At 42.0% G+C, this 72,089-nt stretch overlaps 2 protein-coding genes across 5 annotated transcripts in view; one reads left to right on the plus strand and one right to left on the minus strand.

Annotated features, from left to right (window-relative positions):
• Nucleotides 1-8,305: 8,305 nt before the first annotated feature.
• lactbl1b (lactamase, beta-like 1b) lies at nucleotides 8,306-54,268 on the plus strand. 2 transcript variants are annotated; one of them, XM_017717941.2, is made up of 8 exons: nucleotides 8,306-8,506; nucleotides 22,075-22,153; nucleotides 37,361-37,511; nucleotides 43,265-43,371; nucleotides 45,955-46,112; nucleotides 50,342-50,589; nucleotides 51,329-51,434; nucleotides 53,102-54,268. In XM_017717941.2, exons 2-8 carry the CDS (start codon nucleotides 22,091-22,093, stop codon nucleotides 54,078-54,080), a joined length of 1,812 nt encoding a protein of 603 aa, XP_017573430.1. In that variant the 5' UTR covers nucleotides 8,306-8,506; nucleotides 22,075-22,090; the 3' UTR covers nucleotides 54,081-54,268. The 2 variants fall into 2 exon arrangements, with proteins under 2 accessions (XP_017573430.1, XP_017573431.1); XM_017717942.1 differs by lacking the exons at nucleotides 8,306-8,506; nucleotides 22,075-22,153 and adding an exon at nucleotides 33,560-33,981.
• Nucleotides 54,269-63,926: 9,658 nt separating this feature from the next.
• The window catches only part of nmur3 (neuromedin U receptor 3), an 18,518-nt gene continuing 10,355 nt past the window's right edge, over nucleotides 63,927-72,089 (minus strand). For all 3 annotated transcript variants that reach the window (XM_017717943.2, XM_037532431.1, XM_037532433.1), the window contains one exon: nucleotides 63,927-65,765. In XM_017717943.2, coding sequence (XP_017573432.1) covers nucleotides 65,371-65,765 — 395 coding nt within the window. In that variant the 3' untranslated portion in view covers nucleotides 63,927-65,370. The remainder of the gene's footprint in view (nucleotides 65,766-72,089) is intronic.

Here is a 72,089-nt window from a genome sequence, read left to right on the forward strand (position 1 = left end):
TGAAGAACCATATTTTTTAAAAGAGCATAATAAGGGCAATGATTATATTACAGATATGTATTTTTTATTTCAGGGGCATCTCTGCAGGCCTAGATCAGAGGTCATTAATAGGCAGATCCCAGTCCGAGTCTGGACCCAGACGCTGTTCTGTGTGGACCTGGACCTGTAACCAGTAAACTACAGAGAACTATTTAATTTTAACAAGGTGGTCCTGTTTTAACTGGCATAACTTTTCTAGCCTTGATAGAAGCTTTAGTGACCGGAGACTCTCAGACCAATCACATGCGCTGTAAGTACCACATGTGACGCTACTCAGCCAATCAGATCTGTGCGTTACGACGAGCTCTGAGACTCGAGTGAGTGATGCCACACAGGGGAGGGATGAGGAGAGAAACAGCAGTCAGAGAAGAAAGTGAGTCAGAGGGAAGTTATTCCACACGATGTGATCTAAAAAGAGGAAACTGACAGTAAATGTTGTTGAAATCTGACCGAACTGGACTTTATTTGATCTGATGTTCAGTAAATGTTGTTGAAATCTGACCGAACTGGACTTTATTTGATCTGATGTGCAGTAAATGTTGGTGAAATCTGACCGAACTGGACTTTATTTGATCTGATGTTCAGTAAATGTTGGTGAAATCTGACCGAACTGGACTTTATTTGATCTGATGTTCAGTAAATGTTGGTGAAATCTGACCGAACTGGACTTTATTTGATCTGATGTTCAGTAAATGTTGTTGAAATCTGACCGAACTGGACTTTATTTGATCTGTTGTTCAGTAAATGTTGGTGAAATCTGACCGAACTGGACTTTATTTGATCTGATGTTCAGTAAATGTTGGTGAAATCTGACCGAACTGGACTTTATTTGATCTGATGTTCAGTAAATGTTGGTGAAATCTGACCGAACTGGACTTTATTTGATCTGACGTTCAGTAAATGTTGGTGAAATCTGACCGAACTGGACTTTATTTGATCTGATGTTCAGTAAATGTTGGTGAAATCTGACCGAACTGGACTTTATTTGATCTGATGTTCAGTAAATGTTGTTGAAATCTGACTGAACTGGACTTTATTTGGTCTGATGTTCAGTAAATATTGGTGAAATCTGACCGAACTGGACTTTATTTGATCTGATGTTCAGTAAATGTTGGTGAAATCTGACCAAACTGGACTTTATTTGATCTGATATTCAGCTGTCGACTGTATAAGATGCTGATATTCCTACTCGGCTACCTCAGTAAACAATATATGGCGCTGAGTCGTGATGCAGGTTAGACGTCCGGACATTTAATTTAACTAGTCTTTATTGAATTTTTATTAAATCGAATGTAGATTTTATGCAGAAATTTGAAATATTTTGGACAAAAGCCGTCAGTTGGAGACATTTTCCACCTAATTTTGATGTCTTGGAGTCTAGAAGGTCCTGAGAGTCCCCTGCTGATATCCCAGGACCATACACAGAGCAAGTGATGGCCTTTTCTTTCCAGGAGATTCTATGAAACCATTTTCTAGTCTGATCTCCTCACTGTCTTCCTGTTCTGCACAAGGTCCCGTTTAAAATTCCTCTTACCTACAGAGAACTGCACTGTTAAGCTCTACTTCACCCTCATTTAAAGCCACGTACCTGCGAGACCCGTGGTGATCAAGGACTGGAGGTCATAGCACCTAAACCGTGGAACGCTCTGCCCACTGTTTGAAGGTCCGCTGATTCTGTGGACGTATCCGTCTTGATCTGTATAAATTCTTTATGTTGTGTCATGACGCTGTGAAGCACTTTGAGACCTATGTCAGTAAAAATGCTACAGAAATAATTTGTACTTACTTACTTTAGTCGTTGATGGGTCAAACTTCATAAGCCCCAGGAAATAAAGCTGCACTGTATGAAGCATTATTTGTATTCAGGCTGGGAAATGACCTCATAATTCAGAGGATCAAGCGAGGAAATGTACCCAGGATAAAAGCACAGATAGAGCATTTCTGTTTACCACAGCTTCAGAAACTGAACTGGAGGAAAACACAGGGTGGGCAGTTGAATTGTAGAATGGTTTGTGTTAAATGACCTTGCAATTCTGTCTAACACCATTTGATCTTCTGCTGATAAAATAAAATAATAAAATAAATAATAAAAGCAGTGGAGGATGAAGAACACAAACCATGTACCTGAGTTAAAGTCGAGACCCTCAAGGTAAAATATTCCTCCAGTAAAAGTAGAAGTTCCTCCCTTTAGACCTCCACTTGAGTAAAAGTACTAAAGTATTTCCCTTCAAATGTACTTAAGTATAAAGTAAAAGTACTAAAAGAGGAATTCTGGCTCTGATGTCCTGTTATCATTTTTATAACCAGACTGGCTTCATGAACTCATTTCAGGTGAAAACACTTTATATTCTGAGTTTATCTAGAATAAAGAGCCGGACGGACTTGGAGGAAACCGTCTGTCTGTGTTGTTGAAGGAGAATCTCAGGCAGGGTGGTCTACACGGCTATCGGGGGCTTCATCTCCCCCATTTCAAAGAGGGCATGAAGTTTCACAGACGGTGAGGATGAAGATCAAAATGATCCACAGAGAGACGGGAGTGAGTGGAGCTCCGGCGCCAGGACAGCAACCGAGACCCCAACGTGTTATAGCAGCCCCCTATAGGTTAGCCCACCTTATTCTCCAAATATTATGGCTTTTTTCACAAAATATTACAACTATTTTCTACTATTTTAGTCTAATATTTTCACTTTTATGAACAGTGGTTGCTGAACCGCGTGTTGCACTGGGTCGGTATGACCAACAGGTCAAAACCAGCTCTAAACAAAGTGACCGCTGGGCCCTGATTGGTGCTCTGGCTTTGCGCTTCTTTCGTTTTGACATGTTACGTTTTTATACACACAGAAACCAAAAGGAACGACAGATTTCTCAAAATGTAGGAGGAAAAAGTCGGATATTAGACTCTGAAATGTAGTGGAGTGAAAGGAAAAAGACGCCCAGAACGGAGAAACTTCAGTACAGATACACCAAAAATACTAAAGTACAGAAACTAATTACATTTACTCAGATACTCAGTTACTCAGTTACTGTCCTCCACAGAATAAAATAAATATGTATATATTTTTTCCCACTGACCATAAAAAGTGGACTGTGAGTGTGAAGAGTCTAATTTAATTCCCTGGAGCTGCTGAAATGAAGCTTCATCACTGCTGTCCCTATTAGCAGGCGTATTACTGAGAACTGATAGCTGAAACAGGGCCATACATTATACTAATAAACATAATTTTTACCAGGCTAATTATTGCAGAAGGCCTATTATGGCCTCCACTTACAGTATTTGCTTTCCCCAGTGAAGTTTTATCGAATTGATGGCTTTTGTTTGCGTTAATTGTGGAATATTGCCAATCTAGTACTTTCCTTAATGAACTCCATTAATGAATTTTAACAGCCTCCAGTGCCAAGATCACATAACAAGATGAGGCTACATGCACATCGAAAAACAAGCATATGAATATAAATGTGTGAATTTAGGTGCAGATAAAAAAAAAAAACAAGGTCCTTTTAGAAATGAACATTAGCACCGCTCTGCTTCTGTAGCTACGGATGCGTCGCTCTGGGCTTATTTAAATAATGAAATGTATATTCAATAGACGGACAGATGTTTGTGTTTTTTTCTCCTCCGCAATAACAGAGTTAGTGCCGTGTTGCTCGGCCAATGCATATGGCAAGTGAAACCGAACCGCCCTGAGGTAACAGTGTTTAGTCTATTGAGCTGTTTATGTTGGACGTCATCTGTTCGGTCTTCGTGAGCACATAAACATGTACAATCAGCAAGTCCAACGGCCACGTGGTTGAACAATAGAAAACATTTGAGCACAAATACACCCTAATTTGGTCTTAAACGTGTTTTTAAGACCTCTTAAACTGCGGCGGTCCAGATGTGAGCCCAGCTTCAACGGCTCGCTAACATAACATAAATACATAACTTCAGTCTGTGATTTAAACTAGGAAGGTCATTGAGATGGAGTTGTCATTTACAGTGGCAGCCTGAAAGTACCAGAAGACTCTGAGATAAAACTACTGAAATAAAACTAATAGATTATCAAAAGTCTAACATAATAATAACAATAAAGACAGCGGTGCCAGACCAAGGCCCTGTTTCACAAAGCAGGATTTCTTGCTTGTTTAACCTTTGAATCTTTCGTCTGACAACAGAGGATCACTGGCTACCCAGACACAGTGCCTCGCTAAGGTATTCAACCCTCTTAAAAGTCATCAGATTTGCCCGGGTTACAGATGACACTTTAATGTGCTTGTGGTAAAAGACTGACCCTCAAAGTGAACAGATTTAAAGTGAGACTGTTTTATCTAGGACAATATTCAGAGCCCAAAGAGACTAACAGAACAATGCTGTTTGCAGAACCGCTTTGATTTGAAAGCTCCATGTTTGCACAGATGAATGATATTGCCCTAATAAAAGGACACCAATGGCCTCTACCTGTGAACCATTAAAAAACACCCTCTTCTGGGTAAAAGAGCTTCTTAATTCAAGTACCATTGTGCAAATACCACAAGGTGACCTTCCTCTGGCTGCTAGAAACACTAAAGCTTGGGAAAAACAAGTCAAATTTGACCTTCATCCTGAGGCACAATCTGAAAACTGCAGTCCACAAACATCATCCAACCAGCCTGAACAACCTGGAGCAAATCTGCCTGGTTGTGTTTTTTGTAATCCTGACCAAACTGATTAATTTTAAGGGGGTTGAATACTTTTGCAAGGCACTGTTAGTGGTGGACGAAGTACACAAACCCTGTACTTGAGTTAAAGTCGAGACCCCCAAGGTAAAATATTCCTCCAGTAAAAGTAGAAGTTCCTCCCTTTAGACCTCCACTTGAGTAAAAGTACTAAAGTATTTCCCTTCAAATGTACTTAAGTATAAAGTAAAAGTACTAAAAGAGGAATTCTGGCTCTGATGTCCTGTTATCATTTTTATAACCAGACTGGCTTCATGAACTCATTTCAGGTGAAAGTCCTCCAGCGTCTCTCTTGGTAAACCAGTCTTTTAATAGAACGTCATTAATTAGTGACGCTGACGTCTATTAAAATGATCAGAAGCACAAAACACTGAAGGTAAACAGTTTCCATCAGGGAGAACCGAGTGGCTCTGAAATCACTTTTTACACACAAGCAAAGTTTCAGTTTCAGATTTATTTACAACTTAGTTCCAAGTTTAAGTTGAATAAAAACTGGCTTTAAACTCAGGATCACAGATGAGCTCCTTTACTATGTTGATCTGTAGGCGTCTGTTCATAAACATAAACCAGCCCAAACTCATTTACTATAAAATGAAATGGTGTTTGTAGAAATTCAGAAAAAAGCCGCGTCAGTCTCGACTGCATATGTGGACATATTTCTATATTGAGCTCTATTTACACAAAGTTAGGTTAGTTCATCATTTATGTTGAACAGACTCTCCCAAAGTTTTACGCTGCTGCGCTGACGTTGAACCGCGTGCTGCACTGGGTCGGTATGACCAACAGGTCAAAACCAGCTCTAAACAAAGTGACCGCTGGGCCCTGATAGGTGCTCTGGCTTTGCGCTTCTTTCGTTTTGACATGTTACGTTTTTATACACACAGAAACCAAAAGGAACCACAGATTTCTCAAAATGTAGGAGGAAAAAGTCGGATATTAGACTCTGAAATGTAGTGGAGTGAAAGGAGAAAGTCCAGAACGGAGAAACTTCAGTACAGATACACCAAAATATACTAAAGTACAGAAACTCATTACATTTACTCAGTTACTCAGTTACTCAGTTACTGTCCACCACTGGGAACTGTATATTACATCCAACTTGTTCCAGGACAGGTTAAATTGTGGATCTTGGATTGTAAAGAGCTTTTGAACAAATTAGGGCCAAACTTCTACAAGAAGAACGCCTCAGCTGCACCTTTGGGATATTTGTGCTGAAGAGCTGATCAACAAAAATGTTGCTTTTCTGCAGAGGAATAAAATTCATACCACATAAATATGAAAGAATACAAAGCAAGGACAACAAGTACACATGGTAGCACATTGTATGTGTGTTTTCATGCCATATGCTTGCTGTTATAATTAATTGCCTTACTTTCTGCCCACTTTGTACTCTTGCTCTTTAAAAACAAGCCACTTGGTTCCTGCTCATTGACATAATTGGCTGTTTGTTATGAACACCATAACATCATGTGGTCACATATTTTCGGTTTCCGCTGAATGTCCTGGTGAGAAGAAGTAAAACAGGTACAAGTATCACTAAAATTTCCTTAGTACACAGAAATGAATCCCTGTAGATCTGGTGAATATAGATACACAGGGAGATTCACTCGAAAGAGGCCCTGAATATTTCGCCGTATGTCCCGTTAGGATGAACCGACACACTACATATCTTGACCTGTGTGTAATCGATTGCATTACATCCGATGCTGGAAGTGATCTGCATTTTCTGCCAGACACATGAAGGGGTACGGGGGTCTGCAACTGGAAGCTTTCCGACGCCTTCCTCGTCGCTCCGACGCAGGGGCATCCCGACCTGTTCGAACCTCCATATGCTGAGGACCTCATTGCACCTTGTTTTGTTCAGACTGGTTCGTCCTAGAGTAACGTAGGGGGCACTGGGGCAGGAAGCAAGTGCGAGTTTCTCTTATTAAAACACGACTCAGAGTTCAAACACAGGGGCAGAGGTGAGTGGGACAGACGTATCCATTACACGGCAAAACAAAGCGAACAAGAACTAAAGAAGAAACCAAAACAACAACGAGTGGAAACAAGTAACAGGATATAAAGACACACAACGCAAGAGAAAGGGGCTGAGCAAACACATAAATACTAGCAGAAAACGAGGAACACCCGAGACCAATAAGACAAAGACAGGTGAAGACAGGGCAGGACAGGGGAGGAGCCAACATGACAACAAAAGCACATGGCAGATAGACAAAAAAACACTAGGAAACCAAACACATAAAGACCAGGACAAAGAGTGAACAGATGTTGCACCCAGAGAGAGTTATTAGAGAATATTCGGGGCCTCAATTTTCAATTTCAAGTGAAATCCCTTTAAAATGACGTCAGACTCAGGAAAACGTCCTTCACACGTCCTTATTAAAGAAGGCCGAGAGGAAGACGTCGTGCTCTGAGACGCATAAGCTGGACGTCCGTCCCACCGCCGTCTTTTAAAGACCAGAGCATGAACTTCGTCTCCTCTGCAGACCAGTTTCTGCTCCGCCGTGTTGAACGGTATAAACTCTCACTGTGACGCGACGCACATGCAGAACGGACTTAAACTTTCCGATAGGGAATGTAATCGGATACAGGCGCTTACACGGATATTATTCTTCTATTTAACAGATTATTTACAGGACTACACACCTCGATCAGTCGGATAGAAACTGTATTCCGAATGGCCTCAATCGGACTAGACTATTCCGATCGAGGTGCTTACATGGGCGTATTCTATTCCGATTGAGTGATTAGTCGGATCATTAACTTGTCTGCTTGTCTCTGCCCCTTTGGATTTGGGTGCCTGGTTGTTTTGATTTTTCTTTTCTGTCTTCGGATTTTTTTGGATTTGATCTCTGCCAGTTTCGCGACCACGAGTTTCGCCCAGTCCCTTGATCATAAAACCTCTCTTTTTGATTTTTACCATAAGCATCTTGTTGCATCACAGTATCACTGAAATAGCCTGAGTAGGCAGAAATGAGTCTCTGTAGATACTGTATATGTTTCACAGTAGGGTTGCATGATGTAGTCCATGTTAATGGTCCATGATAATGATATACTAATATACTAATGATAGCACAGTCTGATTGGTTGAGAAGCATTATTTGACAAATCTATCACAAATGCTCTTGTAAAAGTTGTGATTTTTATCAGGCTGCATGTAACCGTGGCTATTGCATGGGTTGAGTCCACTGGCCCACCTAAAATAAATCATTGACCAGTGACCACTATGGTTCACCGCACGGTGACCATTTGTAGCCCTACGTAGAATCAATGGCACGACAAGTTGCTGCACTTCGCTGGGCTAAAGGGGGTCCCCTACATGGTCCAAGTTCCTATCCCATGACTTTTGATCAAAAGGCAATTAAAGGGTAAATTGACTGTGATGTCCTGAGATGCACTGGATCACAGTACATTGGAGAGCAACATTGCATAATTTTAATTGCATATGATTGCGTTCTGTCTAAGCGAGCAAACTCCGAAACTGGCGGTAACATTGGTCCCCTGATAGCATGACCTCCATTGCATTGCCGTCCATTGCAGTGCAGCAAGCCTGAGCTTCGTGTATCGGTCAGTGCCACCCATTCCGTAGCTCTGGCAGCTGTTGCTGATGACAGATAATCCAAAATCCCCGGCCTGATACAAGCAGGATTTAACTCCAGCCATGATACCAACATCTGTTGAGACCTCGGAGTGGACAAAGCCTGCACGGAGAGAGAACGTACATCGGTTTCTACAAAAGGACTCCACTCTGAAACCTCACACTGCGACACGGGTGAGTCTGAAAGAGATTTATGAGTTATTCACAGCTTTTGACAGTAACTGAATGAGGACCGGCACCTTTGTGTGGACCTTTATGGACTTTTAAAGGGCTTAATATGGTCAGTGATGAACATTTCTGCACGACTCAGATATAAACAAAGTCATTCCGAGTGGTTTGATGTGAAATGCCCTGTAGACAATATTACAGACATGGACTTTGTCTGCAGTGGTGGTGATGGGAACCAGGGGGCTTAATGTCTATAATACAAATGTATCCATATTATTGATTATGCAAAATGAGAAGCGAACCCACGCGTGTCTTGTGAGGTTTTATATGTAAGGTTGATGATGGTAAATGTGAGGTGGGGGGGGGGGTTTGCCTTATAATGCCTAGCACGCACCCGTACACCATGAATGGGCTTTAACGATATGTTTTAGACCAAAATCCTGTCTCAAGCTACTGTAAGGCAACGTCTCAGACATCAGGCAGGGCATTCATACATAACCATTTAATGTATCAGGTTTTTAGACACATTAAACGCTTCAGACGGCGGCTTCCTACTACAACCAATGCTAAAAACTCAAGTGTCTATAAAACAGTTTATTTCATATCAATCAACACTGAATGTTTCTGGTTATGCAAAAAATTCTGAAAATAAAATTTCTCTTTTGAATCACTGGAATCTCAAAAATTAGGGGGTGTGAATCTCTGACAATGATTCAATTTGATTTTAATATTATATCTCAAATTTCGCCATGATTGAATTCAATTTGACTTGAATTACTTTTTAAAAAATGCACCAAATATGCAAATGTGACTGAAAGAAAATATCAGATTTGAATACTTCATTAAATATTATTATCAATCCAAATAGACGCTGTTAAGTCAAAAGTGGGTGTCTTTCCAGCACCAATCTAGAAGAAACTGAAACTGAAAAATGGGAAATTATCTTTAAAAACTCTCATCAACAAACTTTGGTCACACTACTGTTGAAATGGTTAGAATCACTTTAATCAAATCAAAAATTGCTGTTATTTTATTCAGTAATAGCGAACACAGTGTAGAACTGAAATATTGTGAACACAAGTTATTTTAACGTATTTATTCTATATTTCAGAGGGACTCCAATAAGTTATTAAATGATAAATAATGCTGTATTTGAAGGGTTGTCTTTAAAGATATACATTGTTGGCAGGGAGCTCTACAGATAAAAAGAAAATCACCGCTAAATTAGGATCAATACCACATTTATTACAGAAATAAAAACGTGTTTTCCCTCAAACATCAGCTGTCAATCTTTTCAAAATAGAAAATTTGAAAATTCCAAACTGTTACAAACAAGATATGGACCATTCCGCCAAATTACCCCTTGTTCCATATTTCATAATTTAAGGGCTGAGACTGTAAATATTCATGAGGATTATATTATGAGCTTTTCTATTTAATATTTATTTAATAATAAATATTATTTTTAAAGTTTTATATAAATTAGAAGCTCATCAAGTGGTGGAATTACATCATCAGAACAGGACCACAATCCTGAAAACGGTCATTACAATTCCTCGTATAAATCAGGGTCGGAGTTGAAAACACATCGGACTATGATCCTTTTGTGGGACCCTTTAAAGCTTTAAAGACATTTTAACTTTTACTTTAACTTTACCAAATGTTTTAGTGATGATTTTAAGCATAACTCATAAACACTAGCCAGTACACAACCAACAAACACAGCTTTGAACAGCGGTTCACACATAAAATCTGAGAATCTCTTATTAAAATACAAAACTTTACTTAATTGAGAAACAATCTGTGACGGTTCTTAATGCTACACTCTGACTTTCAGGCTTTGGGACACATTTACTTTAAAACTATGGGATCTTACTGATCATCTGCGCAAAACTCAATACCAAACTGTTCATATGTGTAATAATAATAATTGTGTGTGCAAAAACTCAGAGGGACAATAATTTAAATAATTTAAATAATTTAAATAATTTAACTGCTTCATTCTAGATGTTTCATATTTACTATCACAGTCACCGCCACTTTACTGTATTCATAAGTACTTAAATCTCATGTGCATATTGCAAATTTCTCTGTATCTTTGTTTTAATTTATTAAAGTGTTTATTCTTTTACATAAATGGCTGCAACTGTAACAACTGCAATTTCCCTCTGGGATCAATAAAGGATTCTGGTTCTGATTCTGATTCACCCTGTGGCCATGAGGGACAGGGATGCAGCCTCAACTCCTGCTCTAAAATGCAGGGGCGTGGCTAAAATAGGGCCCCACCTCTGGACGAATGACATAAAAACATTGGAGAGCATTTTTTGAATGACGCTTTCGTTTATTTCAAACATTGAATCAATAATAATTCCACTTCTTTTAACTTCACTTTAATACAAATAAAAAACGTGAGATTATTTACACCAGTTGAAGTTTAGGGGTTTGGGGTTTTGGGCAGACAGACCTCCCGATAGAAAGTCCCCTATAAGTGATGTTTCTGTAAATATTTAGCTTATTAATATCCCAATTAATGCCTTGGGTTAAAATACATCATAACGTAATTTTTGAAAACTTTTTTTAGTTTTTTTTTTTTTTGGTCCCACTTTTTATTAAGTGTCTCTAGTAACTGTGTAATTACACATCAATAACATTTAACTACTACATGTAACTACTGATGATTTAATCACTATTACAGATGGATTACAGCAGTAAAGCCTGTGTAATTACACATGTATATATTGTTGATAGACTACAGATCAGAAGTTTTTTTTTTTTTACATATTACATTGGTTTACATAAGTACTGTAGAATAACTGTGTTATAACAAGGTAACTAATCACATCACATTAATTGCCATTCTGTAATTACCAATCTGTAATTGCACTGTACCTATATAACAACTGAAGTTGCTACACATGTGTAATAACAAGATGTACTACTGTAATCCACCTGTACCAGTGACTAAAACATTAGCAGTTACGCTGTTGTTGCTGCTGTTGGAACAAAACCTTGTATCTCCATTTTTTGTCGATTTTCAGTTTTTGACATTATTTGAAAGGGCATGTTGGCCTTTATATTGTGCGTGAATTTCATAAAGCATGGACCAGAATAAACAGCCAAAACTGACTTGGAAAGATGTCTGGTTCCATTGACTTACATTGAAAATAATGCATGTTTTTCCTTCTCCTGTAAAACATTTTGGAGACACGAGGTTTTGGTCCAACAGCAGCGATATGTTGTTCACATATACCTACACAGTTATTAGGGACACTTAATATAAAGTGGGAGAATTTTTTCCACTGATTGGCTGCAGTTTGGACTAATTCAGTAGAATAATATATTATATATCATGATATTACAATGCATTAAAGCTTTTTAACCGTTTTAACTGAACTCAGAAACAGGTGTTTTTGGAGTGGAGGAACGGGATGTTGGTGTAAATATGAGTGCCGTCAGGACTTTGGAGTATTTCTAACTCCCAAGACTAATAAGAGGTTGTAAACGACTCCCTGTTTGCTGTCAGTTTTCCAGTTTCATCCAGCAGGAAGCCTCTGTGTCACAGCAGGCGTGTGCCAACTTGTACTGATGGACCCAGCTCTACTTTTATTTTCAATTATTTTGCCTGATGAAGTAATGATGCGCAGCTTATTACAGCCAGTGAGTGGAACATCTGCTGTGTATGTGCTGCTACACCCAGTACCTGCCAGCGCTTTGGCAGAATGACCATCCTGGCAAGAATTCAGGGTTTTTTTTAACCTCCATTTGCTTGGGATTTGAAAAGATTGGACAGAAATTGTGATTCAGATGGCAAACAGAAACTAGGCCAGCATTACTGCAGCAAACAGCAAAGGGCACTTTAATCAGGCTACAAATCCTGAATCATCAGAGCTTCACAAGCATCCAGTCTGTCTCGCACAGTTTGGTGACGGAGGAAGAACAATGGGGGGCGCACTGCTGTGCAAAGTTCTTCTGTTGCCTCGTAATCGGCTTGTGTTCTTCAGAAAAACGACAGAACAAAGCAAAAATAAACGTGAAATGAAAATAAAATGACGGTGAATTTTACAAATCTATCATCAATCTGAACAAATATGCAATGAAACTCCGCAAATGGGTGTGAAACAAGTAGCCAAAGGCAAGAATTTCTGGTCCAGCATTTAAAAACATGTTTTTAATCTTATTGCTGCCGACGGAGTAAATGAGAGGAGCTTGATGTGAAACAGTTTATGGCAGATAAGCCTCTTGATTCAGTGGTGCTGATGGGAACCAGGGGCTGTGATGTCTACAACCTAAAATAAAGGCGTTTGATTTACCATCCAAAACCACCAGTGAACCTACACGTGTCTTCTGAGTTTATTTAAGTAATATTGATAAGGATACACTGCCTTCCATCCATTGGCCGCTGGGATAAGCTCAAAAAACTGCCAAGAGGAACTTGAAATATTCTAGATTTAAGCGTCTCCAGGAGCTCAGTCTTTTAAACCGACCAGTCTGCTTGAACTAGACACCTGGAAGCTTTTCTTTGCCGCAAGTTCATTTAAAGTTGGGCTTAATTTCACTGGTGGACAGTAACTGAGTAACTGAGTATCTGAGTAACTGAGTAACTGAGTAAATGTAATTGGTTTCTGTACTTTAGTATTTTTGGTGTATCTGTACTGAAGTTTCTCCGTTCTGGGCGTCTTTTTCCTTTCACTCCACTACATTTCAGAGTCTAATCTCCGACTTTTTCCTCCTACATTTTGAGAAATCTGTCGTTCCTTTTGGTTTCTGTGTGTATAAAAACGTCACATGTCAAAACGAAAGAAGCGCAAAGCCAGAGCACCAATCAGGGCCCAGCGGTCACTTTGTTCAGAGCTGGTTTTGACCTGTTGGTCATACCGACCCAGTGCAGCACACGGTTCAACGTCAGCACAGCACCGCTGTTAATTTCTGAGCTGACGTTCAGTGTTTTTGTTGGTTGAACTGCAGTCAGTGTGTTTGGTGATATGTGTGGTGTGGAACTGTGTAGAACTGTGTAGAACTGTGTAGAACTGTGTAGGCGCATAACAGTGTGAAATGAACGTGATCAAATTCTCTGCTACAAAATCTGCTGAGTGTAGTTCTCCCATTATTTAATACCTGCGCTGTACTAAAATCTGGTAAAGCTCTAGGTTGGATGATTTCCCTCTAAACAAGATTACAGTTGTCCTCCCAAAAACCTCACGTTGTTTGTCCACGTGCTTCTCAAGTCCGTCTGATCTCCTCACATGGCCTTCTAATGGGTTTCCATCACCCAGAGAGAGAAATTAAGCTCTGCGCTCGGCGGCGGTTTGAGTTCATTCAGATTTACGGAGAGTGCGGTGCTTAAACCGCGCTGGAGAACACGGCGCCAGAAACAGGCTCACATATGGGCTTTCATACCCCACAGACACAGAGATATTAAAACACGACTAAAACTGACAGACTCTTACAGAATCATAGGCAAATTTCATAAAGGGTTACGTAACTAATGTACAGACCCACGTTAGTTTTTCAGCCGTGATAAAAGCTGATGAGCCACAAACACGACCCACAGCAACCACTGCAGGAGGACACACACTGCAGGAGGACACACACTGCACGAGGACACACACTGCAGGAGGACACACACTGCAGGAGGACAGACACTGCACGAGGACACACACTGCAGGAGGACACACACTGCAGGAGGACACACACTGCAGGAGGACAGACACTGCTAATGACAATACGCTGACCACTAAACACTGATCTCAGCTCTCTCTCTCTCTCTCTCTCTCTCTCTCTCTCTCTCTCTCTCTCTCTCTCTTTCTCTCTCTCTCTTTCTCTCTCTCTCTCTCTCTCTCTCTTTCTCTCTCTCTCTCTTTCTCTCTCTCTCTCTCTCTTTCTCTCTCTCTCTCTCTCTCTCTTTCTCTCTCTCTCTCTCTCTCTTTCTCTCTCTTTCTCTCTCTTTCTCTCTCTCTCTCTTTCTCTCTCTCTCTCTCTCTCTTTCTCTCTCTCTCTCTCTCTCTTTCTCTCTCTCTCTCTCTCTCTTTCTCTCTCTCACTCTCTCTCTCTCACTCTGCCTCTCTCTCTCTTTCTCTCTCTCTCTCTCTCTCTCTGTCCGTCTCTCTCGCTCTCTATCTTTCTCTCTCTCTCTCTTGCTCTCGGTCAATCTGCCCCTCTCTCCCTCTTTCTCTCTCTCTCTCTCTCACTCTGCCCCGCCTCTCTCTCTCTCACTCTGCCCCGCCTCTCTCTCTCTCACTCTGCCCCCCCTGTCTCTCTCTCTCTCTCTCTCTCTCTCTCTCACTCTCTCACTCTGCCCCTCTCTCCCTCTCTCTCTCTCTATCTCTCTCTCTCTCTCTCTCACTCTGCCCCGCCTCTCTCTCTCTCACTCTGCCCCCCCGTCTCTCTCTCTCTCTCTCTCTCTCTCACTCTGCCCCCCCTGTCTCTCTCTCTCACTCTGCCCCCCCGTCTCTCTCTCTCTCTCTCTCTCTCACTCTGCCTCTCGCTCTCTCTCTCTCCCTGCCTCTCTCTCTCTCTGTCTCTCTCTCTCTCGCTCTGCCTCTTTCTCTGTCTCTCTCTCTCTGTCTGTCTCTTTCGCTCTCTATTTTTTCTCTCTCTCTCTCTCACTCTCTCTCTCTATCTTTCTCTGTCTCTTCATTTTTTGTTTCTTTCTTTTCTTCCATCTATCAATCCATTTCTTTCTTTCTTTCTTTCTTTCTTTCTTTCTTTCTTTCTTTCTTTCTTTCTTTCATCTACTCTTTTACCCACACCTTTCTTTACCTAAACTCATACTGAAGCAGAGTCTTCCTTTATGGAAATAAAAACTGAAGTAGAATTTAAATGAGCAGAAAACAGAGCAGAGAACACGAATCAGGTCCAGCAGCGTTTCCTGTAGATCTGCAGTGGAACTTCTCAGTCATCCAGCATCTCCCACCGTAAGAGCTGAAGTCTGTCAGGCTGTGTTCTTGTCTTTTTTGGGATCCACTGGTCTCAAGTCGAATGCGTCACTTCCAAAGTGAGAGGACTGAGCAGCGATGAAGCTCTCTGGGGGCTCAAGAGAATGAAACTGACCCTGGAACAGGAATCAGGAGCTAAATGTGAAGAACTGAATCAGAGCTGAGGAAAATAAGATTGTGACGATGAGCATTCAGCACGAATAGAAAAACACACAGAGCACAAATGTTTCAGAATATAATAACAGGAGGTACATGCGAGGAGTAAACGGGTCTAGCTCCTGCACACTGAGGCAGGTTTTACGTGCGATGATGATTATCTGGAGTTTTACTCGTCTGGAGGCAGATGTGTGTATGAATACATGATGGTCCTCATTAGGAGTGTAGATGCTGTGCTATTCACCCTCGTTTCTTCCCTCACCATCCTCTCTCACCCCAGTCCAGTCTCTGGTGGCTAGCTGTGAAATTGCCATCTATAAACCCTGCGAGAAATCTGCACTCACAGCGAAGCTTTTATTAGTGTCTGAGAGCCGCAGACATCGTGTCAGTTTATATTGATGTGGAATAAGGAGAAAAGCTCATGGTGTTGATCTGCTAACAGTTCACTTTCATTCTTAATGCCACAACACGACCAAACATCACGTCCTGTTGTTGTCAGAGTGCATACAGTGGACGTCAGTTCACACAGAGTAGCCAATTCGTTTTGTAGAATGTCAGTTATGCCGAGGGCAGTCGTGGGCTGGAGGTTAGGGAACCAGCCTTGTGACCAGAAGGTCGACAGTTCGATCCCCACAGCCGACAGTATGTGACTGAGTTGTCCTTGAGCAAGACACCTAACCCAATGTGGATAGGGCTGCCCACGCCTCTGGGCAAGTGTTCTCGCTGCCTCCTAGTGTGTGTAAGTGGTGTTTCACTGCATGGGTGGGTTCCCTGTTTCTCTGATTTGATCTTAAGGGAGAATGAATAGGACCTTATAACAGTCGCTGTTAGCTGACGTATAATATACCTGTTATAGTAAAGTTACACACTTAAAAAAGGGTTCTTTAGTGAAGACAGTGGTTCTATATAGACTAATGAGTTCCATAGGGAACCATTTTATCGCTGCTGTTGGAACCAAACCTCGTATCTCCAAATCGGTAACTTTACACGTACGTCAGTGGAACCAGAGATTTTTCCGAGTCATTTTGGCGTTCAACGGCAGTGTCTGAGTGGTGGTTTAACACCATTAGCTTTGGTTTTTCCATGAAAAACCATGAATGAATGTGCTCTTGTTAACCCTGTCCACCTGCATGCTTGACCAAAGCATGGTCAGCACTTACGTACAACTACCTCAGGCTCATTAAAGATACATCTACAGTCTTAACTGTGAAGGTGCAGCCGATCTCAACCTCTCCGTCATATCACTATCTTTGAATATATATTTTGGCAACATTATAGGAGCAGAAAACAAAACAAGCTTTAAAATATGTTGCTGTGCAAAAGTCAGAGACCAGCCGTCATTTTGCTGAATTTCCAGTCAAAACAGCGATTTAAGTACAAGTTTAGCATCAGGAAAGAAGCAGAAAAGGTAACAGAAAACTATCCAGAGGCATCAACAAGTAAACATTGTGTGTTTTCCATATTTAGCTCTACCTAGTGTGTCCACCTTTTGTCTTTATTCCAGCTTTATTCCATTATAATCAGGAGTCTTGCTTTACGGTCCTTAAAGAAATCTGCAGGGATGTTTTTCCACACCTTTAAAGTTCAGTCTTAGAAGCTGGTTACATTTTCTGGTTGTTACAGTCCAAATAATCAAACCCATTCAGTGGTGCTGAGGTCTGGACTCTGGAGCGGTCAGTCCATCGTCCAGCTTCTTTGTTTGGTGTGTCCGTCTCCTTTTCTCAGTGAGGTTCTTCTCGATCAGCTACACGTCCTTTCAGACCCACAGCGCTGAGTGGTCTCCTTACAGTGGAAGGATGGACAGAAACACCTGTGGATGTTTTCAGACCTGAAGCAGCTTGATCTTCTCCTCTCTCTCAGAGATGGAAGCTTTCAGTGAAACTGGTGATGGTTCAGCAGGTCTTGCACAGCTGTTAGTCTTTTCTTTAATCATAATTTGACCAGTTTTTTTCTTATTCATACATGCAAGTGTGTCTTATATCTAATCTGTTTAAAAATATCTGCTGAGCAATCAATAACGTAATGGCTATTTTAACTGGAAATGAAGTAAAGTAAGTCCAGTGTTTGACCTTCGCACATTATTGTAATTAATGTAACACGATTTTATTCTATTTCATTTTTGACTATTCGTTTTGGTCCATGCATCATGAAATCACCGCGATGTAAAGACCAGGCTGTGTAAAATGAACAAACAAAACGTTCAAATAAGAAATGATAAAGTGTCAATATAGCAAATGAAATTGCTATTTGCTTTGGATTAATGCTGTTAGACCCACAGTATGAATGAACTGTACCTTGGGAGTGAACACATGGAGCACGCACTGCTTTTCATTGAAAAGCAGCTTTTGTGATATATAATTGTGTAATCTTCCAATCTCTGCTCTTCCCACAACCATTCCCAGCTGTTTCTACAGCAACGTAAATGGTGGCATCCGTAATTGCACAACATCTGCACAGCCGACAGCTTCAATGATAATGTGCAATTTTCATTTCGGAGCTGTGGAGCAGTGGAGCTGCGTTCTCTGGACTGATGGAGCTCCATCCAATACCTTTGGGATGAGTTAGAGTGGAGTCCGGCATTAGTGCCTGACCTCACTAATGCTTTAGTGGCTGAATGCAATCATATCCTCACAGCAATGTTCCAGCATCTAGTACAAAGCCTTCCCTGAATGGTACTTTTTCTTTAGGTAGTTTCCTTAAACGTGGTGGATTTCGTGGTACATTGTGGATCATTTGTTTCCAGAATTTGCTGAAATTTTGTGAAATCCATGCTTCAGTCTACTCAGTGCTTTCTGTGCCACTGGCTGACACTCCACCCCCATGCTTTACACTTGGCAAGGTGTTTCGGTAACACTTTACTGTAGGGCACAGCTCATAAGGCTACATGACATGCACATAAGCTTGAAATAACCCCACATAAATGTCTATAAACGCTTATTCCAATAGGCGACCTCTGTCATAAAGGCTACTTTAGCTAACTTTGATAGAAATTGCCAATTACAACCTTTATAGCAAAAGATGTCTGTTGGAATAGGCATTTATAAACATTTATGTAGGTCTATGTCAGTCCTCGTGACAAGCTTATGTAGATGTCATGTAGCCTTATTAACCGTACCCTACAGTAAAGTGTTCCAGGTGTTCTTCTCATCAAATGCTGTTCCTTTTTTTCCTGTGGTTATTGCGTCCAAAGAGTCACACATATGCTACAATCATTATTATTAATATTTTTTATTAATATGATTATTTAAGTAACTATATGTAGGGCACAGCGGCACGGTGAAGTGGTGGGTGGCACTGTCACCTCAGAGCAAGAAGGGTCTGGGTTCGATTCCCCAGCCGGGCGACCAGGATCCTCTCTGTGTGGGGTCTGCATGTTCTCCCCGTGTCTGCGTGGGTTTCCTCCGGGTTCTCCGGTTTCCTCCCACAGTCCAAAGACATGCAGTCAGGCCAACTGGACGTGCTAAATTGCCCCTAGCTGTGAGTGACTGTCTGTGTCTGTCTGTCTGCCCTGCGATGGACTGGCGACCTGTCCAGGGTGTATCCAGCCTTCCACCCGATGACCACTGGGTTGGCTCCAGCAGTTTCCTTCACAAGTTGTGAAAACTTTTCACTTGAAAATCAGCAAAAAGTGTCATTTGGTCAGAGGTGCCCAAACTGCATCCGACTGTATATTGACTACATTTAAGATTGTTTCACTTGCCAAGACTCTGTAGCTCAAGCGTTTGTGTTCATATCTCTCCGTGCTGTTCCAGCTCACTGGAAGAAACAGTGGTGATGACATAACAGCGACGTTTTAGCAAAGCAGGCTGCTGACGAGATACAGCAGGAGCGTGTTTATCTCTTGGGTTCCGGTGAAGCAGCAGGTGCTTCCATGATTATTAATAATGTTACATTTTGGAGAAGAATTCATTCATATTTATTTACCGTTGGAGTGAGTCAAAATTACACGACCTCATGGGTGCGGATAAACGTGCAGATACATGTAAATGAATGGGGTAAAAGCGCATCGTGGCGCATCAGTCTGAATGTAGAAATTCACCCAGATGCATTTTAAAATGATAGAACTGCTCATAATCAATGAGAATGAGGCATCAGAGCACAGCTGTGTTCTGTTTAGCTTCAAAATAATAGGGTAGCCTGTTCATGAACGCTTGGTCATGATAATTTAGGTCAGTTCTGCTGCATTTATCACTAGGTTTATTTTCTGCTGACTTTTATTTTGAAGGGCAGGGCTAGAAGCTGCAAGGGCTGTATGTTGTCATAGTAAGCTATAGAGAGAGCTAGAGCAGTATTACAGAGCAGTTATAGAGCAGTATAGTACTGAAGGTACTATTATAGTTAAAATAGTAGATATTATCTATCTATAAATATATATTATCTAATATAATAATATTAGAATACACTTACAAAGTGTTTATGGGGCAGTCGCGGGCTGGAGGTTAGATCCCTGACAGTATGTGACTGAGGTGCCCTTGAGCAAGACACCTAACCCCCAACTGCTCACTGGACGCTGTGGATAGGGCTGTCCACCGCTCTGGTCAAGTGTGCTCACTGCCCCCTAGTGTGTGTTTTCACTAGTGTCAATTCACGGGTGGGTTAAACACGGAGGTCAAATTTCCCCATTAGGGGACTAATAAGGGTCACTTTAACTTATGAATGGTTTAAAATGAGCTAGTTAATGGTTATTAATTAGGCCATAATCACCTTAAACATCATTAACAAGCAGTTATAACGCACAAATGAAAAGGTGTGATCTGGTACACTTGCCTAATAGTGAACCTGCATTCATTTACATGTTCTTCAAGGTTTCTTTAGTGAAAACAAGGAACATAGAACCACGAATGCTCACAGAACCCTTTGCAGAATAAAGGGTTTTTTCTATTGTGAAGGAGTTCTTCAGAATGTGCTGGTTCTATGAAAAGGGTTCTACCAAAATAGGTTCTTCTATTGTTAAGATGTCAGGCTTGTTACAATAGAAGAACCATTTTTTGGTGCTGTATAGAACGAATTTCAAAAAGGTTCTTTTCTCCATTAGTCTGAAGAGCCATCTCATGATGCAAAAAACCTTTTAATCATGCAGGGTTTGTTTTGGGTTCAGTGTTCTATGTAGAGCTATTGTCTTTACTAGAGAACCCATGAAGAACCATCATTTTTAAGTGTACAGTGAAACCGCAGTTCTTGCTGGTTGATTATCTCCATCAGTCGGCACTGAAACCGTGAGCTTCGTCAGATGTAACAGCTCAATTTACTGTGTTATAACTGTTTATTAGTGACTTTTAAGGCTTTCATGACCTAATTAATAACCATTAATGAACTGATTTTAAACGGTTAATTAATCACTTATAAGGGTAGTCTTATTTTAAAGTGGTACCGTATTGAATAAATTAGAAAAAAAACTGTCTTGTCATCCTGGCAGTTTAGAATTAAAAGATTATTTGTTTATGACATCACACCATTTCATAAGTAATAGCAGTAGAGCACTCGAGGAGTGAGTTATCGCCAATGACGTGTTGATGATGTTACTGGTGATAAATCCCTCCTCGAGTGTCTCTACTGCTTTAATACAGCAGTTAAATAAATACAGTAAGAAACGAATAAACTGGCCGTGAACGCGGCTTTAATATGTTTTAATGTTCAGCTCCTTCCTCCTAATTAGAGCTCCTTAACGAGCAGCTCGTTGCTACGTCAGAGTAACGAGCTCTGCCCACTCGCTGCTCAGCCGGCAGTTCGTTCTCCAGCTCCTTACACTAAATTCCCAAAAAGTACTAACACTAACAGCCAACACCATTCGCCAAACTAAACGGGCTGTAAGAAGCTTTACAGACCGGCTGGAACAAAACAACATTAATACTGATCTGGACAAACTGACCAAACTGAGCTGAACCTGATATTGGGTCAGTTTTACGGCTCAGTCTGATTTGGTCCGACTCTGAAGATCAGACACGTCTGGCGAACGGTGTTGGGTTCATTTCTGGCTGATTCCAGGTTGTTCAGCTGTTCTTCTGTCACAGCTGCCGACTGAAAAGCTGCTCAGTGGTGACGACAGTTTGGGAATTTAGCGTCGTCTCGTCTTCAGAGTCGGACCAAATCGGCTGTCGGTCAGATGTGATCTTAACAGCGTCCGTTTTCTGTCTGTGGCAAAGTCAGAAGTGAAAACGTTCAGATGTCTTGAGCGTCTCCTACAGCTGTCAGAGTCGTTGATTAGCAACAGCATCTCAGTGGAGTGATACAGTGTTTGTGATGTTTTGGTGAAATAACAGCAGTTAGAACGGCTCTCAACCAATCAGCTCGCATAGGCGGAACTAGGTGTTGTATAATTCGCATTCATGTTTCTATGCCTATAACATGATTTACAGTTCACAAGTTCACCGTATTTGAATGTCTGAATTCTCAATCTTTGCTGGCTTTTCATCTTCTCATCTGAGTGAAGTCTGGAAACTCTTTACTAGTATGTAAACGTGATGAGTTGTTTGTTTATTTCAGGGTGCTGGGAGTGACCATGGGGAAGGCGGGCAGTAAAATAGTCCTGAGGGAATCCTCTGTGGATGGAGTCCAGTCACGGGTAAGGCTTTAACAACACTAATATCTCCCCAATACAAAACAGCACTAGAAAATAGGAGTTTCATGAAAACTCAGGCAAATCTGATCAGCACTATAGGAGCACGGGTTACAGCCTAATGCGGGGTAGTGCTCTAAGCCTTTTGCAGGGTTTTTGGGTTAATTTACTGTAAAATTAAAGCCTAACTAATATCAATGACTCCTACAAGCTGTCCAATTAATGTAAATGTATAACTGGCTAATTGTGTATTACTGATGATTGGATGCTCATGTGGGCTTCTAATGCTACAATTCAAATGACAGATAACCTTCTTAGCGTTCTGGATCTGGGGCTCTGCCTCACAGCACAGGGTTCCCTGTTTACACAGCGTTAAACTTTAAACGTTTTGCTTTTTCTGGTCACAAGTGCAGCAGTGGATGAAGTACACAAACCATATACCTGAGTTAAAGTCGAGACCCCCAAGGTAAAATATTCCTCCAGTAAAAGTAGAAGTTCCTCCCTTTAGACCTCCACTTGAGTAAAAGTACTAAAGTACTTCCCTTCAAATGTACTTAAGTATAAAGTAAAAGTACTAAAAGAGGAATTCTGGCTCTGATGTCCTGTTATCATTTTTATAACCAGACTGGCTTCATGAACTCATTTCAGGTGAAAGTCCTCCAGCGTCTCTCTTGGTAAACCAGTCTTTTAATAGAATGTCATTAATTAGTGACGCTGACGTCTATTAAAATGATCAGAAGCACAAAACACTGAAGGTAAACAGTTTCCATCAGGGAGAACCGAGTGGCTCTGAAATCACTTTTTACACACAAGCAAAGTTTCAGTTTCAGATTTATTTACAACTTAGTTCCAAGTTTAAGTTGAATAAAAACTGGCTTTAAACTCAGGATCACAGATGAGCTCCTTTACTATGTTGATCTGTAGGCGTCTGTTCATAAACATAAACCAGCCCAAACTCATTTACTATAAAATGAAATGGTGTTTGTAGAAATTCAGAAAAAAGCCGCGTCAGTCTCGACTGCATATGTGGACATATTTCTATATTGAGCTCTATTTACACAAAGTTAGGTTAGTTCATCATTTATGTTGAACAGACTCTCCCAAAGTTTTACGCTGCTGCGCTGACGTTGAACCGCGTGCTGCACTGGGTCGGTATGACCAACAGGTCAAAACCAGCTCAGAACAAAGTGACCGCTGGGCCCTGATTGGTGCTCTGGCTTTGCGCTTCTTTCGTTTTGACATGTTACGTTTTTATACACACAGAAACCAAAAGGAACGACAGATTTCTCAAAATGTAGGAGGAAAAAGTCGATATTAGACTCTGAAATGTAGTGGAGTGAAAGGAGAAAGTCGCCCAGTAACGGAGAAACTTCAGTACAGATACACCAAAAATACTAAAGTACAGAAACTAATTACATTTACTCAGTTACTTTTATATATATATATATATATATATATATATATATATATATATATATATATATATATATATATATATATATATATATTTATAAGTTACAGATAATGTCCAGTAATTTAACAGTGTTGTGTTACTATTATCTTTAATTATAATGACATACGTCGTCGTTTTGATGCCATGATGGCTAACAGGAGTATATTGATGAAAATATATCTGTGACGTTACGTGACGTGATGTTTTCATGACGATTACTGGTGGAAATATCAACAAAATACATCCTGACAATTCATGAAAGCACATGACATCTCCCCTGACAGGTTGTGTAACAGAGTTCAAGTGAAGTGTTGCTGTATTTTGTCTTCATCTCGTAGCCGTGTGAGTTACTGAATAACAGAGGAGTTAATAAGTCTGTAGTTTAAGCGGCTGATTTAGAGCCTTACAGTGTGTTTGAGCTGTCCAGTGAAAACTCCTCTGCGTTTAGAGGGGCTCATGTTTATTTTTACATCCACCATCATGAAGGCCTTTGCCTCGCCTCTGACTAGCAATCCACTTGGCTGACTATAGATATGCTTGGTCATATCGGTCAGCATATGTAGAGTGAGTGTCCTGAGTATAGCATTAGTTTTGTTACAGCCCGTTCATGATGCGGTGTGTTTATACCAGCTGGGTTTGAGCCCAGCACAGCGGGTTATGCAAGGGGGGGATCAAGTCTCTGCTTGATCTCATCCTCGGATATCATTAGTCTTACATTTACCAAAACATATTAGCATGCAATGTATTATCGCACGCCAACAGAGGCAGATTCAACCACTTCATCTGAGACATAATTAATCCACACAAGATAAAGAGTTTAAAGAGAAAGGGTTTCATAACATCCAGTGAATGAAAGACGTAAAAACGGCCTTTTTAGATGACAATACTGGCAATAATAACTATAAATATGTCCAAAGGAAAGCGAGTATCTGGGTCATTCTAAAGGAATTAGAATGATCATTTTTGTGTCCCTTGCATTTACACATATATTACACTTAAAGAAACATGTTAGGGCTACAGTTAATTTATATTTCAAAATAAAACGTTATTTCAACAATTATACCCTCTTGATCGGCCAATTTAGCAATATTGGTTTTTTAAATCAACTGTCTAGAATTCCAAGCACACAGACGAGCTCGTCCCCACGGTCATTTGTAAAGGCTGAGGCCATATTGTAAATTAATGATTAAGAGACCCACAACGGGGAAATTCCACCTCCGCATTTAACCCATCTGGGCAGTGAAACACCACATACACACTACTGAGCACACAAACACTAGGGGGCACACTTGCCCGGAGCGGTGGGCAGCCCAATCCGCAGCGCCCGGGGAGCAGTTGGGGTTTAGGTGTCTTGCTCAAGGACACCTCAGTCATGTGCTGTCGGCTCTGGGGATCAAACCGGCGACCTTCCGGTCACGAGGCTGGTTCCCTGACCTCCAGCCCACGACTGCCCAATGAAAGAAAACACAATTTTTTACATGACTATGAAATATATTACTTTAATAACATAAAGAAAACAAAAGCCAAATAAAAATGATAAAATATATAATGAAAGTTCATCAGGAGTCGTGTCACTGGTGTTACCGCGTCTCTTATTCTGAAATAAAAGTCACACCGATGACATCACTCAACCTCCTTTGACCTGTTCTCTGAGGATCTATGGAGAAAAGCTCATGGTGAGTCCACTGTGTCTCTCAGTTCTCAGAGATCTTCTCATTCAGCTCATGATCTCATATGAAGCTTCTAGCTGACGTCACTGGTGTGACTGACTTTATTCTGAGGTCACTGTGGAAAAACAGAAACACAAATGGATTCAATTCCATATTTTAGTGGACGTTCCCTGATGGACAGCGTGTGGTTACATTTAATTACATTTGCTCAGTTGCTGTCCACAACTGTCTGTCCGTCATCATGATTGAAGATCTGCTTCATGAGGTGAGGTTCAGTCTTGCCCCTGGAGTAGAGCCTGCAGGTCACTTTGGGTTCTGCTACAGCGTCTTAACACACAGGCGCTCTGGTGCAGTTCCAGCTGCCTGTGAAGATTTTGCCCCCATATTTTCAGATGATGAGACGAGACGGCAATCCTCTTATGTAATAAGCCAATCATATTACACCTTGATGGCAATAAAGCCCCATGTGTTATGATGCTTAGCACAGCGCTGAGTCATTAATGTTAGTGGTTTTGACAAAATTATTAGTTATTATTGCTGTTGTATTGTGAATTGCTGTTGGTTACTACAGACAGTAGTTTAGTTCTACATGCAGTTGCACTACCACTGTTATAGCTAAGCTTCACAGCTGTTGCCAAAACCTCTGTTAGAGGTTGTTCTCTGAGTCACTGCCTCGATCTGCTACAATCTGTGGCAAAACATCAATCTCCCTTTATTGTCTGTAGACTGTGAAAGGAAATTAAACGTGCAGACAAAAGGACGTTGGACTTCTAGCTTGCCAGAATGTGCATTTTACTGAGTGAAGGTGGGGAACAACATTAAACGAGGGAGGAAAATGATGCTGGGCGTTTGCCATCGTGCTAGTCAGGCTTGTTAAATGTATCCAGCTTCACCTTTTTCTGGTAGGAAACAATGGAAATGGCTATCAGCATTGCTGATTTGACATGAGTAAGCATAGCTGGTTCATTCAAATCTTGGCGATTCATCAGTTTTTTAGGTTGTCATGAAAGACATTATATCCATCATTAGCAGTGATGGACTAAAACTTATGATCTGCATCACCAAAACAGCACTTTGTTCATGGTACCCAGGTTTCTCCTCCATTCGGTCAGTAGAGACTCAGAGGTCATATTACAGAAAATTCTTAAGTCTGAGGTCTGCTTTGTTGCCATGGCAACTTCAGATAAGACAAAATATAGGACAGAATAGCTGTTACAGAACAACCCTGTAACCTTCTTACCCTGATAACAAGAGGACAGTGGACCACAGTCAGCCCACTGATGGCAAAGCTAGTGGTCTAAAGTTTATTCTCTAAAATGAAGAGTGTGTGCCATTAAAATTTGCTTGGGGAGGTAAAAATCTGGGTGGTCCGAGGATGGACCAGCAGAGGTATACAGTTAGTGGAGTGCCGACCTTATCAAGCCAGCGGACTGATATATGCTTATCTGGGTAAGTCTATAATCTTATGTTATTTCCAGATAAGAAAACGGTCTTACAGAAACATCCTAAGTTGCCAAAATATCCTAATTATTTTATTTAAGATAAACTCCAGAGCATCTTAACTTCTGTTTAACGCTCTGTTTCTATTCAGACTCAGTGATGGGCAGCACTATAACCAGTTCACTATAACCAGCATAATGATGCTACATTTACATAAAATCCTGGACGCTGCAGACTCGAAATCCAGCGTCCCTCTGATTACCTTCCTGTGTTAACGTTGATGATGAAATATTACAGTGATGGTGGTGAATGATGAGCAGGCGGAGCTGAACGTGTGTCTGTTTATTAGGAGGAGTAATGTTAGTGCGCTCGGCTAAAGCGTTTGGGAAATGGAAACTGAGACTGAGAGCGGCGATGTTCTGATAAACATTACAAAGTGCTGACACACTATTCTTAAATTCAAGTTTATTTCGTTTCATTTTACTTTATTTACCCCAGTAATGGTAGATAATGTCAGCTGTCTGACTAACTTGATTACGTGTTTTCGTTTCAGCTGTCGAGTAAGTTCCTATTTCCTAAGTTAAGTCAAAGGTTAATCATTCCAACGTTTTTTTTATATGACGCTTTTTACAACTGGGTTTGTCTCAAAACAGCTTTACAGAAAAATCCAGGTCAGAGCTCCCATAAGCGTCGCCAGTGGAGACAGTGGCAAGGAAAAGCTCCCAAAGGACAAAAGGAAGAAACATTGAGAGGAACCAAGACTGAAAGGGGGAACCCATCCTCCTCTGGACCACACCGGATAGCAAACTGCATTAGAAACTGTTAGATAAGACTCTTAAATAAAGATCAGTTTGCTTCTGTAATACGACTTAGTGGAAAATCTTATCTTGGCCTGTCAGATCTTCAGATAAGACAAACAGATGAGCATTTTGTGTAACCTGGCCACAGGTGTCATAACGTCAATCTGATACGCCTGCACCACAATCATAAAAACTTTAAGAACTTCTGCCAAGTGTGTCAGATCACATAATGATTGACAGTGCAGTCTCACTGGGAACAACCTGGTTAGTGCCAAAGGCAGTGCTGGGCAGCAGCACCAGAGATGATATACACACTGCCAATGACGCTAGAGATGACACACACAGCAGGCAGGATCCGTGGGGTTCAGCTCTACATGTCTGAATTCAAAGTCCTTCTCCAGAAAAACACTTCACTCCTCTCCACTGGCCTCTGAGTAAAGGTGCTAAATGGAGAACAAACGGATGGTCATTTTAGAGACCTAATGGCACTTTGCTGCTAATGTTCAAAGAACTCAAGCTTTCTTCAAATGACAGGTAGCTCAGGTACTTATAGTGTGCGATATTTGAGTACTCAGCGCTAACAGTGCAGCGCTGCCAACATTTACATCTCTGTAAGAGCGAGATCTCGGCAGGCTGAGCTGGAGTGGTGGGTGGGGGTTGGAGAGGTTCATGAGGTGGACAGTGGATGGGAGGTGAGGGTTCTGGTCCAGAGTATTTGATTCCTTAAAAATACAGCTATTTTTAAGGGCACTGAAATTCCAGCTCAAATATTACAAGTTGGCTTCTTATGACATGCTCAAATTTCAACTTAATGCATAAACAATAACTTTATTATATTTTAATATGGCCCTGGGATGGACTGGCGACCTGTCCAGGGTGTTTCCTGACTTCTGCCCGATGACTGCTGGAACAGACTCCAGCTCCTCCCATGACCCAGAAGGATAAGCAGCTAGAAAACGTGTGTGTGTTTTAATATGTACAATATAGTTTAACATTTAATACAAACACAATTAGATTTGTGCTTCACTTACCCATTGATGAAGAGCAATGATGCTTGAACCTTCAGAGGCTGGTGAACTCTCAGAATTTGCTCAGCACCGATCATTCATTACTAGGGTCATTCTACAGTGGTAGAATGGTGGAGGACACTGTAGAAGGCAGAGGTGTTTACCACTACACTGACCAACCACTATACTTCATGAGTGTTCAAATACATTGGTAGGTCTTTTGGTGAAAATGCATGGAAATGTTGAGTGTGGCGTGCAGTGGTGGAGTAACTGAGTAACTGAGTAACTGAGTAACTGAGTAAATGTAATTATTCTCTATACTTTAGTATTTTTGGTGTATCTGTACTGAAGTTTCTCCGTTCTGGGCGACTTTTTCCTTTCACTCCACTACATTTCAGAGTCTAATATCGACTTTTTCCTCCTACATTTTGAGAAATCTGTGGTTCCTTTTGGTTTCTGTGTGTATAAAAACGTCACATGTCAAAACGAAAGAAGCGCAAAGCCAGAGCACCAATCAGGGCCCAGCGGTCACTTTGTTTAGAGCTGGTTTTGACCTGTTGGTCATACCGACCCAGTGCAGCACGCGGTTCAACGTCAGCGCAGCAGCGTAAAACTTTGGGAGAGTCTGTTCAACATAAATGATGAACTAACCTAACTTTGTGTAAATAGAGCTCAATATAGAAATATGTCCACATATGCAGTCGAGACTGACGCGGCTTTTTCTGAATTTCTACAAACACCATTTCATTTTATAGTAAATGAGTTTGGGCTGGTTTATGTTTATGAACAGACGCCTACAGATCAACATAGTAAAGGAGCTCATCTGTGATCCTGAGTTTAAAGCCAGTTTTTATTCAACTTAAACTTGGAACTAAGTTGCATTAAGTTAATTACTCTTTTACTTTATACTTAAGTACATTTTAAGGTAAATACTTTAGTACTTTTACTCAAGTGAGGTCTAAACATCAATGTCCAAAATCCAGTCATGAGGTCAAAAAAGAAAATACAACAATAGTGAAAGGGCAGGGCAAAAAGGCAAATAGCCAAACTGAAGCTCAGTGAGGCTCTGCGAACAATAGACAATACTTCGCAAAGAGGGCTTATATACTAAACTAACCAGCACATGGAACAAGGAGCAGGTGTGTGTAGTCAGTAGTCAGGTGAGGCAGACCAGTGTAGAGTCATGTAGGGGACATCACGGGTCATGTGATCCAGAGCGGGGTTCTGGGTAATGGAGTCCGGAGGCAGAGACAGTGGGAATGGAGGGAAGCATGAAAAGAAGACCATTATCAGTTTTTTCTCTGCAACATCACAGTAACAGGACAAAAACTACAGATGAGAGTTATGAGAAATAAATGAGCAGAAAGGCTCTGAAGGTTGGCAGTAAAGTCCTATGGGACGACTTTCTACTGACTTCGTGGCAGTCCACAGGGCAGTCGTGGGCTGGAGGTCAGGAAACTGTGACTGGAAGGTCGCTGGTTTGATCCCCAGAGCCGACAGTCCATGACTGAGGTGGCCTTGAGCAAGACACCTAACCCCCAACTGCTCCCTGGGCGCTGTGGATTGGGCTGCTCACTGCTCTGGGCAGGTGTCCTCACTGCCCCCTAGTGTGTGTCTATTCACTAGTGTGTATGTGGTGTTTCACTTCATGGATGGGAGGTGGAATTTCCCCGTTTGTGGGACTAATAAGTATCACTTAACTTCCATGAACACAATCACACATACCGCCCTGTCTGCTCACGCCAGGCTGCAGTGATATAGAGCTCATATTTAACACTGTAATAGATGAAGTGCTGAAAGGTCATGAGCAGTTACACACATGACGTTAACCGTTTGATTATTACACTATATTTCCAAAAGTAAAAGGGAGGATCTGAAGGATGCCGAACATAAAAGGGTGCATTTTTATGTTTGGACTCCATCACTTACTAAATTCATGCAAAATGTGTTATTTTAAAAATTATATATATATTTTTTTGTTTGTTTGTTGATTCAAAGTGTGTTATATGAATTGCAACATAACAAAAAGTAGAAAAAGAGCAGCACTCATTCGGTCTGGCATGATGAACATATGTCTTTTGTGTTGTGTACATACTTCCAGACCACTGCTCTCTAATCAAAGCCCAACGCTCCTGCAAAAGCCATTGTAAAGAACAACATAATGAAAGAAATAGTACATCCAGTTTGCCTTGCAGGGTCATTATCCCAGCACAATATTAGCATCATTGTGTGTTTGCAGGGGTGGTTTCCTCCATTACCTCTGTCAGACACCCAGGCCATCTCACTGTTAATCCTTACAAACTGCATGGTTGGCTCCTCTTGGCCTCCTACACTGTTGGTCAATTACAGCAAGCTCTAATGAGCCACCCACAGGCTCAAACACAGCCTTATAACCTGTGGTTGCATGAATGGAGGGCCTGCTGTGGCACGCTGCACCCAATTAGGAGCACTTAGTACCATTAGGCTTGTGTAGTATGTAGGATTTAGCAACCGAAGGATCTCCATGGAGAGCATGACTGGAATGACTGGAGTCTCTTGTGTACCTGAAAAGTCACACTGGGAGACGCATTCATCCAGCTAGTGGCCTCCTTAACCTCATCCTCCCCCAACTCATCCATGTTTTAAAGATACAGTACTGTGTAAAAGTCAGAGACCATTCAAAATGGCATGTAAATATATACGTTACTCATTTTTCAGCATCTGTATAATACATATATATATATATATATATATATATATATATATATATACACCCCAATTCCAGTGAAGTTGGGATGTTGTGTAAAACATAAATAAAAACAGAATACGATGATTTGCCAATCCTTTTCAACCTGTATTCAATTGAATACACTACAAAGACAAGATATTTAATCTTTAAATGGCTAAACAAAACGTTTTTTGCAAATATTCACTCATTTTGAATTTGATGCCTGCAACACGTTCCAGAGAAGTTGGGACAGGGGCGTGTTTACCACTGTGTCACATCACCTTTCCTTTACCACTCAATAAGCGTTTGAGTTCTTGCTTGATGTACAGCTTCAGCTGCTCAGCAGTCCGGGGTCTCCATACACAATGTCCCAACTTCATTGGAATTGGGGTTGTATATATGTATATCACTGTTGTCAGAAGAAAACCTCATATCTCCAAGATAGTAACTTTACAGGCGAAGGAAAAAACTGACTTCACTTTTAATGTAAGTCAATGGAACCAGACATCTTTCCAAGTCATTTTAGGCCAATTCTTTTGGTCCCTTCATCATGAAATTCACACACCATATAAAAACCAACAGGAATTGTCAAATTATGACAAAAACTGAAAAACAACAAAAATGGAGTTACGCGGTTTTGTTCCGACAGCAGTGATATATATTCATTCCTGTTTTTAATCTGCTCACTCTTTGCCTTTATAACAGCTTCCATTCAGGGAACCTGCTTTCAGGTTGTACAAGAAATCTGCTGGGATATTTTTCCACAAGTTCCAGAGGTCTGGACTCTGGGGTGGCCAGTCTATTGTTCTAGGAACACCAGCAACTTTGTTTGATTTTCAAATGTTGTGCTTTTTTGTCTATGTCCTTTTACAGTAACAGCGTCTTGACAGCTTGACATCCTTTCAGACCCGTAGCGCTGACAGTGGATCCATGTCTCACAGTCGAGCGTGATTTTGTCCTGTCTCTAAGCGCAGTTTATCTTTTGGTGGTCACAGAAAGTGTTGCAAATTTCTTTGGGCTTCTGCTGGTGTCCAGTAGTGGCAAACTGCTGCTGTTAGAAGTCCCATTTTAAAAGTGCGGTTATGGAAATAACACACACACACACACACACCTACACACACACACACACACACACACACACATTTTCTAAGTCGCTTCTCCCTCAGGGTCGCGGGGAGGTGCTGGAGCCTATCCCAGAGGTCATTGGGCGGAAGGCAGGATACACCCTGGACAGCTCACCAGTCCATCACAGGGCAGACAGACAGACGCAATCGTTAAGGAAATATTTCCTTAAAATTAAATAACTTGGACTTTTGACTGGAAATTAAATAAATAGGAACGGTTGTTGACGTTTGCACAGTCCTGACAAAGAAAACATCAGAAGAGAAGTCTGTATGAGTTTGAGCAGGTTAACCCAGATTTAAAATCAATTTTATGCTCAGATGTAGACGATCGGTCAAGACATTTGGCGTCCAAAATGTGCTACTTCGGTTTTTCCACTGGAGCTATGAGGCTAATGCAACCAACATATGATAGACGCCAACACCACATTCACGCCTAAAGCATCTCACACGTTCCTCAAGCTGTTTTGAGTGAATCCTAACTAGACTTGCTTATATAGTTTCTGACACTGTATGACAGTCTGGTATCTATTCGAATGGACAAAAGTACAGATAAAATCCATACTTCAAAACAGCTGCTACTGTTTTTAGCTATATAGTATTTTTTCATCAATTAGTGTAGCTAACAGTATGTTATACAGCAGGGGTGTCCAGTCTTATCCACAAAGGGCCTGTGAGGCTGCAGGTTTTCATCCCAACATGGTTTGAACACTGAGCAACTGATTAAACAAGGGGAATCAGTTCAGCTCCAGCTGGTTTGGAAGGAAGACACACCGGCCCTTTGAGGATAAGACTGGACATCCCTGTTATACAGTGTCATTAACCACATAAGCAATTCTGCTTGAGATGATTTAACTACTCGCCTCACCTTGTGAGATGATAAGCTTCCATTATAGTACAAAACTAAAGAGGGAAACCTCAGACACCAGGAAAGTCTTTGTTGAAACATGGGATGAGGGAGAAACTGTCCAGCCAAATCACTGTTTTATGGGTTAAGTGACATAATAATGTCCACTGCTTTCTATGAAGTGGGAAATGCCCTGAACTCAACGCTGTGATTCAGTCCAAGACTCTGGCTTTATGTAATCCTCCCTCACTCATCTCCCTGGCATCTCCCCTCGTCAGCAGTCAGCTCAGAGCGAGGGATCTCCTTGGGTTACGTGATAAAGCCTGGCATGACTTGTCAGCCGTCCTCTTTGTCCACAAAGCCATGACAAAACAGCTCCTGGGCTCAGAACGTTCAGCTCTTTCCCACCAGTAGCCACCACAGTGGGGCATAGCAGGAGCTCCCATAGCAGCAAACCAGCCTGAAGTGAATTGATTTGCAAGGATTAGGTGAGACCCCTGCTCCGATGGGTTTTAGCGGAGTAAATCTTGGGATTATGATGTCAGGCAGTCCGCCGTGGTGGAAGGAGAGGAAATTGAATTGCTGGTGCAGCCTCGGTGGCCGGGATTACGGCATGACCAGTGCGTAGAGATGGCGGGACTCAACAGTCTTTGTGGCCAGACGTCCTAGGTTGGGATAAGCCAATGATGCTCAGCAGCCTCGGACAGTAGGATCCCCGAACATGGAGAGTCGGCATATTATCTGATTTGTAGAAGCAACTCAAGAGGGAATATACATGGTTTTAATGTGGTGAGTATCTACCCTCTTAAAAATAAAGGATGCCATAGGTTCTTCCCTGAAGAACCTTCCAGTGGATGCTTCTTTAAAAAATCCATGTTCCTTCACATGATCTACAGGTCCTGTAATAAGACATTTCCTAAACCCAAACAACTCAGAAACCTTTATCGTTAAGAGAGCAGGCATGCATGTTGTTGTTGCGCAAGGATTCTGTGAGCATTTCCAGTCAGCTTAGTCTTTATTCCCACCCTTCCCCCAACCTTGCTTTGAGGATTTCCACTGGACGCAAGTCGTGTTGGTTCCATTGTGGTGGACCTATTTTCAAGTCCGTTAAAGAGCACTCTCGGAAAAAAGGCACAGTCACTGGGGGGGTACCCTCACGTCACACCACGTCTTCAGTAGCATATTTTTACAGTATTCCTTTGCAGTTATATGTTCAAGATACACTGAGTCCATACACCCCTGACGCCAGGCTGTTTATTTTTCTAATTTAAAACATTTTTATATGAACTAAGTACATATAAGCCCCTTTCCCTTGGGCAAGTGAATGTACTGTACATTCAAAACTCACTAAAGTGCACAATTGGACTTTAAGACTATTGTTGTATCTTTGAGGGGAAATTAACATTGTTAGTATCTTGATTAAAGAAACGTACCTGTACAGAACCCATTTCTGTGGAGGCAGCCAGTCCGTTTGGGAAAATGGGAAAAACGTTGAAAACGTCATTTTTCTACCATATCACTCTTAAAAATAAAGATCCCAAAAAAGAAAATTTTAGTGGATGGATTTTCAAAGAACCCTGTTTGTAAATGAGATATATGAACGGTAAATACACTCACCTGCCACTTTATTAGGTACACCAGTTGCTTCTTAACACAAATAGCTGATCAGCCAATCACACGGCTGCAACTCAGTGCATTCAGGCATGTAGAGGTGGTCAAGACGACTTGCTGAAGTGCAGACCGAGCATCAGAACGGGGAAGAAAGGGGATTTAAGGGGCTTTGAACGTGGCGTGGTTGTTGGTGCCAGACAGGCTGGTCTGAGTATTTCAGAAACTGCTGATCTACTGGTATTTTCACACACAACCATCTCTAGGGTTCACAGAGAACGGTCCGAAAAAGAGGAAATATCCAGTGAGCGGTCAGTTGTGTGGATGAAAATGCCTTGTTGATGTGAGAGGTCAGAGGAGAACGGGCAGACTGGTTCCAGATGATAGAAAGACAACAGGAACTCAAATAACCAACCAGAATCTCTGAGGAACGTTTCCAACACCTTGTTGAAAGTCTGACACGAAGAATTAAGACAGTTCTGACGGCAAAAGGGGGTCCAGCCTTTTACTAGCAAGGTGTACCTAATAAAGTGGCCGGTGAGTGTAGATACGTCTGTATTATATTAGTATATGATGGACAGATTATGTACCAAGTGAAGATTTCTAATAAAAACAGAACTTCCAGACCATGAACCATTTAGAAAACCTTATTTTGAAGTGTAGTTTGAGTGCAGAGTGGTGAGGAAGTTTCTCTGTCACAACACATGATGCACCCAGTCATATTCACTGTGTTAATTCCTCTGGATCTAATCCAGACCTCACTGTGGAAGTTCTGGTGGCTGAAAATGTGGCTGTCTTGATTTCTGTTTAATGTCACATTTCTAATTACAGTCTGAACATAAACACGCTGTGAAATTCAGATCAAGGGACAGATCCTCTGGTTCCATTTTATTTGAATTTCTGTCTTTTTTTTTACCATAACATTATTATTGAATATTAGACTCAGTAGCTATAATGACAAAATTACAATCAAATCCAGATCTTTAGTGGGACTTGTTTTCAGACTAAGCGGTACACTATATGGCCAAAAGTATTCCGTCATCTGGCTTCACACGGATATGAACTTGAGCGACATCCCGTTCTTTATCCATAGGGTTTAATATGATGTCGGCCCACACTTTGCAGCTATAACAGCTTCAGCTCTTCTGGGAAGGCTTTCCACAAGGGTTAGGAGTGTTTATGGGAATTTTTGACCGTTCTTCCAGAAGCGTCTTCCTCACAGTCTCCGCTCTAATTCATCCCAAAGGTGTTCTATGGGGTTGAGGTCAGGACTCTGTGCAGGCCAGTCAAGTTCTTCCACACCAAACTGGCCCATCCACGTCTTTATGGACCTGCTTTGTGCACTGGTGTGCAGTCATGTTGGAACAGGAAGGGGCCGTCCCCAAACTGTTCCCACAAAGTTGGGAGCATGAAATTGTCCAAAATCTCTTGGTGCTGAAGCTTTAAGAGTTCCTTTCACTGGAACTAAGGGGCCGAGCCCAACTCCTGAAAAACACCCCCACACCATGATCCCCCCTCCACCAAACTTTACACTTGGTACAATGCAGTCAGACAAGTGCTGTCTCCTGGCAACCGCCAAACCCAGACTCGTCCATCAGATTTCCAGGTGGAGAAGCGTGATTGGTCACTCCAGAGAACACGTCTCCACTGCTCTAGAGTCCAGTGGCGGCGCTTTACACCACTGCATTCCACGCTTTGCACTGCGCTTGGTGATGTAAGGCTTGGATGCAGCTGCTCGGCCATGGAAACCCATTCCATGAAGCTCTCTACGCTGTTCTTGAGCTGATCTGAAGGCCACATGAAGTTTGGAGGTCTGTAGTGATGGACTCTGCAGAAAGTTGGTGACCTCTGCGCACTATGCCCCTCAGCATCCGCTGACCGCTCTGTCATTTTACGTGGCTGACCACTTCGTGGCTGAGCTGCTGTCGTTCCCAATCGCTTCCACTTTGTTATAATCCCACTGACAGTGGACTGTGGAATATTTAGTAGTGAGGAAATTTCACGACTGGACTTGCTGCACAGGTGGCGTCCGATCACGGTACCACGCTGGAATTCACTGAGCTCCTGAGAGCGACCCATTCTTTCACTAATGTCTGTAGAAGCAGTCTGCAGGCTGAGGGGCTCGGCTTTATACACCTGTGGCCATGGAAGTGACTGGAACACCTGAATTCAGTGATCTGGATGGGGGAGTGAAGGCTTTTGGCAATGTAGTGTATATAGTTTAAACTGATTTAATCTCTAAATTCGTATAAATTTGTTGTAGCGTTTACAGTTTGTCTGTTCTTTCTTCGGTTTTCTTGTGCTCTATATGTAGTCACTCTCACGATTACCCATTCTGTCAAATCCAGGCTAAACTTGATTCACGATCCACAGGGACTTTGAATATGATGACAGCGAGCAAGTCTGGCATCACCACCTAAACCCTTAATTAAGCTTTTAAACGATTTGAAATGAACTGTATATAATGTGAAATGGCTTGATTTGGATATCTGGAATTACCAAATGTTTACTACCTGATTGGCATGCATAATTGCTTATTTAGTGTGTTTGTGTGTTTCAGCCCAGTCCAGCAGCTGCCATAGAAAGCCTTACCAAGAGCAGCAGGATGAAGGTGAAGTGGACTCATCTGGGTCTGGTCTTCTTCCTAATGCTGTCCATCATCATGACCGGCTGCTTTCTCTGGCAGTATCACCTACCAAAGCTAATGCCAGGTAAGGTTAAAACTCATCTATGCTGTAAACAGCCAACAGTTCCAGATGAGCTTCTGTTAGTGATAAATAAAGATATTTAAGTGAGGCAACACAGATGAGGTGTAGTGACTTGTGCTGCCAGCTATTTAGACATTAATGTCTGTGTGTTGTTCTTTTCAGAGGACAGTAAATCTGCTCTGCTATACAAGCTGCACACTGACCACTTTAACTTATATCAGAGTTTCAGTTCTACAGTGACGTCACATCAAAAGATAGAATAATATATCTGCAGAAATATGAGGGGTGCACTCACTTCTGTGACGCTATATATGTATATATCTCGCTGCTCTTGGAAGAAAAACTTGTATCTCCTTTTTGTTTCCGACATAATTTGAAAATACCTGTTGTCCTTCACATTGTGTGTAAGAAACGCCCCACAATGACTAGGAAAGACGTCCGGTTCCATTGACTTGCATTAAAAGTAGAGTAGGTTTTGTCCTTCTCCTGTAAAGTTACCATTTTGGAGACAAAAGGTTTTGTCCCAACAACAGCAAATAAATATATATATATATATATAGACACACACTGAATATTGTACGCTATCTGTATTTCTACATAAATGGCTAATAAAATATTAAATCATTTTCATAATAATTTTCATATCACAATAATAAACAAAGGACTTTTTAACACAAAGTATATGCGTTGATTTACTATACCCAAAATTAACAAATCATTGAAACAATCTAGGTCACAAAACGCTTCTATACGCTATATTATGTTTTATGTAATATTACACATATTACATTATGTATTTTCTTTATTTGCCCAGTGTTCAGGGTTTTGTTTATGTCTTTTATGTCAATGATAACAAATATGCTTATTTTTAAGAATCTTGTTTTTTCATGTGGAAGTGAAATCTATTGAAATCCCAAAAAAATAACTTTTTTTATTCCCAAAATAATCCCAACATCATCTACTGTCACTCCTGATGTAACACAGCACAACTGCACAGATGCTCTGGGGACGTTGTTAAGTGAAGAGGTTTTACTGTTTGAAACGTGACCCGAGCTCATGGTCAAAAACATGCACAGGTCAGATCCAAAACCGTCCAAAAAGGCACGAGGAAAGGCAGAACAGAGTCAGGTGACCAAGATCAAAAGGGCAATGGCAGAAATCAGACTCTAAAGTCCAAAAACTCAGTAGCTCAAAGCAATGAAGCAATGAAGCTAAAAGCCTGGACTTACAGACTAACTGACTGGACTCATGTGACCAACAAAACAGGTGTAAAAGATTGGCATTCAGGTGAGGGAGAGCATCGATTGGCTGATCAACAGTCACATGATCTCCAGGAGAATTCTGGGAAGTGCAGTTCTCAGATCCAGAGGAATGCATGACACCTAAATACACATATGACTCTACTTTCAACAAAATAAACAAAAAAAATTGATTTTCACTGATCAAGACGTAATTTACTACTTTGAGTCCAAATGTTCAGATTCCTGGTTAGGGGTGGGAATCTCTCGGCACCTCATGATCCGATTACGATTCAGAGGCTGCGATGCGATTATAAAACGATTATCGGTGCAACTTTTTTCTATACAGGACCTCTTTTTTCTCACGGTGTGAGGACTCGGTACTTTAAAGCAAAGTATTTGTGATGATCCATAATGAATTCACTTCCATATCTTGTATTAATAAATCAGTGGAAGTGATGTGGCTGAACTGGAAGGTCCTCATTCACTGCTCTTGTTTGGAGCACGTGAGACGCTGCTGCCGCTCATCTGTGATTAAAGGCAGTTACGGTGAAATAAGATCCTGTGGTGATGGACGTCCACGCCGCACGTTACAGCCGCCCAGCCCGTTTCTGCAACAAGAGACGGTATCTCTCTAAAAAGTTGCGAAGATAAAGTCGCTTCTCTTTCAAATTTTCCCGTTCCACCTTAAATGGTGCAGCAGTTACATTCAGCACCCTAGTCAGAGTTTAAGGTAGAACGGGAAAATTCGAATCATAAGCGACTTCAGCTTCGTAAATCAGTCGAATGTTGAGAGACATTTTACAAGAAACTGCTCTAGTTTTGAGGAAAAGTTTCCTGAAGTAGATGTGAGGAAAGTGGCTGTAGCCCAAAGCCCAAAGCAGAGAAAAGTAAATCTGCACCCTTTTATTTTTTAGTCTATACCAGGACGTTCGCACACTGAGACATACTGGACATTAACTGTTGCGGCTGCCGAGGTGGTTGGACTTTGTTGAAAGGACAAATTGGCTCTTCTTAACATCTGGGTTGTGACTCCTGACCCAACCTGGCTTTAACGCAGAGCCGGTCGGATTTCTCGCTCATCCAGTTGTTTTCGTTATGTGCCGCCACAGACTGTCCGGGCGCTGCGCTTACCCACTTCCAAGGTCCGCCTTTTACATTCCGTCATTACTTTAGAAATGAAATATTTCTAAAATCGATTTTTGACATTTATGAATCGATTCAGAATCGTTCACGTCCGCATCGCGATGCCGTTTTTCCCACACCCCTATTACAGGTCATTAAAATTGATCTACATACAAATAGAATACATACAGAATAAATACAGAATCGTTTTTCATTCAGTCGACGGCCAATTTCCAGAAAACGTTCTATAAAATGATCAGGCAAGTTCCGTACAGCATCCTGTAAAAAACACACAGAAGGGAGTGTGGAGCTGTTTCCATAGAGCTACAATAGCTGGGGGGAATGTCCAGTACAGTGGAGGTTTGGAATGAGAAGGTTAATGCAGTTCAACCACATCGCATGCAGCCCTAATACCAGCCCTAGGGGCACCTCCTGAATCCCAATCTGCAAGCCTCTATCTCTTTCAGCTCCTACCCTGTTTTCTGTCCAGCACTCCAGAATCCATCAAGTCACTCTTCATGGCCAGTAAGTGAGATGGTCAGGGTCTACCCCAAATTACAGTCATCACAAAAACCTCTCTCTGAGCTCTTGTAGCCTTTTCCAGCTCTAGTCCACTGCATGAGGAGGATGATTTAGAGGGTCATTTTGAACAGCTGGGGTTGTAACAGTATGTATACCTTCTGACACAGCTTTACGCTACATGTTGGAACATTGCTGTGAGGATTTCTTTGCATTCACCCACAAGACCATTAGTAAAGTGAGGTCAACTGCAGTTTAGACCAGGGGTGTTTAATTAGAATTCAGTAAGGTCTAGTTAGAAAATTTCCTCAAGATAATGTGCCCTGCCACACTGCATACACTATTCAGAAATGTTTAAGGAACTTGACAAAGAGTTTAAGGAGTTGTTCTGGCCTCAAAATTCCCCAAATCTCAATCCAATCAAGCGCCCGTGGGATGCAACTTACAGGCCTTTGAGGATCTGGTGCTTATGTCTCTGTGTCAGACACCATAAAGCACCTTCAGAGGTCTTGTCGACACTAAGCATTTGGCATGGTGACCTTAGTCTAAGGTGTGTGTGCTCGCTCCAGAGTGTCCCATTCTATTGGCAGTGCTTTTCTAAAGAGATTATACAAGCTGCTTGTGTGCAGTTAGACTCCTGTGTCAATAGATTTAGCTCAAAGTGGCTGAATTCACAGATTAAAAGGTGTATTCAAGCTTTTTGACATACAATTATCCCCAAATAAATAAGAAGATGTTGACAGTAGGCACTTAAATTCATTGCTGTTTCTGTTTAAATGTCAAAGTGAAAAGGTGTAGCAGAGGCTGTCTGAGTCACTGGCAGATCCTATTAAGCTCTCTTAGTGGGTGACGACTGGATTAGAACATTTAAAGGCACTTGAGTACCTTTATTTAGAGGTAAAGGACTGGAGGAGTTATATATATATATATATATATATATGCACAGTGAAGAGTCATCTGAGGTCGCTGGCCTACTTCAGAAAGGCGATATACAGTATGTGGCTTAATGCCAGTTCCTGTACACGTTGGAAATGCCCATTTTAACAGGTGCGTTTTCACAAGTACAGACTGGAGTCCATCCATTCGACTGTAATTTGTTAACCCCGTTTTACCTCGTCATGAATTGTCAGGACTAGGGCTTGAAATGTTTGAAAGAACGTGATGGGACCTGCTTGCTCAGGTTAGCTTTGGACATTGTTCCTCAAATATGTGTTAAGCTTTGTTGAGGTACGGATTTCAGGCGTGGGTTCTCACAGCCCACTGACCAACGGGTCGTGCTTCAGTTTTAGACTTTGCTTTTGTTCATCCGTACTTTACTTTTCACAACATTCACAACCTTAAATCATTTTTCACCCACTCAGCACTTGGATCCATGGGGTCCATGTGAGAAAGCAGGGCAGAAACTTTGAATCAACTGAGGAATCACAGTTCAGTGCAGCCGAAAAACACTGAATTGGATGGTCAAAAAATGCTTTGTGTGAGCAATTCATGATGAATGGAACAAATAGAAATGTTCCAAAATTGCTTGGACTAATAATCTCATCACATTAGCTTATATTACGAGTTAAGACTGGTTTCATCTTCCGAAAAAGCCACACGGGAGCCTAAATTCAGTCTAAATTCAGGCTTTAAAGCCCCCCAGCACGGGGGGAGCAGTGGATCTTTGGGATGAGTTGAAGAGGCATTTGTGATCTAGAACTAACTGCCGAGCATCAGTAGCTGACCTCACTAATGCTCCTGTCGCTGAATGCATTTAGATCTAATGGCTATTGTAAAATCTCCCAAGAAAAGAAGAAGCTGTTACTGCAGGAATGGAGGAACAAACTCCCTCCTTAATATCTTTAATTTCAGAAGGTACGTTGAATAAGCATTTGTCTACAATATATAGGGTTGGCTTCCTGGAACTGGTTTAGGTCTAGTCCTCTACTACATTTTCCTTTATATTGGAAATCTCCATTCAGAATGCTGTCTAGTCTTAATCTGTGTACATGAAATCTGCCAATAATGTAGTAACATAAAGGTCATTTAGTGAGATATTAAAGGAGACTGTATAAGACTTTGCATTACATTGCGATTACACTATATTGCCAAAAGTATTCACTCACCCATCCAAATCATTGAATTCAGGTGTATCACTTCCATGGCCACAGGTGTATAAAAGCGATTACTGAACGACAGTAGCTCAGCCACGAAGTGGTCGGCCACGTAAAATGACAGAGCGGTCAGCGGATGCTGAGGGGCATAGTGCGCAGAGGTCACCGACTTTCTGCAGAGTCAATCACTACAGACCTCCAAACTTCATGTGGCCTTCAGATCAGCTCAAGAACAGCGTAGAGAGCTTCATGGAATGGGTTTCCATGGCCGAGCAGCTGCATCCAAGCCTTACATCACCAAGCGCAATGCAAAGCGTGGAATGCAGTGGAGTAAAGCGCCGCCACTGGACTCTAGAGCAGTGGAGACGAGTTCTCTGGAGTGACCAATCACGCTTCTCCATCTGGAAATCTGGTGGACGAGTCTGGGTTTGGCGGTTGCCAGGAGACGGTACTTGTCTGCCTGCACTGTACTGAGTGTAAAGTTTGGTGGAGGGGGGATCATGGTGTGGGGGTGTTTTTCAGGAGTTGGGCTCGGCCCCTTAGTTCCAGTGAAAGGAACTCTTAAAGCTTCAGCACCAAGAGATTCTGGACTATTTCATGCTCCCAACTTTGTGGGAACAGTTTGGGGACGGCCCCTTCCTGTTCCAACATGACTGCTCACCAGTGCACAAAGCAGGTCCATAAAGACGTGGATGGGCCAGTTTGGTGTGGAAGAACTTGACTGGCCTGTCCTGATCTTAACCTGTTTGTTTTCTGATTTCTTTTCTATCTTCTTTTGTAGATGAAGCTTCGGGGAAAAACTCCAGATCCGAGAAGATGTGTCCTCGTTTTCCTGAGCCCACTCCACTGGAGCATCCCATCCCTTACCTGAAGGAGGCGCTGGAGAAAGTAAAGCATTTTCTGTGTTCAAAACAACCAAAAGCACTTAACTCACTCTCAAGCACACCTACAGGACATCCTACACCACTGAGCTATAAATCGACTCTCTAACAATTCAAATGCCAGTAGGGCTGCGCTGCAGACGCTTCCCTCAAACAGCGCTTCAAACTCTGCTCTTTGACATCTCTTTTCATGCCATTCCCTCATTAACATCAATTTTCCGACCTTGTCCATCCCCCGAAGCAAATGCTTAGAGTTCCTCGCATTTTAAATGTCCTTTGATATTCAAAATGTACCTGATTCTCAGACGAGCTGCTTGGAATCCCTGAGTGTTTCCTCGCCTCAGTGTAATTTGTATGCTTATCAAATACAACAATGGACAAGCAGGTGCTTTATATTCCAAGTGCTTCACATTCTGACCAATATTCAAATGCCTTGAGCTAAAGGAGCTCTTTCCAATGCATGTCAGACACACAGAAGTGTTAAATATCATCAAGGTGTTACTGTGGGGAGAGAAGAGCCTCATCTGTTGAATTTAATACTATAGTACAATTTATAATATGTCCACAAGTTCACAGACGACTGCTTGTCCAACGTTTCTTCTAAAATGGAGCATATCAAAAATGGAGTAACAATCTGCAGTAGCAGCTTCTATTCGTCTGGGAACATTGCTATAATGATTTGATTACATTCAGCCACATGACCATTAGTGAGGTCAGCTACTGATGTTACATGCAGTGGTGGATGAAGTACACAAACCCTGTACCTGAGTTAAAGTCGAGACCCCCAAGGTAAAATATTCCTCCAGTAAAGGTAGAAGTTCCTCCCTTTAGACCTCCACTTGAGTAAAAGTACTAAAGTATTTCCCTTCAAATGTACTTAAGTATAAAGTAAAAGTACTAAAAGAGTAATTCTGGCTCTGATGTCCTGTTATCATTTTTATAACCAGACTGGCTTCATGAACTCATTTCAGGTGAAAGTCCTCCAGCGTCTCTCTTGGTAAACCAGTCTTTTAATAGAACGTCATTAATTAGTGACGCTGACGTCTATTAAAATGATCAGAAGCACAAAACACTGAAGGTAAACAGTTTCCATCAGGGAGAACCGAGTGGCTCTGAAATCACTTTTTACACACAAGCAAAGTTTCAGTTTCAGATTTATTTACAACTTAGTTCCAAGTTTGGTTTCTGTACTTTAGTATATTTTGGTGTATCTGTACTGATGTTTCTCCGTTCAGGGGACTTTCTCCTTTCACTCCACTACATTTCAGAGTCTAATATCGACTTTTTCCTCCTACATTTTGAGAAATCTGTGGTTCCTTTTGGTTTCTGTGTGTATAAAAACGTCACATGTCAAAACGAAAGAAGCGCAAAGCCAGAGCACCAATCAGGGCCCAGCGGTCACTTTGTTTAGAGCTGGTTTTGACCTGTTGGTCATACCGACCCAGTGCAGCACGCGGTTCAACGTCAGCGCAGCAGCGTAAAACTTTGGGAGAGTCTGTTCAACATAAATGATGAACTAACCTAACTTTGTGTAAATAGAGCTCAATATAGAAATATGTCCACATATGCAGTCGAGACTGACGCGGCTTTTTTCTGAATTTCTACAAACACCATTTCATTTTATAGTAAATGAGTTTGGGCTGGTTTATGTTTATGAACAGACGCCTACAGATCAACATAGTAAAGGAGCTCATCTGTGATCCTGAGTTTAAAGCCAGTTTTTATTCAACTTAAACTTGGAACTAAGTTGCATTAAGTTAATTAATCTTTTACTTTATACTTAAGTACATTTGAAGGTAAATACTTTAGTACTTTTACTCAAGTGGAGGTCTAAAGGGAGGAACTTCTTTTGCTGGAGTGATATTGACCTACTTTAACTCGAGTACATGATTTGTGTACTTTGTCCACTGCTGCTCATAGCTTTCACAATCAGCAGAGTTTTTGCTTGTGGGACTGGTTTACTTTAAGTCAATTTTATTTATTTATTTATTCAACCTCTTCAGCTCCTCGAGACCACCGGTGCTTCCAAACCGCACTCGGTCATGTTCTCCATAACGTTCATATTCCATAAGCTCCATTCAGAAGCTGGGCGTCGTGTGAGGCTGTAGCTCTTCTCTCCAGTCTAATAGACGGTGATGTCATTTTAAACCCTTATAATAAAAGAAGCTGAACTCAGTTTGTTTTTCTACTGAAAGCCGACCCGTTTTTCCCCAAATCTGGGGAAAAAGAGATTTTTGGCTTTCAGCAGTAAATTATAAGCGTGGAGATCATAAAACACACGTTCTGATCATTTGAGGAACTTTTACAATAAAAAACAGTTATTTCATGCAGTACCTGAATAATTTGCCTTATAATTTAGGCATGAAAAACTGAAATATACCTACAAGCATAAGTGTTTATCACTTTTTAAGCCCGGATTCTGTCCCTATTGGATGAAAAAGTCATTGAGGAGCACCTGAACCCCAAAACTTAGGCACACGCATGCGAATCATGTGAAGCTTTATCCACCGATTCATTATTCATTCCATCTTTTCTCGCTGATTTCCATCTAACTCTCAACAGTTCAGCTATGTTTTTGTCCTTTTTTCAGGTGGACGCTTTACTCCGGCAGAGTGTCAACCCCATCGGCCTCCCTGCGATGTCTGCCATCGTTATTTACAACGACACTGTGCTGTGGACGGGAAACTTCGGCAAGAGGAACGGGAGCGACCCCAATTCAGCGCCTCCAAACGAGTACACCATCTACAGGTGAGGTACACATCTATTAGCATAATTACTTTAAGCACTATTGTTGTGTAAATAATGGCCTGGTTGGAATCCACAGGGCATAGAGAACTCAGCGGACGCGTGCTGGGCCGAACACTAAGGGCTCTTACTGCTAAGCCCTGCCTGGCAACGGCTCATCCACATGTGGCCTCAGTCGCGGCAAACCGAGAACATTTTCTCAACATCCCATTAAGAACCTCTCTCTGGGTCTCTGAGACTAGCTAACAGGCGGACCAGGCTCCACACCAGGCTGATCATTTGTCATCTGAGAGCTGTGGCTCTTTTACAATGGAGTTGTGCTTAGAAGCTAAGATTTGTGAGCCCATTACGAGCTCCAGACGATTCTTCTTTTCAGAGGTTAAAATTGCTCCATTTACATTTTATTGTCCAGCGTTGGCTGGAATCTGGAATAAGGGCAGCTACAAAACACAGCAGGCCAACTGAGCTTTGGAGAAAATCCATGAATAAAGAAGCGGAGAGAACATTTGATATGATTAGAGTGTGTGTGTTGAATCGAGTGAGTAAGTTCTGAGGTTTGGAATCTAATAATGTGTTTTCTGCTTGGATTAATAAAAAAAAATTGAATAAAAAGTTTTTTTGCAGTCCCAAATGAGCCTGAGTCTTAATGAAATTCCAGGCTATGAATGCTGATTACTGTGGGCAATTACTTCTATTATCCGGCGCATTGTTGGGTGTGAAATGAGTACATGAAGCGAGCGCAAATGAATGAGGTTAATTTTGCGTTTTTTTTTGTTCAAAGATACACATTTCTAAAAAATAAACCTTCCCTCTCACAATCATCTGAGTTTGTTGGACGCATGCAAATGTCTGCCTATTGCTTTGTGATCTGAAAGAGCTGTTAATCATAACTGCTGTAATAATTCATGGAAAAATCCTCCAAAGGGCTCTTCAATGAAAAATGTTAAATGAAGACTGAAAAATGTTATTTTATCTCAACAACAACAACAACAGCTTCCTCTTTATAGCCCAATCTGTTAAACAATACACCTCAACTGTCCCATCCCAGCTGAAAAAATAGCTCAGGCCGGCAGGCATTCCATGCTGGTCTATGCTGGTTCAGCTGGTCACCCAGCATCCAAAACACAACCAATGCTGTTTTTGCTTGTGACCAGGCTAACAATGTCCATTGCTGCTGACCAGCATACCAGCAACCAAAACATAAAATCTCCTGGTTATGCTGGTCTACGACGTTTTTCTAGCAGGGATAATATCACAGCTATCGCTGCTAGAAAAACCAGCATGGACCACCAGAGCTGTTCACCAGCAAAACCAGTATATCACTGTTGTCAGAAGAAAACCTCGTATCTCCAAAACGGTAACTTTACAGGAGAAGGAAAAAACCGACTTTACTTTTAATGTAAGTCAATGGAACCAGACGTCTTCCCAAGTCATTTTGGGCCGTTTCTTTTGGGCCATTCATCATGAAATTTACACACAATATAAAGAGCAACAGGCTTTTTCAAATCATGCCAAAAACCGAAAAACTACAAAAATGGAGATACGAGGTTTCATTTTGACAGCAGCTAAATGTTGAGTTCTGGATGCTGGTTTGCTGGTGAACCAGCATGACCACACAGGGTGACCTGCTAAACCAGCACCAGACCAGTGTAAGCCAGCATAATTAGTCTTAGACCAGCACTGAATTCGTGCTTATCTGCGCTGCTAATTTGTCAGCAGGGATTTTTGACAAGAGATCAACCGCCATTATAACTTTTAATGCTGACCATCATACTCAGCAGTTTCCTGTCTCTGATGTCGACGGTGTGGCGCGAGTATGAAATGATTCATCAACTTGCAGCGTTAGTTTCTGCACCTTAATAACAGCCTCAGAGAGTTAAAGCAGCTTCCAGTAACACGAGCACTGTGCTTGGCCAGATCCAGAGGTGATTAGAAAAGGTCAGCAGGGTGGACTGTGTAGCCGTCCAGTGTTGAATACAGATGAAACTGCTGTTGCATCTTTGACATCAGAAGAAAAACTCGATTCTCCCTCTTTTCTGGAGATTAGTCCATAGGGAGTGTTGCTAAAGCTGCCTGACCTTCCTACCGACCCAGGCTTCCTAGTGCTCCTCTCTTAGTAGCCTCAGCTTCGACAGTTCACTTTGTACATCGTTGCAGGGTTACAGAGGTCTGCTGATGCTCTTTATACCTTAACAATTCACTGTGTGTTGCAGCAACCTAGAAAAGGTTTGCTAGCTTCATTGCATGGAAATACATGCCTAGATGCCGCGTTGGGTCCAGCCAGGCACGTCAAGGGCGCTATCTTGGGGCGGTCAGCATCGCAGCTGGACTGCATTCAGTACCATTACAGAGCAGCAGTTTAAGAAAGATGCTGTCCAAATGACACTGTTTCAATAATACTGGCTCTCAGAAAGTGGGATAGGATTATATAACAGAGGGAACGCAGTGGTCCACACTCATGTCTGCGTGGTGTTTGTGTAGATGTGGCCGTGTGGTTGGTGAAGCTCAGAGAACCTGCTGATTGTGGTTGTTCTTACTCTGGTTTTATATGAAGCTTATTTCATTTAATAGTCTATTCAGGGGGTCTTAGCTTTACGTAGTCCTTATTTATTTACAGTGATGGTCGGAAGTAAAAGCATTGCCAAATCCATGTAGATATTCATAATAGATTAACGTTAGCACCTTCTTACATGAAGCTGAAGTCGGCTTCCGACTGACCAGCTTCAGGCACCAAAAAGCGACCGTTTAAGGTGAAGTGGGAAATGGGAAGCTGACTTTAGCTTCGTCCTTCTTACTGAGTTTTGAGGGGTTTATTTTGGTTTTGTCTCTGTCAAGATTAAAAGCGATTCAGACGTTGATGGATTTGCTGATTGTGTTTCTTGCTGCAGACTGAATTCTTTCCTCCTGGTCTGGACGGCTAATTATCATGATCAGTTATTAAAGTAACCAAAGCTACTGAGAGCAGATCCATACAGCCTGGATTAATCTGAGTCTGAAGATTACAACAAAATAGATTTGGTGAAAATCGGTGGAGTAATAAGGAAGTTGTGGCCGATTTAATCCTGAGACTCTTCGCCTCTCAATACAAGTGAATCTGTTCACAAGCGGATCTTGACCTCTCCAACATGGCGGACGCGAAACATATCGCCTCAGATAGAGAACAGCAGACAAGCATCTAAGTATGGATGATTATGGCTTCAACAGCTCACTTTATATGTTGATACGGAGGTTTAATGTTCTTTACAGCTTCCACAAGCTGCTATTATACTGTAACAACCTGGGAGACGGTTGCTGATGCTCCTTATAGCTTCAACAATTCACTTTCCCCATTGAAGAAACAGCACAGACCACATCACCCAACATGGTCATGCTGGGTGACCAGAATACCAGTTTCTAAAACACTACAAATGCTGGTTTTGCTGGTGATCAGCATGAAAACAACCAAGTCATGCTGGTCTATGCTGTTTTTTTATAATATGTTCATACATTGTAACAACCATGTAGTAACCCTACAGATGCTTCATGAAACTCTTCGTAGCTTCCACAATTCACATTTTAAGCTGCGACAATCTTGTAGGTTTTATATGTTGCATTGGCTTTTGCATTTCCAGAGTGAAGACCATGGACACAGCAGCCTGAGGTTCCTACTACATAAGGGTTGTTTTTCAAAGTCAAAGGAGTGACAGGTGGACAATGTTGATGATGGCACTGAGAGACTGAAGCTGTACCTTCAAGTCACTGGCTGTCACTCATTCGCGCACTTTGTCAGCACTTTCAGCATGTCAGCTATTTTTTGCCCGCCTGCCGTTTAACTCACTTAGTTGAGCCTGTCAACCCTGATAGCTCTGATGTTGCCCAAAGCTCCAAGGCCCCCTAAACAAAGTGCTCTGTGTGTCTGAGACTCTCTCACTGCTAAACAGGTGTGATAAGCAAACCACCTGGTCACATTGTCATGCTGTGGCTTCATGGGGCTCCCCGTTGTAAGAACATGTCAGAAATATTATGTGGGGCCGAAGGACTAAAGGTTTTAAATGGCTTTTAATGATCTGCCTCTGAGGGAGAGGTCAGTCTAAACCACTGGCATGTTCGGTTAGAATGCCACGCTGGACTGAACAAAGTAGAAGTAGAAGTAATTCTATTTTTCAGCAGAATGCAGAATATGGACGATAAAGAAATTCAGACTATATATGTTTACATAGAAATTCTGATTCTTTGCCTTATGATCTGTGTAGGATTGCTAGCCTGTCCAAGATTTTCCCCACTCTGATGCTCTATCGTCTGTGGGAGGATGGTAAAGTGGCCTCGTTGGATGATCCGTTGGAGAAATATGTGGAGAATTTCACCATCAAAAACCCGCTGGGCAAGAGCAAAGACTCGGAGTTGAAGTATGTAACCGATGGCCTGATCTTTCTGGACAGTGGTGAGGTCCAGATCCGCTCGTCCTCCGTCACTCTGCGGAGAATGGCCAGCCAGCTCTCCGGCAAGTCTAACATTCACATCCTAACCACTTTCTAGGTCTCTGTCTGACTAAACATTCACGTTTGTGACACATCCATTGACGTTCACCACCCGAGAAAGCTGTGAAATCACAACGTACGTCACAGCAGAAGCACAAAGTGTCTCTGCATCTGATAATATAGCAGACATAGCAGGGTGCAGGAGAGAAAGGCTGAAATACACTATACTGCCAAAAGTATTCGGTCGTCTGGCTTCACACGCATATGAACTTGAGTGGCATCCCATTCTTAATCCATAGGGTTTTATATGATGTCGGCCCACCCTTTGCAGCTATAACAGCTTCAGATCATTGTTTGTATGTTTTAATCTGTCAGAATATTGTGGAATGAGCAGTCTCATTAAAATATCCCTAAACAAATGGTTCAATAATGGGTTTAGGATTGTCCAGGTGGCAGTAATGCATCATTGTCTTAATCCATTACTAGGGGCTCTTTGTCCATTGTCAATAGCTGATGGAGGGCATTCAGAGTTAATTAAAGCCCACCGTGACAGCCCACTGACCTTGTGCAGATTGCAGCTTCCATCATTATAATCAAAGCGTTCCTCACTTCCAAGCCATAATAAGCAACTTAACTCATACAAAGTAATCACTGTATTTTACCTTGCATACACTGAACCAGCTCTATGACCCACAATTCTTACTCCAGTTAAATTATTAGAATTAATACTTTCCATTTCTGGCAACACTATGACCCCTGCAGGTTTGCCTAGACGACTTCGGGCCACCAACCTGCTGTGGAAAGGCAAGACTCAAGCTGCGATCAGTCTTCTACAGGATGATGTGCTGGTTGCGGATCCAGGAACCAAGTATGTCTTAAAGCACAGTGAATAAACTGCATGTAGATGATTCATTTAAATCACTTGTAATATTAGGATAAATAATTAGCATCATATTCTAATCTAAGGCCACTGAGACGTTGAAGCTCCACTACGCCAGATGGAACTGGTCAGTTGCCTCTGTGAGATGAATGGCTGAACACAGACCACCTGCATGTAGATGTCTATTAACTTTTAGACACCGAGGGGCAGATTCAATTAAAAAAGGTGCAAATTAATCGACAGTCTACTGACACTTTCAGCTGGTGGGGGGTGGTGGGGGGGCTCAAACGAACTCAGGTGCTACTTCATAATTAACTTTATATTTATATGAGCAGCACAATGTAAAGCCCTGTTTGCTTCACAGGCTTTTTTTCATGATCGTATATTTCCACCATATAGAGGAAAAATGATTCTGGTTCTTTTCTCCAGAAAAAAAAGTGAGGTATTACTTCTATGTTATAAAATGTGAATTTTGACAAAAAAGTTAAGAAATTTGAGAAAAGTAATTGCGTTTATTATTGAATAATCATTTTATTCTCATTGTAATGCGGGGGAGCGATGAAGAAGCGGACGCATACGCTGAGAGAAGCGAGATTTATTAGGGGCAAATCCATAATCAGGGTCTTAACAGTCCAGGGCCCACGAGCCAACACAGAGAGATGGAGGGACAGACATAACGAAAAGGACTAAACACAAGAAGAGAGACTAGGAAATATGACGGAGGCCAGAAGATACCACACCAAACAATACAAAGACCAGCAAACTAACAGGGGAAAACAGGGCTTAAATACAGGAACGACGAGGGTTAACAAGACAGATGAAACGGATCAAGGGCGGAGTCTAGAAACAAGGGGGCAGGACAGGGAAGAATCCAAACAAGGAAGCACATGGAGGACTGAGAGGGGCCACGACCGCAACAATGTGCCATAAGGCCACTTTATTAGAAATGCAGGGTTTCAAACTTACAGTGAGCGTAAGATCTTAGTTACCTGCATTAAAGGCTGTGATGTTTCTACTATAGAAGCCAAAGTGCACACACAGTAGCCTTTACAGTTCAGGGACTGCACCGACACCGGCATTTGAAGTATTTTGTCCAAAAAAGAATCTCATTTGTATTGTTCTGCATTATTTATGGACAATAACCGTCCTTTACATTCTGCTAAATGTTTAGGATGAATGGACCAATACAAATGGTCCAAAATTACCAGAGAAAATCTCATTACACACAAAATGAAGGTTTTTTTCCCCTCTCCTGAAAAGTTACCATGTTGGAGATACTTTTGGACAGCAGTGATTTGCTCTCAGTAGCTGGTTGTAACGATTACCTCACAGGATTGTGAAAAACCTGTGAATGTATAAATGCAGAAGAGCAGTAATAAACCCTTTGACCTCATTAGAGATGCTCGTAGGTCTAACGAAGGCATAAATCTTCCTTGTCATTTTGCAGTGCTACAGAATTATAATGACAAACATTCACGTTTGATTTATGGCAACGTTGTTTTTCTTTCAAGAATTACAAATTCAAATCATAGATTCTGTCTTTTATCAACACGGCTGTGGTAGATTAAAAGGCTGGTGTGACGTGAGGAACAAAGGAAGGTTAATATCATTTCACAAAGCTGATGTTTCCTCTCAAATGCCTTTTGTTTCCTAAGATGTCACTACAGCAACTTGGCTTTCTCCTTGTTGGCTCATGTCCTGGCGGAGAGAGTGGCGCGAGTGAGCTACCAGCGCTGGATTTCCGACAACATCCTGGACCGGCTGGGGATGGAGGACACTGGCTTCGACATCACCCCCAGCGTTCAGGGTCAGATGGCCGTCGGCGTTTACGTCAGCGGACAGCCCGCACCACTTTACGACCTTGGCTGGTATCGCCCCTCGGGGCAGATGTACTCCACGGCAGCTGACCTGGCCAAGCTGGCCATGACACTTCTGGGAGCTTATCACCGGAAGCTTCTGGAGCCAGACACGCTGAAGATAATGCTAACTCCCCTGTTCCGCTGCGATAAGGACTATTTTGCGAACCGCACAGGAACACCATGGGAGGTCAACGAGCAGCTCGGCTACGAGATGGTCCGAAAAGACGGCGACCTGGACGGCTATTCTGCCACTTTCTCCTTGGTTCCTCGCCTCAAGCTCGGCTTGGTCGTCTTAATGGCTGGAAGCAGGCCTCAAAACCAGGACATAGTGGCCAAGGCGTATTCGTACATCATTCCGGCCATGGAGAGAGCCTTCCGAGATGCCAAACGGGTTCTCGTTCCTCCACCAAATCCTGCACCATATGTGGGCTTCTACACGTACGGCAACATCACCTTCTATGAGATCAAAGCAGGGCCAGGTGGAGTCCTCATCATGCAGCAGTTTGGCCCTCAAATCGAAGACCTTATTCCTGAGAGATATCGGACCATAAAGCTGAACTACCTGGTGGATCGAGTCTTCAGGGTTGTGTTCGAGAAAGAGTATCCCTGTGTCTTACACGTAGGCTCCGCCTCTGTCTCCTTAGAAGCCCAGGATGGGCAGCTGTTCAATTTCTATGTGTTTGATAAAAGAGGGATTTCGCCTGGTTTTGACGCCCCAGGTCTGAACACTTACAACGTGGTCCGAATAGCTCGAAGGCCCACGTTTTCTAACTGAGGTCTCATAAAGTGGACAATGTGCAGCAAACGAGCTGAAAAGAACTGAAAAACTACAACTACACCGCACAACGTTTCCTGGCAAGTGAAAGAACCTTAAATATAAGCCATGTAGTCGACATTTCCCATTATGGGAATGTTATAAGAATATTCCAAGATTATCAAACCTATTTCTAGACATTTGTACTTATTTTAATTCATATAAATTCGTTTATTTTAGAATCGATTGTGTTGCTTGACACATAAAATTCATAGTTTCAAGAAATAATGCTTCAAGCAAAAAAAAAAAAAGATTTTCAATGAAAGTAAAAACAAACGGATTGAATAAGTTTACAATTTTGACAACAATCTCATAAGAAATATGATATGTTGTCTATATGTGAGTTGCTTTCGTTTGTCTTGATATTTTATGCGGTGATACATTGTGTCGCAAAGTTTCTCATCATTTCCTCTGAAACTGAGGGCATCAATGCAGTTTGTCCCCCCTTTACTGCAGTCACAGCCTCTAACCTCCTGGTAAGACTTTACACTAGATGTTGGAACATTGCTGTGGGGATTTGATTGCATTCAGTCACAAGAGTAGCAAGGTCACGTATCGGATAGTCAGCTCTGGATCAGGAGCGCCACTCCAAGACATCCCAAAGGTACCGGATTGGACTTTGTGCCCCTCTTGACCTTCTTTTACACCATATTTCTCCGTGGTCTCATGTGTAAATACGACCCTTTTGTACAGTAATTTTATACACATTTTACAGAAAGTGTGGTTTGCTTGTTATTGTTTAAGCTCTCTTCATTGTTGCGTGTATTATTCCACATTAATGCTCACTGTTAATCTCTAAAGTGTTTAGTCTTAGTAAATATGCAACTGATATGCCAAAATAAACAAATCTACAAAACCCAAATCCTCCATGAGCCGAGTTTAGTAGAGCACTAAGCTGTGCACGCTTGGCCAAATGCTACAACTGTTTTTAAGATCAGCTTGAAAATGATCAGATTTATCCAGTTGGGTTAAACTTTAGGGTTTTGGAAATGGTTTTAATAAATGTGCTGATGTTCCTGTACAGACCCAAATTACAGCCAATAATATGACACACAGTAACCTGTATGTGTGTGTGTGTGTGTGTGTGTGTGTGTGTGTGTGTTTTAAGTCTAAACAATAAAAGAAGTTTAAGTGAAAAAAATAAAGTACTATCATAAGTAACATATGTAAATTAATAATGCTTTGAAGCCGCTTTATCAATTTACAATTTCACAATGAGCAATTTTATAATTCTTCATAGCCCCCTTTGCTAAAACATACAGCTTTTATGCCTAAAAAGATTTACAACTACAGAAACACTGCAAACATGTCTTAAAACAAACTCAGTCCATCAAAATATCAACATTGGTGATGGAAAAATACCACATCAATCACCACAGAAACACTTGGCTGGAAGGTAGATCCGCTATTTTATGTAGGCACTATATTTCCAAACAGATTCAACTCTTCTGGGAAGGCACAAGGGTTAGGAGTGTGTTTACGGAATTTCTGACCGTTCTTCCAGAAGCGCATTTGTGAGTTCAGACATTGGTGTTGGACGAGAAGGCCTGGCTCACAGTCTCCGCTCTAATTCATCCCAAAGGTGTTGAGGTCAGGACTCTGAGCAGGCCAGTCAAGTTCTTCCACACCAAACTGGCTCATCCACGTCTTTATGGACCTGCTTTGTGCACTGGTGTGCAGTCATGTTGGAACAGGAAGGGGCCGTCCCCAAACTGTTCCCACAAAGTTGGGAGCGTGAAATTGTCCAAAGTCTCTTGTTGCTGAAGCTTTAAGAGTTCCTTTCAGTGGAACTAAGGGGCCGAGCCCAACTCCTGAAAAACACCCCCACACCATGATCCCCCCTCCACCAAACTTTACACTCGGCACAATGCAGGCAGACAAGTACCGTCTCCTGGCAACCGCCAAACCCAGACTCGTCCATCGGATTTCCAGACGGGGAAGCGTGATTGGTCACTCCAGAGAACACGTCTCCACTGCTCTAGAGTCCAGTGACGGACTGGACTTGCTGCACAGGTGGCGTCCGATCACGGCACCACGCTGGAATTCACTGAGCTCCTGAGAGCGACCCATTCTTTCACTAATGTCTGTAGAAGCAGTCTGCAGGCCTAGGGGCTCGGCTTTATACACCTGTGGCCACGGAAGTGACTGGAACACCTGAATTCAATGATTTGGTGTACCATATACTGCATATTACACTCCTCTATACAGCATGCTACACTTCATCAGTACAGTATCCAGTACACGACAAAATCCATGTGCCTTATTACAGGACAGGGGCATGACTGGACTGCCAACATCTGGATTCCTCAGCCCTGCAGTCACTGCTTACCAACCACCTTCTCTACTTCTCTACAGCTCTACTTTAGCAACATGTGTATGTATTCCAGTAAATAAACATGTCTGCTGAGTTTTCTCCCCGAAGCCAAAAATAAACTTTAAAAACGTCAGATTTGGAATCTGTGTGGTTTTCATAGACGCCTATGTTTTCCTGTGTTTGTTAAAAGGCCAGTCATTTCATTTTCAGTCCAATCGCAGTTGGTAATCGAACTAGTTTCACTGAATATTAAACAGCGTGACTCACCAAGAAAGTTTTAAAAGGTGTTTAAAATGCTGAGCGGATTGTTTGGCTGAGACCAACTTTAGGAAATTAGGGTTTTAACCATGTCATCTATGCAGTAAGTGAACTTTATGAAATAGACGAGGTAAACAAACCCAGAGGACCAGCCGAGAAAACTGAGGGGCTTCAGTGCTCAGAGTGAAACCACTCCTGTCATTTTGTATATGGACCTTTATAAACTGAACGTGGGCCTATTCAGTTATTAGGAAGAAAGCGAGATGTTAAATCAGTGTTGACGTCCTCTCTTGAGTCACATACTTCATTCTACTTACTACTTTTGGTTGCAATCATTTGTGTTTTGCAATCATTTGTGTTTTGATATTTTTATTTAAATCAAAACTAAAACAGTATAAATAAATCTTTCAGCCTAACTTTAAAAGAAAAGAAACAGATCAATAAAAAAACATTGTGTTATTTCCACAAGCTAAAAAATAATCAGACACATCCCACTAGAAATCAATCAGAATCAGGATCAGAATCCTTTATTGATCCCAGAGAGAAATTGCAGAAAGTACCCTAAAAATAATGATTTTGTATATTTGGCTCATTTCTATTTCAATGCCTTGCCACGTAAAATGACAGAGCGGTCAGCGGATGGTGAGGGGCATAGTGTGCAGAGGTCACCGACTTTCTGCAGAGTCAATCACTACAGACCTCCAAACTTCATGTGGCCTTCAGATCAGCTCAAGAACAGCGTAGAGAGCTTCATGGAATGGGTTTCCATGGCTGAGCAGCTGCATCCAAGCCTTACATCACCAAGCGCAGTGCAAAGCGTGGAATGCAGTGGAGTAAAGCGCCGCCACTGGACTCTAGAGCAGTGGAGACGAGTTCTCTGGAGTGACCAATCACGCTTCTCCATCTGGAAATCTGATGGATGAGTCTGGGTTTGGTGGTTGCAAGGAGACGGTACTTGTCTGACTGCATTGTGCCGAGTATAAAGTTTGGTGGAGGGGGGATCATGGTGTGGGGGTGTTTTTCAGGAGTTCAGCACCAAGAGATTTGGGACAATTTCACGCTCCCAACTTTGTGGGAACAGTTTGGGGACGGTCCCTTCCTGCTCCAACATGACTGCACACCAGTGCACAAAGCAGATCCATAAAGACGTGGATGAGCCAGTTTGGTGTGGAAGAACTTGACTGGCCTGCACAGAGTCCTGACCTCAACCCCATAGAACACCTTTGGGATGAATTAGAGCGGAGACTGAGAGCCAGGCCTTCTCGTCCAACATCAGCATTCCCATAAACACTCCTAACCCTTGTGGAAAGCCTTCCCAGAAGAGCTGAAGCTGTTATAGCTGCAAAGGGTGGGCCGACATCATATTAAACCCTATGGATTAAGAATGGGACGTCACTCAAATTCATATACGTGTGAAGCATGTTTCTATACATCTATCTACCTACATATCTGTGTATCTGTCTGTCTGTCTGTCTAGCTATATATGTGTGTGCATGTCTGAAAGTCTCTCTCAGTGACGTTTACACCTCACAGCTCTTTTCAACACTCCTTCAGTTTTAATTAATCAAACTTTAGAGTGACATTTCAAACCCAATATGAAGTTCATAACGGTGAAACCTGCCTGATTTGACCCATGAGAATTTCTCTAAGAGCTCTTGAGTGAAGCTATAAAACTCAGGTGGAGATAAGAGCACTCTCCGGAATCTGATAGTACCATTATCTTCACTTTAGCATCTCCTCGCGACTTTTTTCCCCCCTATACATCTTTATTTATAACCGACAGCTGTTAATACTCCATTCAGCTTCCGTGGAGAAGAATAAAAGCCACAGTTCTCCTCTCTCTCTCCCACTGCTGTCCCTTTCATGTTCTTCGAATAGGAAACAAAATTAGGACTCTCTTTTGCTACCAAGGTAACTAATGTCCACCCGAGACACCATCAAAGAAAGCAATTCAGTCTTCTCTTCGCTGCACTCGGTGTTTTTCCAGGACCGGTGAAATGAGCCCATCCTTTATTACACGGTTTATCTTACAGTGTAGCAGGAAAATATTTCCATGTAAATTAGGGGTTGTCAACAAGTCTTTGTATCAAACCCACTTGGTTTCTAACATTACCATATCAGTAAGAACACTCGGTCGATCTGAGCGGTGAAAACACAAGAATGACAGGGTCACAGTAAATACCGCAATAAAAGAGGAATAATGACACTCGACACTTCTGCTGGATTTAAGAGGCAAGGGCAGTCATGCTTTCATGCAATCAATGAAATAATCCAAGTGTAATTCCTCTATAAATAATTTCCCTCGATTGGTTTTAATGACTTGATTAGACACTGATGTCTCCATTTATAATAATCACACAGCGATTATTAAAACTATAGTGCTTGTTATACAATCCACTTTAGCCACTTTATCAGAGGCTCCTCCCTTGTAGCTCTGGTGTACAGACAGAGACTGTAGCCCATTGGTTGATGAATCATTCTATATCCTTTCATTAGTGGTCACTTTCTGACCACAAAACCACTCCTGGAGGTGGACGCTGGATATGTTGGGGTAACGGACCACTCTCAACCCAGTGGTGTGACAGAATAAATATTCCCTAAATCAGTAATCAAACAGATTAGATGTTGTAATCAATAACCAAACAGGTGGTACTGGCTAACAGAGAATATCAGTTCTCTCAGAAAGGGTCTTAGTCTGTCTTCATAGGAGATTCTAGACGCTGGAAAAGCCGCTGGGTTCACAGACCGGCCAGTGTGACCCAGCGAGAGGGGAACGTTGAGAGGTAAGGCAGGCTGGTAAAAACCTGTTGACACCAGTTTTAGGAGTGACCTCATCATGCGATCACCAAATTGATGGACGAAGAGATGCACCTATTAGAGAATGAGCTAATATCACAATGTGAGAAGTGAGGTGGGGGGGTTTCAAACTACGTGAGATAAATGGAACGCTATATTTGCGCAGTTGGGGTCTCTGGAGACCCCGAGCCACCTGATGCTTTTTCCCTCAGCGTCTCACGACTTTCTTTTTTGACTTAACTTAGACTTAAAACAGTTATTAGTGAAAATGTTGCTGGTATTAAAATATTTCTTTTTATTCATAATATTATGTTGGAGGCCTGGGGTCGAAGGGCCTTTGGTCCCGACAAGTGACACAGTAAAACACGGTAATATCACACCAACACCACACACACTACCACACACACTGTCACGCCAGCGGCTGAGAATCATCCATGACCTGCTCAGCAGCGGTTCTGTGGACAAAAACTGACCAGTGATAAATGGGGGTAGAGGGTGACTGACACATTGTGCATCAACAGGTGGACAAAAGTCTACATAGTCAATAAAGTAGTTTATAAAGTGGCCAGTAAGTGGAAATACATAGTAAGGGTTTCTAATTGAGATGTCCTGATTCGATCTGGTGGACAGCGCATTTTACTGGACGGTGTCTGATCTAAAAAAGGCCCAATCCGCCTCTGATCCTTTGTTTTTTTCCTGTCCTGTCATAGGGTCAGCATGCATGGACATTGTCCAAAACCTGCAGCAGGGAGGAGCATTTTCAGATGTTAACAAGCTGTGTGAAGATCGGTCCGGTACTATAAATCAAGAAAATATAAAAACTTGTAATATCTACAGTCTGGAGTTCTTTCACTCGCGAGTCCCACCTGAACGAAAACCAAAACATTCTGCTTCACCATTCCAGTCATGTGAAGGGTGGAAACTATGGGAAACTATGAAAATGGGTTGGATAAATAAATGCATGTGAGATAAATCAGGGTCAGTAATATGCAGATAAATTAATATGCAAACCAAATTAATCAGGCCAACTGCCATTTAATTAAAACAGCTGACTTTATTAAGCACAAACCATGTTTTACATGTTCGGGGGCTGGAGGTCAGGGAACTGGCCTTGTGGCCGGAAGGTCGCCGGTTCGATCCCCAGAGCCGACAGTATGTGACTGAGATGCCCTTGAGCAAGACACCCAACCCCCAACTGCTCCCTGGGCTGCCCACCACTCCGGGCAAGTGTGCTCACTGCCCCCTAGTGTGTGTGTGTGCGTTCGCTGGTGTGTATATGATGTCTCACTTCATGGGTTAAATGTGGAGGTGAAATCCCCCCACTGTGGGACTAATAAGGGTCTTTTAATCTTGGTGAACAGTTTTTATCTACTGAGTAAGTTTTGATGTCTTGCAGCAACATTTAGCTCATCGTTTTCAGTGCTTCTCTCATTTATCGTTTAACATGGTCAGAAATCCAGCCTGTCAGCCATCAGTGAACCCCACTGCTGCTGTCTGCACACGATTAATTACTAATTAATCTAAGTACTAATTAATTAAGTACTAATTAGATTAGTACTTTTAATGGGTTATTTCTGTCAAAGGTTTACTAGGGCACAAAATCAGTAAGTGCTACACGTGTGGTTCTCATCCCAGCTCTTGGATAGTAAGCGGGCAGAACTTGTAGACCTGAGGCGAAGTATCAAAACTTGTGGTAAAATAAATAAACAAGGGAAATAATAAAAATAACTCGGGTTAACAATGAATCCAAGAGCCAGGTGACAAAAATGGACTGTACTCAACGATAAATGCCACAAGATGCCCAAACATGCTCGACATGTCAATAACTCTGATCAAATCGTTTATTAAAAGACCACGCCAGCTTTACGTTTTCATGCATGCTCATCACCTTTTGATCTTTTTATTGAAGAACATTTTCACCTTCACACAAAATCTTGGTGATGGACGATGGACATGGTTCATGTTTTATCAGCTAAACATTGTTTTCATAATAAATAAAATAATAATAAAAAAAAAAATGAAGCAGCTGATATCATCAAATCAATAACTTTTCATTGACCATGCATCTCCAAAACAGCATCTTGACAGGAGAAAGCGCTTTCATTGGTCTATTTATCACAATACGTAGAAATGAAAATGGAGATACATGTTGTTCATTGGACAGTGACGATATTCATGACACCATGCTATGGTATTTGATATTGGTTGGCTGATAATATCGGTCGATACAGACAATATGCAGTCTTATCTGTAACTGTGAAAATGTTGCTGATAATTTATCAATAATTAGCAACCTTCGGTTGCCCTGTCACCACAATAAAGAACCAAAAATGGCAAAAAAAAAAAAATAAAATAAAACTCGGTAGCCACGACCCTGACGGAGAAGCGGCTTGGAAAATGGATGGATGGATGGATGGATGGAAAACTCGGTAGCTCCGCCTACAGCGCCACAATATTTATATTACTTAATTCTGAGTTTCCACTTTTTTATCTGAGTTTAAGAAAAATGACAGTCATATTTCACAATTCACAGCTGATAAATGAGCTTAGCAGTCGGTAACGAGATGGTTCTGTAATACTATAGACACATAAAGTCAATATTTAAATCATAAATCTAAAAGGATTTCGCTGCATGTTTTCATCTATTAGAGGTTTTAGTACAGTATCAGTATCATATCAGCTAGAAAACACCAAAAATGAAGAGATTTGTCTGGTAGCCAAAACATCCAACAGGTCAGTGAAGATAGATCATACGTCAAAATTAGACACGTTATAAAATATTCATTACAAATACAAACTCAAAATGTAAAGTCTGTGAAATGTGACCAATGTATCCTAAATGTTGTATCATTTATGGAAATACCGAGATCGGCTTGGCATCAGCCGAGACGCGGCGTTTAAGCACATAGATGTCCCTATTTTCTAATAAAGTGGTCAGTGGGCATATATGCTCAACAACAAGCATCACAGGCACAGGACTGGACACAGCCAGGCTGAATGACAATGACCCTAAATGCCCCATCAGCTGCGAACACACTGGGAGGCACTTTATTAAATGGGTTCCCTTTTATTTACAGGCGCTGAACGAGGGTTTTTTCCCTCGATAAGTGGGATAAAAATCTCTAAATATCGTGTGTGAACACTTTTTTTGCGTTACCTTTTTTTTTAAACACATTATGTGTCAGGCAGCGAGAATCACAGCATCCCTGGCACAGACTGTGTAGGTCCAAACCACTATAGTGTTAAAAACGGGATCTACAGGCTTGTTGTAAATAAGACGAAGCAAAAATGAACACAAACATATTATAAATATACAGAAAGGGAAAACGCCGATGTTTCTCAGCCCAATCTCGATCCACTGCATCTGTAGCACATCACTGAGTAGCTTTGACACCTCTGCTTCAACCCCAGAAGAGCTGCTGACTTTAAATGGAGTTGTGACATGACTGAGGTTTGAGGAAAGACCACGCCCAAACTCCTCCTACTTAATTCCAGCTTCCTATAAATACCAGTTTCGTCTCCTTGTGACGAATTTTTATTTTACACCCCACCTCCTCCTCTTTCTCCTCCACCTTCTCCACGCCTGCAATTGATCTTTAATATAGGGAGGTCGGTCGTCTCATGACCCGCCGAAGCTGTACTGACCTCTTCCCCTCCTCTCATTATCTCACCTACCAAGGCGTGGTCTGCCTTCGCAAAGGACACTTATGATAAAAGCCAGTGAGCAAACGCTGTGAATCATTTGAAAAGCACGAGAGGACCTCTTACCAAAGCTGTTCTAGTGAAATTTAATCCAGCTTTCCAACCCCGGACACACACAGTAAGGGTTTTATCAGACGACACCTTTTTAAAATGAGAGGTGTGTCGCATCCTGTGCTGAAGGACACGTGGACGATTAACGCATTCGGTCGAGAAGTGGGAAAACACGAGGCGGCAGGTTGGGAGAAGGCAAAAGGCCGAGATAGAGGACCAGTCTACTGAATCAGCTCAAACTGTATTACTGCAGTGAAAACACTGGTATAAAAACCACGTATTCAAGTACTGTAACATGTACCGAGTATTCAGGCCTCGGGTATTTCCAAGGATTGCGCTGAAATCTATTTCAACTCAAGAGTCTGCCCTCATCTTAGCTAAGAGGAGGATCCTTTAGGCATGGAAATCCACCAGCCCACCCTCAGACGCTCTATGGCTAACTGACGTCATGTTTTTCTTGGACTTGGAAAAGATTAAACGCAGCCTGAGAGGTACTGCAGACCTATTTGACCGGATTTGGCCGCCATTCATGTCCTATTTTAAACGCCTATCTAACTTAAATACTGACTGGAGGACGTCCGTATCCTTTTCAGTTTTATAAAGTTGATTTTTATTTATTTATTTATTTATTTGTGGGTTGGGGAAGCAGGCAGAAACCGTGGGGAGGTTGGATGGTGGGGGGGGGTTGTTGGGGTGGTGGGTGAGTAGGACGGGAAGGGCGAGTTGGGTGGGTTGGGGGGAGTGGGGTTAGATTTTTACAGGGGTCTTGTAGAATTGACATTGACATAATTGTAACTGTTTTCTTTCAAGTTGTGAAATAAAAGGCAAAAAAATTCTGCGAAACAAACTCCACTCCAAAACCCACGACATGGACAAGGACATCCTGCTTAAATAAAGAATAGCGGATTATTTATCTTTGACCATAGCAAGACATTTGAATAACATACACTAGTCTAATTAACGGGACTAATGAAGGCAGGCCTGGCTGTACCTGACTCTCCCCGTCTCTTCAGCTGGGTAGATCTCCTTCCGACTGAACAATCGATGTCTGTGTCGGGGGAAGAGTGTATTTTTATACAAACTGTCCAGACTAGTGGTGCTCAGTCCTGGTCCTGGAGATCTTCCACCCTGCAGAGTTTAGCTCCAACCATAATATGTCACACCTGACCCAGGTAAATAAACCTGATCAAGGCCTCCAGGGGGCTATATGCGCCAGGTGTGTTGGGTCCAGGGTGGTGGTTGAGCAGCCCTGATCAAACTGTAACACCAGAATATCTCACTCTCTTGAACATCACTGTGTGGGATCAAAGCCAAAGCTTTGGACTAGACTCAAAATCCTCAAAAAGTCTGGAATTAAATAATGAATTCCTTTTGGATCGACTCCCAGACACAGATGGCCGATTTAACCGTGGCACTACCACTGCATTGTGTCTGTGTCAAAATCTTACAATGTGCATCAGATACATCATAAACATGTTTTGAAGTATTCTGAGCTTATGTAGTGTGATAACACCCATTCCCTAAGTCCAGCCTCACCTCTACTCCATCCAGCATGGGTCAGTCGTGGGCTGGAGGTTAGGGAATCAGTCTTGTGACCCGGAAGGTCGCCGGCTCAATCCCCTTGAGCTGACAGTATGTGACTGAAGTGCCCTTGAGCAAAACACCTAACCCCAAACTGATCCCTGGGCCCCGTGTATAGGACTGCCCACTGTGTGTTTGCTGCCCCCTAATGTGTATGTGGTGTCACTACACTGATGGGTTAAATGCGGAGGTGAAATTTCCCTGTGGTGGGACTAATAAGGGTCACTTAATCTTAATCACGGAAAGAACAGGATAAACATTCTAACAGCTGAATCCACAGGAATTTGACGGAATGTCTTTTTACAAAATTTGAAAATTCTGGAACCGCCCAGTTTCTATTGTAGGTGTAATTTGAGTCAACGTGTTTTCTTTTCTTTTCTTTTTCAGGGAAACTTGTTTAAATCACTCCGTGTTAGAAATCAAAGGTGCACTTTGTGGCAGATAAACGCTGCAGTATTCCTTTAAATGGACATGATAAAAAACAGCATATTACGTGTTGTTTTTGGCACATCTGATTTGAGGGTGTCACAACACCACGCACTGTGTGAGTCACATAAAAGTGGTCTCGAGCTCCTGCTCCCATTTCCTGCTGAAGATAACAGATGGATGGGGGCCAGCTGCAGCGGCCTGTATGTTGGATGTGATAGCCGCAGGTCCCTTAGGGAAAGACGGCCGCTTGCAGGACGGAGGAGAGCTGTTCCTTGAAGTGTTTCCATCCACCCGACTGCACATCAGCTCGAAGAAGCGCTCGCGGAAGCGGCTGGACAGTAAGTTGTAGATAATGGGGTTGACTGCTGAGCTCAGGTAGAACAGCACGCCAGACAGGAGGTGGACGTACTCAAATACATTGTGCATGTGGTCAGTCCACTGCGTGATGAAGCTCCACAAGAGCCGGTCAATGTGGAACGGAGCCCAGCAGATAGCAAAGACCAGAACCACTACAGCTGCAAGAAACAATAGAGGAGAAGAAAATGAGGATCATTTATATTACATTTATGATTTTTATATAAAACACTCGTCAAGTGAAAATAAGTGAGCACATCGTCAAACCAAAAATATCCAGCCGACAGCGTCCTGTGGGCAGCGTCCTGTGGGCAGCGTCCTGTGACCACTGATGACGGACTAGAGGATGACCAGCACAAACTGTGCAGCAGCAGATGAGCTGTCGTCTCTGACTTTACATCTACAAGGTGGACCGACGAGGTAGGAGTGTATAATAGAGTGGACAGTGTTTAAAAGCTCCAGCAGCACTGCTGTGTCTGATCCACTCAGGCCAGCACAACACACACTAACACACCACCAGTGCAGTCAGTGTTACTGCAGTGCTGAACATGATATACACTTGGCAATTCATTTTTCCCTCAGTGACAGAAATCAAACACCATCTAGAACACTACCCTCTTAAAGCAGCCCCAAATCATGATGCTCCCACCACCATACTTTACTGTTCAGATAATGTTTTCATGATGGGATGCAGTGCCCTTTTTAAGCCATGTGTGGCGCTGTGTTCTTCACAAACAAATCAACCTTAGTTTAATCCGTCTACAACACATTTCTCCGGGGCATTTTGGAGTGTCCAAGGAACTTTATGGCAAACTTCAGGCATGCCACAATAGAGCGGCAGTGTCTTGCCATGAACGTCATGCCTGGTCAAGGTTTTTTCGTACAAAAGACTCATGAACGAAAATGTTAACAACATTAAATGATTATTTCAGGACTTTTGCTGTTTTCACTGAGCATTCTGCGTTGTGCTTTTGGAGTGATCTTAGCTGGGCAGTGGGGCTGGGCAATAAAACGATAATGATAATTATCACGATATAATGATGATTAGAGAGGGAGGGGGCGACAAGTGAAATGAGTCGCCAAATAAACTTTAGCAGCGTCTGAAATGTGGAGTTATACATTCCCTGTTTGAGTGGAACGACCGGCGATCTGCTCTGAGTGACGGGATCAGTGGTCTAACTGTACTGACCTACAGTGACCTCACCTCTGTCCCTACATCCTAACAGCTTCAGCAGCGTTAAATCACGTCTGGTCCTCACGACTACAGCCCTGTTACAGCGCTCAGTCAGATTTTAGTGTTGGTGCATTCACAAGCAAAAGCGAAAGAAGTGGTTCAGCCCTGATTTAAAGGACAGTAAACTGGGGAAGCTGTGAGGCTTTGGAGAGCGGGGGAGCGTCATCTGTCCAGGACAGCTGTTTTTAGGCGAGTTGATGATACTGCAGATCAAACACGACACAAAAGGACCGATTTCAGTTTAAACGTAGCTAAAAGGAGGACTCGGTTAGTCTGGTGTGAGAATCACTGCAGTTAATGCTTTTACACAGCGAGCGTCAGAGATACTGCAGCTCACTCCGCAAACTACTGAGTTATGATGGAGTAGAGGAACCCAGTCGTCTGATAGCTGCTGTCTGAATACTGTGATGTGCTCTGACGTGACTGTAGTAGGATTGATGGCACTAAGACGGTGTGATCCATCACTGACACTACTAAACCAGCTAATGCTTGCTGCTCATATTAAGCCAATGTTGCAGAGAAACTAATCAGTTTAGCACCTGTAACCAGACAGCCGAGCGCTCGTCACCTTACAGTTGAAATGATTTGAATAATCTGTTTTCCTTCTCAAATTATGAGTTTTATTATATGGATATTAAAACTGCGGCTGTGCTTTTCCAGCTGGTAAATACAGAAACTTTCTCCCATCACAGATCTGTGAGATGTTCCACTGTATGGTGAGTGTTTGTCGTGTTCTGACCATAAAGGATAGTTTTAAACAGCAGCTGACCACTCAGGAGCAAAAATCAGCCTTAAAACCTGAACGAAAGAATGATTTGACATTTACTCTGAAACCCTTTTCAGATCGTTCAGATGGTCAGACATGCCTCACGTCAGCAGATGCTTTATGTGAACAGCAAACTCAAATGTTTGAGTGGTTTTTATAGGCCAAGGTAGCTCTAAGACACACTGCCAGCCTCGTATCATTGACTGGACTGATAACTCCCGAGTCCAATCAGCTTCTGTTGAACTCATTAGCTTATAGCCCAGGGATTCTAATATTTTTCCAATTTTTGAAAGATGTATTCAATACGTAAAAACCACATTATCGTTTGTGTTATTAGTTTAACCGAGTGTGTTTATTCCTTATTGTTACTTAGATATAGATCAGGTCATATTTGAAGATAAGGTTATACATAAATGCAGAAAACATATTTAAACATATTACAGAATTTATGGTACCTGAATAACCTGCACTACCTGTTGTGGACACCATTATAACAACCACCATTAGCAAACGAGCTGAATCAGGTGTGTTTAATGAAGCAATGTGCTAAAGTTTGCGCTGTTTGGGCTTGCGAGGACTGGAGCCTGACACATGCTCTAAAGCAGAGGAACCCAGACGCTGTCCAATATGGACCTGGACCAATAACCAATAAACTATGGCTAATTATTTAATTTCGGTGGGGTGGTCCTGTTTTAATCAGTGTAACTTTTCTAGACTCACAGACCAAATGCATGCATTATATATATTACATGTGACGATGAGCTCTGAGACTCAAGTAATTGATGCCACACAGGGGAGGGACAAGGCGAGTCAGCGGTCAGAGAGGAAAGTGAGTCAGAGGGAAGTTATTCCACATGACGTGATCTAAAAAGAGGAAACTGACAGTAAATGTTGGTGAAATTTGACTGAACTGGACTTTATTTGATCTGATGTTCAGTAAATGTTGTTGAAATCTGACCGAACTGGACTTTATTTGATCTGATGTTCAGTAAATGTTGTTGAAATCTGACCGAACTGGACTTTATTTGATCTGATGTTCAGTAAATGTTGGTGAAATCTGACCGAACTGGACTTTATTTGATCTGATGTTCAGTAAATGTTGGTGAAATCTGACCGAACTGGACTTTATTTGATCTGATGTTCAGTAAATGTTGGTGAAATCTGACCGAACTGGACTTTATTTGATCTGGTGTTCAGTAAATGTTGGTGAAATCTGACCGAACTGGACTTTATTTGATCTGATGTTCAGTAAATGTTGGTGAAATCTGACCGAACTGGACTTTATTTGATCTGATGTTCAGTAAATGTTGTTGGAATCTGACCGAACTGGACTTTATTTGATCTGATGTTCAGTAAATGTTGTTGAAATCTGACCGAACTGGACTTTATTTGATCTGATGTTCAGTAAATGTTGTTGAAATCTGACCGAACTGGACTTTATTTGATCTGATGTTCAGTAAATGTTGTTGAAATCTGACCGAACTGGACTTTATTTGATCTGATGTTCAGTAAATGTTGGTGAAATCTGACCGAACTGGACTTTATTTGATCTGATGTTCAGTAGATGTTGTTGAAATCTGACCGAACTGGACTTTATTTGATCTGATGTTCAGTAAATGTTGTTGAAATCTGACCGAACTGGACTTTATTTGATCTGATGTTCAGTAAATGTTGTTGAAATCTGACCGAACTGGACTTTATTTGATCTGATGTTCAGTAAATGTTGTTGAAATCTGACCGAACTGGACTTTATTTGATCTGATGTTCAGTAAATGTTGTTGAAATCTGACCGAACTGGACTTTATTTGATCTGATATTCAGTTCTGTATAAGATGTTGATATTCCTACTCGGCTACTTCAGTAAACAGTATATGGCACTGAGTCAGGATGCAAGATAGTCATTATGATGTTCTGGACCTTCGCTTGAGGAAGTTTTCTCTAACTGGACCTAACTGGCCTATAGCATCACAATACATAGTTAAAGGAGGGATGTTTTACTGCACTGCACAACATGGGGAAAGATGAGGTGAGGACGGGGAAGGGAGGGAGAGAACATGATGAAGTATTAAAGAGACTAAATGTACCTGGATGAACACACTGCCCTACGAATAGCAGTTACTATATCAGGTAAGCAGCCTAAGTGTTCTGTTTCTGCAGAGTCCATCACTACAGACCACCAAACTTCATGTGGCCTTCAGATCAGCTCAAGAACAGCGTAGAGAGCTTCATGGAATGGGTTTCCATGGCCGAGCAGCTGCATCCAAGCCTTACATCACCAAGCGCAATGCAAAGCGTGGAATGCAGTGGAGTAAAGCGCCGCCACTGGACTCTAGAGCGGTGGAGACGTGTCCTCTGGAGTGACCAATCACGCTTCTCCATCTGGAAATCCGATGGACGAGTCTGGGTTTGGCGGTTGCCAGGAGACGGTACTTGTCTGACTGCATCGTGCCGAGTGTAAAGTTTAGTGGAGGGGGGATCATGGTGTGGGGGTGTTTTTCATGTTCCCAACTTTGAGGGAACAGTTTGGGGACGGCCCCTTCCTGCTCCAACATGACTGCGCACCAGTGCACAAAGCAGGTCCATAAAGACGTGGATGAGCCAGTTTGATGTGGAAGAACTTGACTGGCCTGCACAGAGTCCTGACCTCAACCCCATAGAACACCTTTGGGATGAATTAGAGTGGACACTGTGAGCCAGGCCTTCTCGTCCAACATCAGCGTCTGACCTCACAAATGTGCTTCTGGAAGAACGGCCAAAAATTCCCATAAACACTCCTAACCCTTGTGGAAAGCCTTCCCAGAAGAGCTGAAGCTGTTATAGCTGCAAAGGGTGGGCCGACATCATATTAAACGCTATGGATTAAGAATGGGACGTCACTGAAGTTCATATGCGTGTGAAGCCAGACAAGCGAATACTTTAATTATAGTGTATGTTTAACATTACTATGCAGTTAGTGTAGCTTGTTATTGTTTACAGGCTACAACTGGTCTAAATCAGTCTGTTTCATGAGACAAGCCGTCTTTAAGCCGAGGTTATCACGTTTTAATATCTTCTAAGTCTGAAGAGGAGCATCTCTAACACTGCTCTTCTGAGTTGCCTTGAAACTCAGACCTTCAGCAGTGCGACTTCGCTCTTCACACCATGAGCTTTTAGCAGCAGATCACGTGATTCTTACAAGTGATAAACATCTTGAGAAGAACTGATGTCAACTATGGCAAGAACCTGTCGTGTTGGAACCTTAGTCATCTTCTCTGCAGAAGACAGCAGCTTGACAGCTGCGGACGACAATTTTAAAAAGCTTAATGAACGTCAGAAGCTCTCAGTCTAGTCCACTGAGTCTGTTATGGGCTGCCAGGTTGTACTGAAACTGCATTTAATTAGAATAAATTATGGCTGTTTTTATATAATACAAGTTGGTCATTGGATTCAGGGCTGCATATTGGCTCCTACTGATTTTCAGGCAACTCTGGCTTCAGATTTTAAGAACCACCCCACCTCATTACTAGGACATGGTCTTAAGTGCTATGTGGACAGGATTAGTCGTACATGGGAAGGCAGGGTAATGTCATTTATACCAGCATTTTCCAGGTAATTTTAGTCCCATCTGAACATGCCATAGTCATTTTTATGACGTCTGTCCAAGAGACAGAAAAGATTCTGGCTCCTTTTACCTTCTAAAATATGAGCAGTGGAGGATTATTATATTATTATTAACCCCATGCAAATTGGCACGTCTGTACAAACAGCATCATATTCTGTGGAAAAGGGGTTTCTTAAGTAAGAAGGCACTCTTGTGCTCTGTGCGGCTCAAATCAAGCAGATATGTACTGTCCTGGCTCAAATGTACTTAAGACAGGACGATAGATGCGTTACGGCAATTCGATTAGTTTAAATTCAATTTGATGCTACTGTCGTTACGCTGATGTACATAATCTATGCTACCATGTACAGTATCTCCAAAATGGTAACTTTACAGGAGAAGGAAAAAACTTACTTTGGCCTGAATGAAAGTCAATGGAACCAGATTTTTTTCCAAGTCGTTTTGGGCCGTTTCTTTTGGTCCGTTCATCATGAAGTTTACACACAATATAAAGAGCGACAGGCGGTTCGAATTACGTCAAAAACTGAAAAACGAACTTTTCTTCCAACAGCAGTGATATGTGGAGGTACCGTATAATGAAACACACTCAGGCCACTTCTCCGGGGCATAAACATTAAGACATGAACATAAGTACACATGAACTAAATGGATGACAGACCATATGTACACATATATGAGATAAGTACAAAAAAAAACGATAAATAGATAAAACAATAAAAAAACAATAGACAATAAATACAGAATAAACTGGTACTACTGCTGCCAGAAACAAGGGAAAACAATCGATTTCTCTTTTTGTTGGGCGCAAACAGTGGCAGGGCTAAAAATAAGACTCTTCACAAAGTGTTAAATAGCCTGAATGATCATCTGGATCATCCTCTGTA

Source organism: Pygocentrus nattereri, chromosome 21 (assembly GCF_015220715.1).
Source record: "Pygocentrus nattereri isolate fPygNat1 chromosome 21, fPygNat1.pri, whole genome shotgun sequence".
Lineage (NCBI taxonomy): Eukaryota > Metazoa > Chordata > Actinopteri > Characiformes > Serrasalmidae > Pygocentrus > Pygocentrus nattereri.

Bases quoted from the DNA above. Each gene is read 5' to 3' on its own strand.
- lactbl1b (XM_017717941.2), top strand. From the start codon at position 22,091: ATGGGGAAGGCGGGCAGTAAAATAGTCCTGAGGGAATCCTCTGTGGAT. The intron at 50,590-51,328 runs GCAAGTCTAACA...TGACCCCTGCAG, and splicing joins AATGGCCAGCCAGCTCTCCG to GTTTGCCTAGACGACTTCGG. The intron at 51,435-53,101 runs GTATGTCTTAAA...TTGTTTCCTAAG, and splicing joins GTTGCGGATCCAGGAACCAA to ATGTCACTACAGCAACTTGG.